This window comes from Paramormyrops kingsleyae, chromosome 16 (genome assembly GCF_048594095.1).
Source record: "Paramormyrops kingsleyae isolate MSU_618 chromosome 16, PKINGS_0.4, whole genome shotgun sequence".
NCBI classification, from domain to species: domain Eukaryota; kingdom Metazoa; phylum Chordata; class Actinopteri; order Osteoglossiformes; family Mormyridae; genus Paramormyrops; species Paramormyrops kingsleyae.
This window is the reverse complement of record NC_132812.1, coordinates 5,600,149-5,662,790: the sequence shown is the minus strand read 5'-3', so window position 1 is coordinate 5,662,790 and position 62,642 is coordinate 5,600,149. Positions and strand designations below refer to the sequence as shown.

Here is a 62,642-nt window from a genome sequence, read left to right as displayed (position 1 = left end):
TGCAGTTTTGCAAACTGTTAATGTGTATGAAGGAAAATGGTGGTCAGCAGAAGGCAGGAGAGGCACAGGAGCAGGCAGCAGGGAGATGGCAGGATGAGGACAGTGTGCAGGACAGTGAGCAGGCAGCAGGAAGATGGCAGGATGAGGACAGTGTGCAGGACAGTGAGCAGGCAGCAGGAAGATGGCAGGATGAGGACAGTGTGCAGGACAGTGAGCAGGCAGCAGGAAGATGGCAGGATGAGGACAGTGTGCAGGACAGTGAGCAGGCAGCAGGAAGATGGCAGGATGAGGACAGTGAGCAGGCAGCAGGAAGATGGCAGGATGAGGACAGTGTGCAGGACAGTGAGCAGGCAGCAGGAAGATGGCAGGATGAGGACAGTGTACAGGACAGTCAGCAGGCAGCAGGAAGATGGCAGGATGAGGGCAGCGCGCAGGACCAAGAGGTGAGTTAGAAATGAGGCTGTACTTTAAGATCTACTGTATCATCAAGACAGATATTAGCCTAATAGGCAAATATTTATTTCTGAAGGCTGTTGGAGCTGGGGGGACTGTTTTATGGAGGGGTAATTCGCACTCTGATTACAATAACTAACAATAAATAAACCACTATCTTACGTGTACTATTACAGCATTTATATAATTTACTTAAACTTTATTTTACCAGGTAAATTAACTGAAAATCAGTTCTCACTGCTTTACATGATATTCAGGAGAAATAGCAGATACCGCCTCGGAACTGCCTGGGATACGAACGTCAGGACCGGAGTGCATTGCTTTAAGCCAGCGCTGTAAGCGGCTGCATGAAGTCGGACGCAGCCATATTATACGTGTAAGAAAGTGTCTGACATGGTGGGGGGTGGATCAGGTACATTTGCCATATATAATAGATAGTAGAAGTCATATTATAGAAGTTTATAGTCATATAATATACTAATTGCAATGGGTTGGCGCCCCATGCTGTGGTGTTCGCTGCTTTGCCCCCGTAGCGTCCGGTATAGGATCCGGACCCCCCCGCGACTCTGAATAGAACAAGTGGTTTCAGAAAATGGATGGATAGTGTAATAGAAACTGTGTAACAAACATAATGGCAAGAATATTTCTGACGGTTTGACGGCTAAGGAATGCACTGAACTACATTACCGTAATATGATCACGTGTAGGATGACCAGATAATCCATGTCAGGGAGGACACTTTGAGCTACTTCGGGTTTTGCAAACTACTGTACTTTCAAACGGAAAGGCTCCTGTGCTTGGCTAAATAGTTCAGCTCTTCTTGTGCTTTGACTGGTTTGTTTCCTTGACTGAAAGACGCATCCAGCTGTTTCACATTAGCCTTAGTGACACATGCATGATTATACTGTAGGAGACTGACCAATCAGCACACAGCAAGAACTCAGTGCTCAAGTCAAATCCAGGTCCTTTTCATTGAAATGGTAAGTTACAATTCCTGTCCTAGCCCAGAGTGTCCTCCCTGACATGGATTATCTGGTCACCCAAATCACGTGATCTTTTATGTTGAGATTACCCAGCTCCATGCCAAAAACATGGCTGAACATGAAGCTTACCCGCAATCCAAAAAAACACTGTTGCTCTGAATAAAATGCTTTTAAATTAATATTTAATTTGCTATTATGAAAAATAATAAAACGAATATAATTATCGATTATATATTCAATATTCGTTATTTTAGTATTCATTTTGGCTATCATAGTCTTGTACTGTAGCCCACGATGCAGTAGATATAGCACATAGATTATGAGTTTACTCAGAAATGTCGATGTAATTGAACGTCTTAGAAGTGGAATGTCTTATTAATTGTCCCTTGAAACCTTATCGTTTAGCCCAAGGAAGATGTAGAGTCTAGATCTACAGCTGCATCATTATCCATTATCCATGCCAGGATTTTGAAGAGGGTAAATAATCAGGATTTACCATAGCCAGTAACTTCTGTACCTAGTTGTTCCAACTCTCTGAGAAAGATGATCTAGTCTGTAAAGTGAAAAGTACTAAGCCATTTTAATTTGCTGTGCAGGTATGTTGGTGTTGCACCAGCTGGGATTCATGTTGAAACTCATTCCAAGCCATTTTGGAGCTGTTGCTACATAAAAATCTACTTTTCCTAATACTTTTCAGTCGACCTTTTTCCCATGAAGTCCCACCTTGAGCCAAAAATCAACTATTACCATCACAGTGTGTCAGAGAGGCTTTCCCTTCTTCGCTTTCTCCTAGATTTAGCATTGTTTAAAAAGTTCAGCTCTGTCTGACTATAGTAATACTATACTAATTTCAATTGTAGTGTGTTTTGCAGTTGGAGAAGTGTCAGACATTTCTGACTCTGACACTGAGATCGTGATCAAAAAACCCACAGAGTTTGATGTAGCTGATACACTGGTGAGTGCAATTTACAACACTTTGGTTATGTGTAAAGTGTATCAACCAAACAATGTCCACGGAGAATCAAAAACACTTTAATGAATGAAAAATAAAGTTTTAGAGCAGCCAACAGCATTTATCTAGAGATAGCAGAATCTTCTTGTTTCTGAGAGAACACTAAAATGTGTAAACTTACATAAATAAAAACCGAATAAACAATGATAGTGCACACGACAGCATGTCTTTGTTTTGGGCCCCAGTAATATTTAACACTAATATATTAACAAATTTCATTCCATTTCAACCCATTCATCAAGCTACACATACAAGCTAATAACATTTGTATTACATATATAAATTTTAACAGGTTTTCGCTTTATTTCACTACAGCCATTTGAACCTGAGCATCAAAGCAGTCCTGTACCGAAAGTGCCAGAAACAGTGTAAGCTGACTTTTATATCATTGTGGGTATGTATGTATATTATGTCTGTGTATAAACTTTGTGTAAATGATTTCTGTCCTAACAGGAATTCTCTTGGTGGACCATCACTGGTTAGTGATGAACAACAGGTAATAAGCCATTACATATGGTGTCACGGAGACTTACTAGGGTGAGACGTTCTGGGATATGGCAGAAACACTCCTGAGTGTCAGTTAGAACACTGAATTGAAGAGACAGACTTCAGGAAGGCAATTTTGATGGCTTTTATATCCTCATAAAGGCACTTAGGGACTGATGTACAGATAGTTCTGAAATACCAGAAAATGTGCTCCTAATTATTCAATAATCTACATAAGTATGTAGTGTGACAAATAAATCCAAAAATGGTAAATGAATACAGCAATATCAATGTCTCATACAACATAGGTAAACTCACCATAAATTAAAGATTTGCGAGATTAGCTGTTTCCCATAGCTCTTATGCTACTTCGGTGCCATCTAATGCCCAAATGAGGAAACTGAATTAGCGAAGCAAAGCACAATGGGCTAACAGCCAGTAATTACTGAACAGAACAGCAATAAATTTATAGCCTTTAGACAGTCAACACTGGCTCTAAGACTAAACTAAACGTAATAGTATTTAAACTAATTTATGGCGCTGCAACCCCAGTACAGGTCAGTATTACCAGCTTTGCCGCATTTCAGTTTCCGTTTACATCGAACAGCATCATTAATACTCACTTTTCATTTACTATCCCTGCAAGGATTAACGGTGAAGATCTGACTCATCACACTGAAACGGTGGGAAAAAATGGCTGCTCCTATAACTCGCCAATTGCTGAAACTAAACACATAACCATCCGGGGAGCAGTTCTTTAAAAAAACCCGGTATAATTAAAGTCCTCCTGCAGGCAGCCTTTTACACATATGGGTTTGTTAGATTTTATACTGTCATAGATTACTGCCAGATACAGTTACATGTACTGAGACAGCAACACACTTTGTGTTCTTTTTATTCTCTTGTGGCTTTAGATGTGACAGTAAACAATATCTACTGTAACTTTACATACACAACGATAATGCGACCAAGGCACTAATGCCAGTATATCCATGTTAGTGCCATGGTTTGAATTTGTTATGCTCAAAGTCAAAATAAGCATAATTGCAGTAAAGCATCCAAACTATCTAACTATAATCTTGCATTATTTTGGCCAGTGACAGCATGTCAACACCTTGTTTTGTAGCGATTCCTGTGTGTAGTATCCTTTAAGTGACCAGATCTCAACCCAGTTGAACACATAACTGAGATCACCTGTCTGTAGCTGAGTATATCATATTCTTATTCCTTCATGTCCACAAATTTAATCCTGACATATACTCACTACCTGCATATTGTTGAAACAGGTAAACATAAAACAATTGTATTTAATTTGCAGTTTCATTCACCTCAGTTAACGCAGAAATGTGACAGATGAAGCCTATCAGTAAACTTAATTTCCTTCTATCTAGCATCCACAGCTAATCATCATGCTTTCCCTTCATGAAATCTGACTGAATAATAGTGCGTTGATTGTTGAAAAGCTAACTCTTAATTAGATTTTAGTTTTTTTAATATTAAGGTTGTACCTTTGGACACAGAGGTTATTGGTCCAAGTACCTCAGGATGTCAACCAGGCAAGACCAGTTGTTACAGGTTCATGGTCACACACAAATATATAGATATCTGTGTGCACCTATTGTGGTTGATGACAATGATGATGACAACCTGATTCATAAAGTAACAAATGATGTGTCTCTGGAAGAACCTACATGAGTCATATAAGTGTTACGTCCGCAGTGCAGACGAGCGGGCAGACAGAGCAGTCGAGCCGTAATTACGGGCAGACGGGGTTTATTCAAGGCAGACGAGGAAACACGGCACAAAACATCAATGACTGATCTGGGGAAACAGACTTGAACGCGGACTAAATACAGAAAACAAGCAGAAAATAACAGGCAACTGTCATGATCGGCGAGTGACGAGCAGGTGAGAGAGGCGAGAGCAGTCAGGTTGAACTGAAGAATGGGGTTTATTAAAGACAATCGACAGGACAGGTACACTCACACAGTATCGACAATGACAGATCTGACTAGACGGAACTTAGACGCGGACTAAATACATCTGACAAGCTGGCATTAACAATAAACAGGTGAGAACAATCAGGTATTAACACGAGGTAAGACGGGGGCGTGGCACACACGAGGATTGGACGGAGCAGGACGTGACAGAACCCCCCCCCCCAAGGCGCGCACACCGGGCGCGCCCGAGGGGAGGCGACGGACGAGACGAGGAACAGGACCCGGAAGACAAAAGGCAAGACGTCAACAGGGAACTGGAAACAGAACTGAAACACTGAACAAGAATAGGGTCCAGAAAATGGACAAAACCTGACAGAGGACGGGAAAAGCCGACAGACAAACCAGAACAGGAGACCCAGAAGAAGGGGAGAAAAGTGGAACAAAAAGGGCAGGAGAGAACGGAGGACCGACAGGAGGAGGAGGAGCAGGAACAGGCGGGACGACAGGACGAGGAACAGACACAGGCGGGACAAAGGGAAAGGGAGGAGGAAGAAGGGGAGCCCGAGGGAGCCCAGGCAGGCGACGGGCGGCGGCCGGAGGGGCCGCAGGGGAGAGGGAGAAGGGAGCAGGAGGGGACCACACAGGGACCAAGGGAACGGGACAAGGGAGAAACGGAGGGGACACGATGGGAGCAGGAGGGAGCCCTGGCGCAGACGGGCAGGAGGGGGAAGCCATAGCTGGCGACGCCGCAGCCGGAGCCCGGGAAGGCGCCGTCCGACGCCCAGGCGGAGCAGGGGGGCCCGGAGGCGGCCGACACTTAGCCGAGGACCCGACCGAGAACCAGCACCGAGGCGGCCCCAGAGCCCCAGCCAAGGCGCACGAGGGCGAGCCAGGGGGCAGGGCGGGCAGGACCCCGGCCCGACGTCTATGTCCCCTCCCCTTCTTGGACACAGATAGGTGGGGTTTCCCATGCCATGGCGAGGGACCCAGAGTCATTAGAGAGGTCCCTGAGGGGTCCCACTCGAGTTCATCCTCCTCTCCGGAGGAAGGAGTGTCAGTCGCATAGTCCGGGACCTCCTCGGGGACCATAACCGGTGCTGGGGAGACTGGAGTAGGGACAGGGTCAGGTAGAGACGGAGCCAGGGTAGCAGACGTGGCTGGAGCTGCGGGCGGAGCAGCCGAAGCCGCGGGCAGGACAGAAGAGCCGGGCTGGACGTGCAGAGAGGCGGCCTCAAGCAGGGCCGCGGGCAGAGCGGCCTCAGGCAGGGCCGCGGGCGTGCGGCCAGCAGGGGGCGCCTCTGCGGGTGCCTTGGGCATGTGGCCAGCAGGGGGCGCCTCGGCGGGCGCCGCCATCACGCGGCCAGCAGGGTGCTCCTCGGCTGAACCAGGAGGGGCTCCTCTTGAACCTCCGCTGGAAGAGGCGCTGCGGCGAGGTAGCACGCCCCCAGGAAGAGCGTCGGGGCGGCTTCCTCCCCTTTTCCCCGGCGTCTCTTCTTTTTACGCCGCCCGGAACCTGTAGGAGGAGGCGGGGTTGCCTCTGTTGGACCTTGGATAGGACAGAAAAGACAGATATCATTAATTTCTAGCATTGAAAATGAGTGGATCATCAGGACAAAGGGAAAGTGTGAAAAGTAGGAAAAGGACTTAGCTTTTGTCTTTTTTTCTTTTGCTGCCTTGCATTGGTCCTCTACATGCATCTGTTGCAGCCTGGATTGGAATGAAACAAAAAAGTCAGTATTACAGCAAGTAAACCATCACTAACAATATCAAAAATTATTTATCAGGACAACGAGAAAATGGTTGAAGGACTTAGCTTTGTGCTTTTCTTTCTCTTCTGCTGCTTTGATGTGGTCCTCTGTTGGACCTTGGATAGGACAGAAAAGACAGATATCATTAATTTCTAGCATTGAAAATTAGTGGATCATCAGGACAAAGGGAAAGTGTGAAAAGTAGGAAAAGGACTTAGCTTTTTTTCTTTTGCTGCCTTGCATTGGTCCTCTACATGCATCTGTAGTATTACAGCAAGTAAACCATCACTAACATATTAATATCAAAAATTATTTATCAGGACAACGAGAAAATGGTTGAAGGACTTAGCTGTTTGCTTTTCCTTTTCTTCTGCTGCTTTGATGTGGTCCTCTGTTGGAACTTGACACTAAACTATCCCCCTGTTGTAGCCTTATCCTTAAGTCCACAGAGGACGCTCAACCCAAAATAGAGCTGGACAAGTGAAAACTGGAGCTTCCCTGCTTTTTTTACTGCCTAACTCTCTACATTCTAACCTAGTCTTCAGTGCACCCACATGCAGCTCAACCGCAAAATGCGGTCTACCCGCGTCCGATACACCAAACACAAAAAACTAAAAAAACAAACTAAAATAAAAACAGAACTATATGCTACAACTACCTACAGCAGGGACTGACAAAGCTCCAGTAGTCACTAAACTAAAACTTATGGTGTCACTTCCGCTGCAGCCAAGGATGGCGCTGAATCTGCTCCAAAGTCCGCCGATTCGCAACCTTGCGCCTCAGGCACCGGCGGATCAGACTGCAGCAGCCTGTCGGAGAATAATTTGGCACATAGTTAGTCAGAAAAGAACACTTCCTATCAGGAGAGTCAAGTCACGGGATGAAAAATAAGCTGCTCACCAGGAGAGACCCATGGGGGGAATTCCAGGCAGCCTGAGATGATTGCCCTCTTGTTGGGGAAGGGCAAGTAACCACACACTAATATAAATAGTGTGACCCCCACAGACCAGACTGTGGCGGGGCCAGCTAGGTATTGCCCCTTCAGGAACCACTCTGGGGGAGCGAAGACCTTTGTCCCTGAAACAAAGCAAAATCATTCATAAACTCACAAAATCTTTCATAAACCTAGATATTTTTACTGAAACGAGTTAGGTTAGGACTCAAGAACACAAATCCAACTCCCCTGCAGGGAGTTTTATCACAAGTCCAGATTACTTAATCACTGCAGTGTTTCCCCTAGGTTTACAGCTTGGGGGGTGGGTGGGGCAGACGGACACCGACAGGATTCATGGTGTTCATGGTGTTTAATGACAGCAGTCGATATAACAACTGAACTAAACATCAGAACATTTCTTTTTATGACAATTATCCACAAAGTGTGCAGCTTTTGTCAATGCAGTATATCCTTCTGGGCTTCTAGAAGAACATTTCTAGAGCCTCTTGATATGGGAAGTCAGAAACGTCTGGCCCATTTATTGATTTATTGTCTGCTTTTCAGGTGGCTGATGCAACATATTTTCCAAGGCGCGCTCTCTGTCCGCTGGTCGGAGTGTGCTCACCTGTGTGTGTGCGCACGTTACTGTGCCGTGCATTGGGGCGGAACTCCGCCATGCGTGATACAGAGAGCAGAGGAGAATTATAAACGTGCGACCGTGTAGAGACAAAAATGACAAGCTGTTGTGTATATACGATAAATAACATAAGGCTATTTAGTTTAATAAAAGGACAATGTATAGACCTGTTCTATAGGAAAGGTAACCTTAAATGACTTCTGTTGTGATCTGGCGCTACATAGAAAATTAAATTAGATTAAATTAAATGCCCCCTAATATAATGGTAGGGGAAACACTGCACTGGATTACCCGCTACTTGCTGTTGAACCAGGGGTTAGTTTGACAGGATTTTAATTAGCCTCTCTCACTGACCTGAATATTTTGTGTAGTGGGAATCTGTCCAGATATCACCACAGCCGAAGTCAATGAGTTTCACCTCCAGAGTGTCTGTGTTGATCAAGAGGTTCTCAGATTTCAGGTCTCGATGGAAGACACCTGATTCCTGGCAGTGACGCAAGGCCTGGAGCACCTGCACCAGCACCTGCCTGGCAACACCCTCTGACAGGATCCCTCCTTCACTTTGGCAGAAGTCAAAGAGATCCTGGCATGGGTCCGGCCTTTCCAGGACCATAATATAGTCCTGTGGTCCATCAAACCAGTCGATGAGCTGGAGCACGTTAGCACAGGATGACTTCTGGCTAACAAGCTTCATCAGTGCCACCTCCAATGGGATGGGCCCATCAATTCCAGGCTATGAATGGGAGAGCAGGATATACATATTATATTTAGGCAGAAATTCCTCCAAATAAACCCAGCTCCATGACTGAAAACACTTACCAGTTCTAGCTCCTTATCATTCTTCCTGGCATATTTGATGGCCACCTAGAGGGGAAAAAAATCACAAATTTAGTGTAGTGCATATTGAGAAGGCATCGCCTTTTATAGGTGCCTGTAACCGGTGTAATAAAAGGGATCTCTGGAGAGATATTACTTTGCATGTCACGGCTACACCGTTTGGTGACTTACTGGGAAGCCATCGGCCTTGCGAATGCCGGCGAAAACTGCTCCAAAACCACCCTTTCCGAGCAGTTCCCCCTCGAGGTACAGGTCCTCCAAATGTTCTACAACATTAAGCAGGTACACTTCAGAAAAAGAGTCCATACAGCATTTTCTACAGGATAACACAGTTGCAGACACTTCACTATTAACTTTAAATAGCATGAATTAATATTTCTTTACCACATGCCTATCACGAACATGGCCTTTTAATTCAGTATTATCATTAGTTTGCCTATTAGATGCTGCAGTCAGAGTAAGCTCGGGTTCAGAATCAAAAGAGCTACAGTATTGAACCAATTTGGGTATAAGTTTGCTTTTCAAACGTTCAGCGACATTTTTTTTATCAATCAAAGAATCAATTGTTGCATTAATTTGTTTAATCTATAAGTCCAGGACAGTGTTCACATCTGTTCTTGCAGTAAGCCTTATTAAAGAGAATCACATGGCTTTCTTATGTGTAATTTTCATTCCCTATGAAAAGGCAATCATCTTTTGCTACAAACCTTTGCGGGGATCGCCGGTGCTCTGGACTTCCGAACTCTCCCTCCTTTTTTTCGCTGGAGATTGATCATCAGAATCGGAGCGGGAGCGTTTCCTGTCCATTATTGCTCTAGACCAAAAAGTAATCGATCGTAAGAGCAAAGAGATCCTTCTCAATACCGAGCAAGATGCAAAAGATGCTGTCCAGTTACGGATGGATGGATGAGCATCATTCAAATATTGTTGATTTTAGAACAACGGACGGCATCATGCACGGGGTTACATGGGCTGCAGCCCAGAGGCCCCCTCACTCCCCCCGTCGTAAAATTGAAAAATAAATAAGATATTTGAATATATTATTTAGCAGTAATATAATTAGTTGTCAATTTGAATATTCTCCCCGTCTGTTTCTTCCGGGTTCTCCGGTTTCCCTGTAGTCTAAACACATGCACGACTATTGAATATGGATGAATTGATAATTGTTAGTTATCTGTCCTCTAATAAGCGGTGGTTCATTCCTTCTAAAGCTCAAAGTATCTCCAACTAGTACATCGATCAGAAATCACGGAGTGACATGGAATCCGCCATTGCGGTTCTGATCGGCTATGATTAAAACCCAGAAACAACTTAACCGATCACATACGAAATGCAGTCAAAGGTTTCTGGCCCAGTCATAAACAGCGTACGTGGCTAATTTGTGGGAATATTTAACAAAAATGATTGAAAAAAGATCACCGAAAGGCAATCTTGTTCCGCTGAACGGAAATACGCTGGACATCGCTTGTAATGATCACGTTTCTCTGGGTGAAATTGATCATTATATGCGAATGATGGTTATTACGGTTTTTTTCTGTTTATTTGTGTCTTAGACAGATTACCATCTGATTCACATTTGTATATTTATTACATTCAAATAAGGACAGCGTTGATCGCTATATATTTACTTCATTTTATTGATGATTTAAAACCACAGTAGTTGTTTCAAACGCTTTTCAAATTACAGTACCGCACCAATAAAATTACTGAAGTGTGTATAATTCAAATACGATATAACACAATACAGTACTGTACATAATATTCAATTCAATTTTATGTATACAGCGCATCTTCACAACGTTACAGCAAAGCATGAAGTTCCCACGGCAGCCTGTCTTTCTCATTTAACCAGCACATTTCATTAAAACATCCTCAGCTTAGCGTAGCATTTGCTCTACGGTGTTGAGCAGTAGGATATCACACTTCTGCTCCAGCTGGTTCTTCACTGGTTGACATGCCTCATCCTCCTGTCGGTGCCGGGCAGTTTGCCTTTACATTAAAGCACATCGCTGCAGGGTGGAGAGGCAGTCAGTCATAAGACACTCAGCAGCCTGGAGCTCGTCCTGCTGCTCCGCCATCAGCTGCAGGTGTTACGCCGAATAAAGCGTCCCTGCCCTAGAAAGCATAGCTGTTTCGGGAAAACAGCGAACGGAAGGCTCTTTTCTGTAGGCCGTGAAAACGATCGTTTCTATTTATGCAAACTCATAAAACGTATGTATATATGATCTATTTTGTTAAAATACAGATATACAACGTACAAACAAATAAAACAGGTCTTAAAACGGTTTGTTACTTAATACTTATGCGCATGTTAATATTGATTCAACAGTTGAAAACAACAGACATGAAGTTGGAAATATAACGCTTTGTTAATTACATTATGAGTGTGTATCACATGTATAGTAACACTACGGAGCCCCCGTGTCTCCATATCTCTGCATCGGAAAATTAGATCAATAACCAATACACTGTTGTCCAATATTGCAGGTGTTCTGTCATAAAATACTACCTATCGAGACGTGCTATCGAGCCTTTCTGCGCATGTGCAGTTCCACCGTTTTGGGATTAGGGTTAGGTTTTAGTGGTTAGGGTTAAGGTAAGGGTTTTAGGGGTTTTGGGGGGTTAGGGTTAGGGCTATCGATTATCACTACGGTAGCATTTTTCGACAAGGCAGCATACTGTATATCGACAGAACACCGGTGCCAGCCATGAAATGTTCCAGAGCTTATTAGCGGGATAACGTTACATCATGTATTATTCTGTGAGAAACGAAAGATCGATCTGCTGGCCAGATGTAATAAGAATCATAAACATGTCGCAGGTCGTAAGTAAAGTAAAATATAAATAAAGTGGCTGTGTCCCGTATTGACCGATTGGTCCTCCAAATAACTAATAAATTATTAACTAACAAAGCGACTTAATTATTTATCCTCCGTTGTTTTGGCGTGGCGGTGTAATTATGTGTGGAGTTTAAGCTACGAGTTGAAAGGTCCCAGTTCCTGTTGTGCGGTGTGACACATGAAAGGTATGGAAGTAACTCTGTCTCATCACAATTTGAATTTTATATGCCACTGAAATTCTAACATTGAATATCTATGCATTGGAAATATGCATGTTTTTTTTTTTACCTCTGAATTACAGTCTTCAAATTTTCTATAATGCAGTTTCACTGCTATTTTTCCATGCCCTCAAATTCACGATAAAACAAATTCAGGGTTTAAAGATACAAATTACATAAAAGTCAAGTTTCAAAAATTCTAGGAGAACATTTCAAAGTTGCTCCAATCGGTCTTTGTCAGCCGATGTCACACTCGCTATAGCCGCAGTGTGTTGTGGGTGGAATCGCCATTTTGGGTGTATACAACTGAAGAGCGAGGGTTTGCGTGCGGCATTTTCTTTGGTAAGATGGGACACTCGTGCTGTGTGAAAGGCTGTCATACTAAATCACATGCTAGAAATGGCAGAAAGGTGGACCACAACATGAGCTTTTTTCGGTTTCCCACTTGGAAAAGAGGATATGGACAGCAGATGCTGATAGAGGAGCTAACGAAGAGGCGTCGGGTGGCCTGGTGAGATGGAAGGAGATCACTTTCAACACGATATCTCCCTTCCTGCGTGTTTGCTCTCGGCATTTTCATAAAGGTAACTAAGATGTTTTTTGTTTAAGTAGTATTATCGAATATGCAGTTTCTTGTCTTCTAATGTTGGTATTTTCACATTGTTTTATATACGCTAGCAAGCTAGCCTCACTACGGAGGGTAGCAGAAATGGGTTAATCTGTTCCTGTTAAACTAGCGTTAAAGAGTGAATGCTTTTAAAAGACAAAAGTAAACAGCAAAACTGTAATGACACGTTTATCAGTGCATGTATGTGTATATTCGCGTGCATGGATTATAAGCCGCAATGCTGGATAAGTCTGTCACTGTGTGCTGTGCCCTGACAAACCAATGACCAACTATAGTTTAAGTTTAGGAACATTTGCAAGTATGGTTTCTAACGTTTCACATGATGTCTGGAAGGATCTGTATAAACTCATTGTATACCGAGCCTGTATTCTGCTTGCTACTTAACTTTATTGGTCATATTTAAAATAAAATATATGTCTATGCAATGACATTTTTGTGATGTTCTTGACTCTTTTCCTTTCTTAAACAGCTAAATTACTAGTGTGTTTTGGTAACGAAAATTGCTTATTACTGATTACATAAAACATAATTTTTTTTGCGGAGGAAAAAAAACACTGAATATGAAATATTAAGTTTGTTAACCAAATGTGTTTACGTGCGCGATACACTCCAAATTGCCAATGGGGGCGTGTCAGACAGTGCAGACATGGTCCGAATTCACATGCAAAACTACGAGGTTAATGAGTTATACATCGGGATACCAAGGCTCAGCAATCGAAACTGTGGTTGTGTCCGACTTGGGCTTAGGTCTGTCTGCCGCTGACGTGGCGTGGAGCACAGCTGCAGGGGTGGAGTATAAACTGCTGCCACCAAGCCAGACAACTTAATTCTACTCCTCGTAGTCTGCGAGACCTGACTGCAATGGCAGCACTGCCAGAAGGGTGTAGATAAATCTTTACAAATATCACCTGCAGGCACAGTACTTCTTTTACAATGACCAACTCCTGATCCAAACTGTTAGCAGTGGAAAAACATAAACTTTTGTGTATAGTCATAATAGTGGCCCTGTGTAAAAAGATAGCTGTCAGGAAAAAGATCAAATACATGTATTTCAAGGAATCAAAGTTTTTATTGTCATGTACTGAGTACAATGCCATTCTTACTTGAATGCCTTCTTCACAGACTGGACGATTAAACATATAAAGCAGCGCAACATTACCAATCATGGTTCGAATTACGGGGGGTATTGGGGGGTACAGTACCCCAGATCAAGACCCAGACCCCCCCCCCCCCCAAGAGACAAAAATAGCAGTTTGGGGGGAGGTCTTTACATTTTTCTTTTGTTGTAAAAGAAAAAAAGAGAACCTCACCTTGTAGGGAATTTTTATGTAAAACGATTTCAGACACCCCTAATGTGGACCGTACTATTTTAACCACCTCGGTGCTAGAAGCAGCTTAGCCTGTCGGTTGCGTCATTCATTCTCAGTGAGTGACCTGTTCCTTGTGTTCGTCTGTCATGGTACTGTTTGTCGTGCATTGGTAAATGTAAGTAGCCAGCACAAGTCTAGCCTGTTGAAACTGTACGTGTTATTTTACAACCTTCATTTATTCGTTTAAGTGCTGCATCTAACTAATGCAAGCTGACGTCTTTATAAGTTGAATTACTTGCCATTATCCTTCTGAGACCGGTACAGTCAACGTTAGTTACGTTAACTAGTAAGATCAGCTAAGTTCTCTATTTAAACCAGGCTTATTTGGTGAGGTAAAATCGGTCATTTTCCAAGGAGATGAACTGCCTATGTTTTCATTCTCATTTTATCATGAATAAATTGTGCCTTTCTGAAATTAATTCGCCATTTAGCCTGTGTAGTTTGTTATTAGGCTAATGCTAATGCATAAGAAGGTCTAACGTTATGCTCTGAAAAAACATTACTATAAGTGAAACCTATAAGGTCAACGTAAAAAAAAAACTAGCAAATAATAAGCCCTATTATTAGAATTTTCCTGGTATTGATTCTGCATTCCACAATTTCATATTTATGGACATTTTTAGAAGCTTCATCTGGTAAGCCAGATACTGTTTTGTTAAACATAGATTAGATTTTATTCACAGACACATTTTGAGGAAAAGGAAAGATGGAGACATCAGACACTTTTTTGGTGGTAAAAGAAGAGTAAGTAGGAAATATTAGTGTTGAGCTACAGAACATCACACCAAAAGTATAGGTGCAGTTTTGCAAACTGTTAATGTGTATGAAGGAAAATGGTGGTCAGCAGAAGGCAGGAGAGGCACAGGAGCAGGCAGCAGGGAGATGGCAGGATGAGGACAGTGTGCAGGACAGTGAGCAGGCAGCAGGAAGATGGCAGGATGAGGACAGTGTGCAGGACAGTGAGCAGGCAGCAGGAAGATGGCAGGATGAGGACAGTGTGCAGGACAGTGAGCAGGCAGCAGGAAGATGGCAGGATGAGGACAGTGTGCAGGACAGTGAGCAGGCAGCAGGAAGATGGCAGGATGAGGACAGTGTGCAGGACAGTGAGCAGGCAGCAGGAAGATGGCAGGATGAGGACAGTGTGCAGGACAGTGAGCAGGCAGCAGGAAGATGGCAGGATGAGGACAGTGTGCAGGACAGTGAGCAGGCAGCAGGAAGATGGCAGGATGAGGACAGTGTGCAGGACAGTGAGCAGGCAGCAGGAAGATGGCAGGATGAGGACAGTGTGCAGGACAGTGAGCAGGCAGCAGGAAGATGGCAGGATGAGGACAGTGTACAGGACAGTCAGCAGGCAGCAGGAAGATGGCAGGATGAGGGCAGCGCGCAGGACCAAGAGGTGAGTTAGAAATTAGGCTGTACTTTAAGATCTACTGTATCATCAAGACAGATATTAGCCTAATAGGCAAATATTTATTTCTGAAGGCTGTTGGAGCTGGGGGGACTGTTTTATGGAGGGGTAATTCGCACTCTGATTACAATAACTAACAATAAATAAACCACTATCTTACGTGTACTATTACAGCATTTATATAATTTACTTAAACTTTATTTTACCAGGTAAATTAACTGAAAATCAGTTCTCACTGCTTTACATGATATTCAGGAGAAATAGCAGATACCGCCTCGGAACTGCCTGGGATACGAACGTCAGGACCGGAGTGCATTGCTTTAAGCCAGTGCTGTAAGCGGCTGCATGAAGTCGGACGCAGCCATATTATACGTGTAAGAAAGTGTCTGACATGGTGGGGGGTGGATCAGGTACATTTGCCATATATAATAGATAGTAGAAGTCATATTATAGAAGTTTATAGTCATATAATATACTAATTGCAATGGGTTGGCGCCCCATGCTGTGGTGTTCGCTGCTTTGCCCCCGTAGCGTCCGGTATAGGATCCGGACCCCCCCGCGACTCTGAATAGAACAAGTGGTGTCAGAAAATGGATGGATAGTGTAATAGAAACTGTGTAACAAACATAATGGCAAGAATATTTCTGACGGTTTGACGGCTAAGGAATGCACTGAACTACATTACCGTAATATGATCACGTGTAGGATGACCAGATAATCCATGTCAGGGAGGACACTTTGAGCTACTTCGGGTTTTACAAACTACTGTACTTTCAAACGGAAAGGCTCCTGTGCTTGGCTAAATAGTTCAGCTCTTCTTGTGCTTTGACTGGTTTGTTTCCTTGACTGAAAGACGCATCCAGCTGTTTCACATTAGCCTTAGTGACACATGCATGATTATACTGTAGGAGACTGACCAATCAGCACACAGCAAGAACTCAGTGCTCAAGTCAAATCCATGTCCTTTTCATTGAAATGGTAAGTTACAATTCCTGTCCTAGCCCAGAGTGTCCTCCCTGACATGGATTATCTGGTCACCCAAATCACGTGATCTTTTATGTTGAGATTACCCAGCTCCATGCCAAAAACATGGCTGAACATGAAGCTTACCCGCAATCCAAAAAAACACTGTTGCTCTGAATAAAATGCTTTTAAATTAATATTTAATTTGCTATTATGAAAAATAATAAAACGAATATAATTATCGATTATATATTCAATATTCGTTATTTTAGTATTCATTTTGGCTATCATAGTCTTGTACTGTAGCCCACGATGCAGTAGATATAGCACATAGATTATGAGTTTACTCAGAAATGTCGATGTAATTGAACGTCTTAGAAGTGGAATGTCTTATTAATTGTCCCTTGAAACCTTATCGTTTAGCCCAAGGAAGATGTAGAGTCTAGATCTACAGCTGCATCATTATCCATTATCCATGCCAGGATTTTGAAGAGGGTAAATAATCAGGATTTACCATAGCCAGTAACTTCTGTACCTAGTTGTTCCAACTCTCTGAGAAAGATGATCTAGTCTGTAAAGTGAAAAGTACTAAGCCATTTTAATTTGCTGTGCAGGTATGTTGGTGTTGCACCAGCTGGGATTCATGTTGAAACTCATTCCAAGCCATTTTGGAGCTGTTGCTACATAAAAATCTACTTTTCCTAATACTTTTCAGTCAACCTTTTTCCCATGAAGTCCCACCTTGAGCCAAAAATCAACTATTACCATCACAGTGTGTCAGAGAGGCTTTCCCTTCTTCGCTTTCTCCTAGATTTAGCATTGTTTAAAAAGTTCAGCTCTGTCTGACTATAGTAATACTATACTAATTTCAATTGTAGTGTGTTTTGCAGTTGGAGAAGTGTCAGACATTTCTGACTCTGACACTGAGATCGTGATCAAAAAACCCACAGAGTTTGATGTAGCTGATACACTGGTGAGTGCAATTTACAACACTTTGGTTATGTGTAAAGTGTATCAACCAAACAATGTCCACAGAGAATCAAAAACACTTTAATGAATGAAAAATAAAGTTTTAGAGCAGCCAACAGCATTTATCTAGAGATAGCAGAATCTTCTTGTTTCTGAGAGAAAACTAAAATGTGTAAACTTACATAAATAAAAACCGAATAAACAATGATAGTGCACACGACAGCATGTCTTTGTTTTGGGCCCCAGTAATATTTAACACTAATATATTAATAAATTTCATTCCATTTCAACCCATTCATCAAGCTACACATACAAGCTAATAACATTTGTATTACATATATAAATTTTAACAGGTTTTCGCTTTATTTCACTACAGCCATTTGAACCTGAGCATCAAAGCAGTCCTGTACCGAAAGTGCCAGAAACAGTGTAAGCTGACTTTTATATCATTGTGGGTATGTATGTATATTATGTCTGTGTATAAACTTTGTGTAAATGATTTCTGTCCTAACAGGAATTCTCTTGGTGGACCATCACTGGTTAGTGATGAACAACAGGTAATAAGCCATTACATATGGTGTCACGGAGACTTACTAGGGTGAGACGTTCTGGGATATGGCAGAAACACTCCTGAGTGTCAGTTAGAACACTGAATTGAAGAGACAGACTTCAGGAAGGCAATTTTGATGGCTTTTATATCCTCATAAAGGCACTTAGGGACTGATGTACAGATAGTTCTGAAATACCAGAAAATGTGCTCCTAATTATTCAATAATCTACATAAGTATGTAGTGTGACAAATAAATCCAAAAATGGTAAATGAATACAGCAATATCAATGTCTCATACAACATAGGTAAACTCACCATAAATTAAAGATTTGCGAGATTAGCTGTTTCCCATAGCTCTTATGCTACTTCGGTGCCATCTAATGCCCAAATGAGGAAACTGAATTAGCGAAGCAAAGCACAATGGGCTAACAGCCAGTAATTACTGAACAGAACAGCAATAAATTTATAGCCTTTAGACAGTCAACACTGGCTCTAAGACTAAACTAAACGTAATAGTATTTAAACTAATTTATGGCGCTGCAACCCCAGTACAGGTCAGTATTACCAGCTTTGCCGCATTTCAGTTTCCGTTTACATCGAACAGCATCATTAATACTCACTTTTCATTTACTATCCCTGCAAGGATTAACGGTGAAGATCTGACTCATCACACTGAAACGGTGGGAAAAAATGGCTGCTCCTATAACTCGCCAATTGCTGAAACTAAACACATAACCATCCGGGGAGCAGTTCTTTAAAAAAACCCGGTATAATTAAAGTCCTCCTGCAGGCAGCCTTTTACACATATGGGTTTGTTAGATTTTATACTGTCATAGATTACTGCCAGATACAGTTACATGTACTGAGACAGCAACACACTTTGTGTTCTTTTTATTCTCTTGTGGCTTTAGATGTGACAGTAAACAATATCTACTGTAACTTTACATACACAACGATAATGCGACCAAGGCACTAATGCCAGTATATCCATGTTAGTGCCATGGTTTGAATTTGTTATGCTCAAAGTCAAAATAAGCATAATTGCAGTAAAGCATCCAAACTATCTAACTATAATCTTGCATTATTTTGGCCAGTGACAGCATGTCAACACCTTGTTTTGTAGCGATTCCTGTGTGTAGTATCCTTTAAGTGACCAGATCTCAACCCAGTTGAACACATAACTGAGATCACCTGTCTGTAGCTGAGTATATCATATTCTTATTCCTTCATGTCCACAAATTTAATCCTGACATATACTCACTACCTGCATATTGTTGAAACAGGTAAACATAAAACAATTGTATTTAATTTGCAGTTTCATTCACCTCAGTTAACGCAGAAATGTGACAGATGAAGCCTATCAGTAAACTTAATTTCCTTCTATCTAGCATCCACAGCTAATCATCATGCTTTCCCTTCATGAAATCTGACTGAATAATAGTGCGTTGATTGTTGAAAAGCTAACTCTTAATTAGATTTTAGTTTTTTTAATATTAAGGTTGTACCTTTGGACACAGAGGTTATTGGTCCAAGTACCTCAGGATGTCAACCAGGCAAGACCAGTTGTTACAGGTTCATGGTCACACACAAATATATAGATATCTGTGTGCACCTATTGTGGTTGATGACAATGATGATGACAACCTGATTCATAAAGTAACAAATGATGTGTCTCTGGAAGAACCTACATGAGTCATATAAGTGTTACGTCCGCAGTGCAGACGAGCGGGCAGACAGAGCAGTCGAGCCGTAATTACGGGCAGACGGGGTTTATTCAAGGCAGACGAGGAAACACGGCACAAAACATCAATGACTGATCTGGGGAAACAGACTTGAACGCGGACTAAATACAGAAAACAAGCAGAAAATAACAGGCAACTGTCATGATCGGCGAGTGACGAGCAGGTGAGAGAGGCGAGAGCAGTCAGGTTGAACTGAAGAATGGGGTTTATTAAAGACAATCGACAGGACAGGTACACTCACACAGTATCGACAATGACAGATCTGACTAGACGGAACTTAGACGCGGACTAAATACATCTGACAAGCTGGCATTAACAATAAACAGGTGAGAACAATCAGGTATTAACACGAGGTAAGACGGGGGCGTGGCACACACGAGGATTGGACGGAGCAGGACGTGACAGAACCCCCCCCCCCAAGGCGCGCACACCGGGCGCGCCCGAGGGGAGGCGACGGACGAGACGAGGAACAGGACCCGGAAGACAAAAGGCAAGACGTCAACAGGGAACTGGAAACAGAACTGAAACACTGAACAAGAATAGGGTCCAGAAAATGGACAAAACCTGACAGAGGACGGGAAAAGCCGACAGACAAACCAGAACAGGAGACCCAGAAGAAGGGGAGAAAAGTGGAACAAAAAGGGCAGGAGAGAACGGAGGACCGACAGGAGGAGGAGGAGCAGGAACAGGCGGGACGACAGGACGAGGAACAGACACAGGCGGGACAAAGGGAAAGGGAGGAGGAAGAAGGGGAGCCCGAGGGAGCCCAGGCAGGCGACGGGCGGCGGCCGGAGGGGCCGCAGGGGAGAGGGAGAAGGGAGCAGGAGGGGACCACACAGGGACCAAGGGAACGGGACAAGGGAGAAACGGAGGGGACACGATGGGAGCAGGAGGGAGCCCTGGCGCAGACGGGCAGGAGGGGGAAGCCATAGCTGGCGACGCCGCAGCCGGAGCCCGGGAAGGCGCCGTCCGACGCCCAGGCGGAGCAGGGGGGCCCGGAGGCGGCCGACACTTAGCCGAGGACCCGACCGAGAACCGGCACCGAGGCGGCCCCAGAGCCCCAGCCAAGGCGCACGAGGGCGAGCCAGGGGGCAGGGCGGGCAGGACCCCGGCCCGACGTCTATGTCCCCTCCCCTTCTTGGACACAGATAGGTGGGGTTTCCCATGCCATGGCGAGGGACCCAGAGTCATTAGAGAGGTCCCTGAGGGGTCCCACTCGAGTTCATCCTCCTCTCCGGAGGAAGGAGTGTCAGTCGCATAGTCCGGGACCTCCTCGGGGACCATAACCGGTGCTGGGGAGACTGGAGTAGGGACAGGGTCAGGTAGAGACGGAGCCAGGGTAGCAGACGTGGCTGGAGCTGCGGGCGGAGCAGCCGAAGCCGCGGGCAGGACAGAAGAGCCGGGCTGGACGTGCAGAGAGGCGGCCTCAAGCAGGGCCGCGGGCAGAGCGGCCTCAGGCAGGGCCGCGGGCGTGCGGCCAGCAGGGGGCGCCTCTGCGGGTGCCTTGGGCATGTGGCCAGCAGGGGGCGCCTCGGCGGGCGCCGCCATCACGCGGCCAGCAGGGTGCTCCTCGGCTGAACCAGGAGGGGCTCCTCTTGAACCTCCGCTGGAAGAGGCGCTGCGGCGAGGTAGCACGCCCCCAGGAAGAGCGTCGGGGCGGCTTCCTCCCCTTTTCCCCGGCGTCTCTTCTTTTTACGCCGCCCGGAACCTGTAGGAGGAGGCGGGGTTGCCTCTGTTGGACCTTGGATAGGACAGAAAAGACAGATATCATTAATTTCTAGCATTGAAAATGAGTGGATCATCAGGACAAAGGGAAAGTGTGAAAAGTAGGAAAAGGACTTAGCTTTTGTCTTTTTTTCTTTTGCTGCCTTGCATTGGTCCTCTACATGCATCTGTTGCAGCCTGGATTGGAATGAAACAAAAAAGTCAGTATTACAGCAAGTAAACCATCACTAACAATATCAAAAATTATTTATCAGGACAACGAGAAAATGGTTGAAGGACTTAGCTTTGTGCTTTTCTTTCTCTTCTGCTGCTTTGATGTGGTCCTCTGTTGGATCTTGGATAGGACAGAAAAGACAGATATCATTAATTTCTAGCATTGAAAATTAGTGGATCATCAGGACAAAGGGAAAGTGTGAAAAGTAGGAAAAGGACTTAGCTTTTTTTCTTTTGCTGCCTTGCATTGGTCCTCTACATGCATCTGTAGTATTACAGCAAGTAAACCATCACTAACATATTAATATCAAAAATTATTTATCAGGACAACGAGAAAATGGTTGAAGGACTTAGCTGTTTGCTTTTCCTTTTCTTCTGCTGCTTTGATGTGGTCCTCTGTTGGAACTTGACACTAAACTATCCCCCTGTTGTAGCCTTATCCTTAAGTCCACAGAGGACGCTCAACCCAAAATAGAGCTGGACAAGTGAAAACTGGAGCTTCCCTGCTTTTTTTACTGCCTAACTCTCTACATTCTAACCTAGTCTTCAGTGCACCCACATGCAGCTCAACCGCAAAATGCGGTCTACCCGCGTCCGATACACCAAACACAAAAAACTAAAAAAACAAACTAAAATAAAAACAGAACTATATGCTACAACTACCTACAGCAGGGACTGACAAAGCTCCAGTAGTCACTAAACTAAAACTTATGGTGTCACTTCCGCTGCAGCCAAGGATGGCGCTGAATCTGCTCCAAAGTCCGCCGATTCGCAACCTTGCGCCTCAGGCACCGGCGGATCAGACTGCAGCAGCCTGTCGGAGAATAATTTGGCACATAGTTAGTCAGAAAAGAACACTTCCTATCAGGAGAGTCAAGTCACGGGATGAAAAATAAGCTGCTCACCAGGAGAGACCCATGGGGGGAATTCCAGGCAGCCTGAGATGATTGCCCTCTTGTTGGGGAAGGGCAAGTAACCACACACTAATATAAATAGTGTGACCCCCACAGACCAGACTGTGGCGGGGCCAGCTAGGTATTGCCCCTTCAGGAACCACTCTGGGGGAGCGAAGACCTTTGTCCCTGAAACAAAGCAAAATCATTCATAAACTCACAAAATCTTTCATAAACCTAGATATTTTTACTGAAACGAGTTAGGTTAGGACTCAAGAACACAAATCCAACTCCCCTGCAGGGAGTTTTATCACAAGTCCAGATTACTTAATCACTGCAGTGTTTCCCCTAGGTTTACAGCTTGGGGGGTGGGTGGGGCAGACGGACACCGACAGGATTCATGGTGTTCATGGTGTTTAATGACAGCAGTCGATATAACAACTGAACTAAACATCAGAACATTTCTTTTTATGACAATTATCCACAAAGTGTGCAGCTTTTGTCAATGCAGTATATCCTTCTGGGCTTCTAGAAGAACATTTCTAGAGCCTCTTGATATGGGAAGTCAGAAACGTCTGGCCCATTTATTGATTTATTGTCTGCTTTTCAGGTGGCTGATGCAACATATTTTCCAAGGCGCGCTCTCTGTCCGCTGGTCGGAGTGTGCTCACCTGTGTGTGTGCGCACGTTACTGTGCCGTGCATTGGGGCGGAACTCCGCCATGCGTGATACAGAGAGCAGAGGAGAATTATAAACGTGCGACCGTGTAGAGACAAAAATGACAAGCTGTTGTGTATATACGATAAATAACATAAGGCTATTTAGTTTAATAAAAGGACAATGTATAGACCTGTTCTATAGGAAAGGTAACCTTAAATGACTTCTGTTGTGATCTGGCGCTACATAGAAAATTAAATTAGATTAAATTAAATGCCCCCTAATATAATGGTAGGGGAAACACTGCACTGGATTACCCGCTACTTGCTGTTGAACCAGGGGTTAGTTTGACAGGATTTTAATTAGCCTCTCTCACTGACCTGAATATTTTGTGTAGTGGGAATCTGTCCAGATATCACCACAGCCGAAGTCAATGAGTTTCACCTCCAGAGTGTCTGTGTTGATCAAGAGGTTCTCAGATTTCAGGTCTCGATGGAAGACACCTGATTCCTGGCAGTGACGCAAGGCCTGGAGCACCTGCACCAGCACCTGCCTGGCAACACCCTCTGACAGGATCCCTCCTTCACTTTGGCAGAAGTCAAAGAGATCCTGGCATGGGTCCGGCCTTTCCAGGACCATAATATAGTCCTGTGGTCCATCAAACCAGTCGATGAGCTGGAGCACGTTAGCACAGGATGACTTCTGGCTAACAAGCTTCATCAGTGCCACCTCCAATGGGATGGGCCCATCAATTCCAGGCTATGAATGGGAGAGCAGGATATACATATTATATTTAGGCAGAAATTCCTCCAAATAAACCCAGCTCCATGACTGAAAACACTTACCAGTTCTAGCTCCTTATCATTCTTCCTGGCATATTTGATGGCCACCTAGAGGGGAAAAAAATCACAAATTTAGTGTAGTGCATATTGAGAAGGCATCGCCTTTTATAGGTGCCTGTAACCGGTGTAATAAAAGGGATCTCTGGAGAGATATTACTTTGCATGTCACGGCTACACCGTTTGGTGACTTACTGGGAAGCCATCGGCCTTGCGAATGCCGGCGAAAACTGCTCCAAAACCACCCTTTCCGAGCAGTTCCCCCTCGAGGTACAGGTCCTCCAAATGTTCTACAACATTAAGCAGGTACACTTCAGAAAAAGAGTCCATACAGCATTTTCTACAGGATAACACAGTTGCAGACACTTCACTATTAACTTTAAATAGCATGAATTAATATTTCTTTACCACATGCCTATCACGAACATGGCCTTTTAATTCAGTATTATCATTAGTTTGCCTATTAGATGCTGCAGTCAGAGTAAGCTCGGGTTCAGAATCAAAAGAGCTACAGTATTGAACCAATTTGGGTATAAGTTTGCTTTTCAAACGTTCAGCGACATTTTTTTTATCAATCAAAGAATCAATTGTTGCATTAATTTGTTTAATCTATAAGTCCAGGACAGTGTTCACATCTGTTCTTGCAGTAAGCCTTATTAAAGAGAATCACATGGCTTTCTTATGTGTAATTTTCATTCCCTATGAAAAGGCAATCATCTTTTGCTACAAACCTTTGCGGGGATCGCCGGTGCTCTGGACTTCCGAACTCTCCCTCCTTTTTTTCGCTGGAGATTGATCATCAGAATCGGAGCGGGAGCGTTTCCTGTCCATTATTGCTCTAGACCAAAAAGTAATCGATCGTAAGAGCAAAGAGATCCTTCTCAATACCGAGCAAGATGCAAAAGATGCTGTCCAGTTACGGATGGATGGATGAGCATCATTCAAATATTGTTGATTTTAGAACAACGGACGGCATCATGCACGGGGTTACATGGGCTGCAGCCCAGAGGCCCCCTCACTCCCCCCGTCGTAAAATTGAAAAATAAATAAGATATTTGAATATATTATTTAGCAGTAATATAATTAGTTGTCAATTTGAATATTCTCCCCGTCTGTTTCTTCCGGGTTCTCCGGTTTCCCTGTAGTCTAAACACATGCACGACTATTGAATATGGATGAATTGATAATTGTTAGTTATCTGTCCTCTAATAAGCGGTGGTTCATTCCTTCTAAAGCTCAAAGTATCTCCAACTAGTACATCGATCAGAAATCACGGAGTGACATGGAATCCGCCATTGCGGTTCTGATCGGCTATGATTAAAACCCAGAAACAACTTAACCGATCACATACGAAATGCAGTCAAAGGTTTCTGGCCCAGTCATAAACAGCGTACGTGGCTAATTTGTGGGAATATTTAACAAAAATGATTGAAAAAAGATCACCGAAAGGCAATCTTGTTCCGCTGAACGGAAATACGCTGGACATCGCTTGTAATGATCACGTTTCTCTGGGTGAAATTGATCATTATATGCGAATGATGGTTATTACGGTTTTTTTCTGTTTATTTGTGTCTTAGACAGATTACCATCTGATTCACATTTGTATATTTATTACATTCAAATAAGGACAGCGTTGATCGCTATATATTTACTTCATTTTATTGATGATTTAAAACCACAGTAGTTGTTTCAAACGCTTTTCAAATTACAGTACCGCACCAATAAAATTACTGAAGTGTGTATAATTCAAATACGATGTAACACAATACAGTACTGTACATAATATTCAATTCAATTTTATGTATACAGCGCATCTTCACAACGTTACAGCAAAGCATGAAGTTCCCACGGCAGCCTGTCTTTCTCATTTAACCAGCACATTTCATTAAAACATCCTCAGCTTAGCGTAGCATTTGCTCTACGGTGTTGAGCAGTAGGATATCACACTTCTGCTCCAGCTGGTTCTTCACTGGTTGACATGCCTCATCCTCCTGTCGGTGCCGGGCAGTTTGCCTTTACATTAAAGCACATCGCTGCAGGGTGGAGAGGCAGTCAGTCATAAGACACTCAGCAGCCTGGAGCTCGTCCTGCTGCTCCGCCATCAGCTGCAGGTGTTACGCCGAATAAAGCGTCCCTGCCCTAGAAAGCATAGCTGTTTCGGGAAAACAGCGAACGGAAGGCTCTTTTCTGTAGGCCGTGAAAACGATCGTTTCTATTTATGCAAACTCATAAAACGTATGTATATATGATCTATTTTGTTAAAATACAGATATACAACGTACAAACAAATAAAACAGGTCTTAAAACGGTTTGTTACTTAATACTTATGCGCATGTTAATATTGATTCAACAGTTGAAAACAACAGACATGAAGTTGGAAATATAACGCTTTGTTAATTACATTATGAGTGTGTATCACATGTATAGTAACACTACGGAGCCCCCGTGTCTCCATATCTCTGCATCGGAAAATTAGATCAATAACCAATACACTGTTGTCCAATATTGCAGGTGTTCTGTCATAAAATACTACCTATCGAGACGTGCTATCGAGCCTTTCTGCGCATGTGCAGTTCCACCGTTTTGGGATTAGGGTTAGGTTTTAGTGGTTAGGGTTAAGGTAAGGGTTTTAGGGGTTTTGGGGGGTTAGGGTTAGGGCTATCGATTATCACTACGGTAGCATTTTTCGACAAGGCAGCATACTGTATATCGACAGAACACCGGTGCCAGCCATGAAATGTTCCAGAGCTTATTAGCGGGATAACGTTACATCATGTATTATTCTGTGAGAAACGAAAGATCGATCTGCTGGCCAGATGTAATAAGAATCATAAACATGTCGCAGGTCGTAAGTAAAGTAAAATATAAATAAAGTGGCTGTGTCCCGTATTGACCGATTGGTCCTCCAAATAACTAATAAATTATTAACTAACAAAGCGACTTAATTATTTATCCTCCGTTGTTTTGGCGTGGCGGTGTAATTATGTGTGGAGTTTAAGCTACGAGTTGAAAGGTCCCAGTTCCTGTTGTGCGGTGTGACACATGAAAGGTATGGAAGTAACTCTGTCTCATCACAATTTGAATTTTATATGCCACTGAAATTCTAACATTGAATATCTATGCATTGGAAATATGCATGTTTTTTTTTTTACCTCTGAATTACAGTCTTCAAATTTTCTATAATGCAGTTTCACTGCTATTTTTCCATGCCCTCAAATTCACGATAAAACAAATTCAGGGTTTAAAGATACAAATTACATAAAAGTCAAGTTTCAAAAATTCTAGGAGAACATTTCAAAGTTGCTCCAATCGGTCTTTGTCAGCCGATGTCACACTCGCTATAGCCGCAGTGTGTTGTGGGTGGAATCGCCATTTTGGGTGTATACAACTGAAGAGCGAGGGTTTGCGTGCGGCATTTTCTTTGGTAAGATGGGACACTCGTGCTGTGTGAAAGGCTGTCATACTAAATCACATGCTAGAAATGGCAGAAAGGTGGACCACAACATGAGCTTTTTTCGGTTTCCCACTTGGAAAAGAGGATATGGACAGCAGATGCTGATAGAGGAGCTAACGAAGAGGCGTCGGGTGGCCTGGTGAGATGGAAGGAGATCACTTTCAACACGATATCTCCCTTCCTGCGTGTTTGCTCTCGGCATTTTCATAAAGGTAACTAAGATGTTTTTTGTTTAAGTAGTATTATCGAATATGCAGTTTCTTGTCTTCTAATGTTGGTATTTTCACATTGTTTTATATACGCTAGCAAGCTAGCCTCACTACGGAGGGTAGCAGAAATGGGTTAATCTGTTCCTGTTAAACTAGCGTTAAAGAGTGAATGCTTTTAAAAGACAAAAGTAAACAGCAAAACTGTAATGACACGTTTATCAGTGCATGTATGTGTATATTCGCGTGCATGGATTATAAGCCGCAATGCTGGATAAGTCTGTCACTGTGTGCTGTGCCCTGACAAACCAATGACCAACTATAGTTTAAGTTTAGGAACATTTGCAAGTATGGTTTCTAACGTTTCACATGATGTCTGGAAGGATCTGTATAAACTCATTGTATACCGAGCCTGTATTCTGCTTGCTACTTAACTTTATTGGTCATATTTAAAATAAAATATATGTCTATGCAATGACATTTTTGTGATGTTCTTGACTCTTTTCCTTTCTTAAACAGCTAAATTACTAGTGTGTTTTGGTAACGAAAATTGCTTATTACTGATTACATAAAACATAATTTTTTTTGCGGAGGAAAAAAAACACTGAATATGAAATATTAAGTTTGTTAACCAAATGTGTTTACGTGCGCGATACACTCCAAATTGCCAATGGGGGCGTGTCAGACAGTGCAGACATGGTCCGAATTCACATGCAAAACTACGAGGTTAATGAGTTATACATCGGGATACCAAGGCTCAGCAATCGAAACTGTGGTTGTGTCCGACTTGGGCTTAGGTCTGTCTGCCGCTGACGTGGCGTGGAGCACAGCTGCAGGGGTGGAGTATAAACTGCTGCCACCAAGCCAGACAACTTAATTCTACTCCTCGTAGTCTGCGAGACCTGACTGCAATGGCAGCACTGCCAGAAGGGTGTAGATAAATCTTTACAAATATCACCTGCAGGCACAGTACTTCTTTTACAATGACCAACTCCTGATCCAAACTGTTAGCAGTGGAAAAACATAAACTTTTGTGTATAGTCATAATAGTGGCCCTGTGTAAAAAGATAGCTGTCAGGAAAAAGATCAAATACATGTATTTCAAGGAATCAAAGTTTTTATTGTCATGTACTGAGTACAATGCCATTCTTACTTGAATGCCTTCTTCACAGACTGGACGATTAAACATATAAAGCAGCGCAACATTACCAATCATGGTTCGAATTACGGGGGGTATTGGGGGGTACAGTACCCCAGATCAAGACCCAGACCCCCCCCCCCCCCAAGAGACAAAAATAGCAGTTTGGGGGGAGGTCTTTACATTTTTCTTTTGTTGTAAAAGAAAAAAAGAGAACCTCACCTTGTAGGGAATTTTTATGTAAAACGATTTCAGACACCCCTAATGTGGACCGTACTATTTTAACCACCTCGGTGCTAGAAGCAGCTTAGCCTGTCGGTTGCGTCATTCATTCTCAGTGAGTGACCTGTTCCTTGTGTTCGTCTGTCATGGTACTGTTTGTCGTGCATTGGTAAATGTAAGTAGCCAGCACAAGTCTAGCCTGTTGAAACTGTACGTGTTATTTTACAACCTTCATTTATTCGTTTAAGTGCTGCATCTAACTAATGCAAGCTGACGTCTTTATAAGTTGAATTACTTGCCATTATCCTTCTGAGACCGGTACAGTCAACGTTAGTTACGTTAACTAGTAAGATCAGCTAAGTTCTCTATTTAAACCAGGCTTATTTGGTGAGGTAAAATCGGTCATTTTCCAAGGAGATGAACTGCCTATGTTTTCATTCTCATTTTATCATGAATAAATTGTGCCTTTCTGAAATTAATTCGCCATTTAGCCTGTGTAGTTTGTTATTAGGCTAATGCTAATGCATAAGAAGGTCTAACGTTATGCTCTGAAAAAACATTACTATAAGTGAAACCTATAAGGTCAACGTAAAAAAAAAACTAGCAAATAATAAGCCCTATTATTAGAATTTTCCTGGTATTGATTCTGCATTCCACAATTTCATATTTATGGACATTTTTAGAAGCTTCATCTGGTAAGCCAGATACTGTTTTGTTAAACATAGATTAGATTTTATTCACAGACACATTTTGAGGAAAAGGAAAGATGGAGACATCAGACACTTTTTTGGTGGTAAAAGAAGAGTAAGTAGGAAATATTAGTGTTGAGCTACAGAACATCACACCAAAAGTATAGGTGCAGTTTTGCAAACTGTTAATGTGTATGAAGGAAAATGGTGGTCAGCAGAAGGCAGGAGAGGCACAGGAGCAGGCAGCAGGGAGATGGCAGGATGAGGACAGTGTGCAGGACAGTGAGCAGGCAGCAGGAAGATGGCAGGATGAGGACAGTGTGCAGGACAGTGAGCAGGCAGCAGGAAGATGGCAGGATGAGGACAGTGTGCAGGACAGTGAGCAGGCAGCAGGGAGATGGCAGGATGAGGACAGTGTGCAGGACAGTCAGCAGGCAGCAGGAAGATGGCAGGATGAGGGCAGCGCGCAGGACCAAGAGGTGAGTTAGAAATTAGGCTGTACTTTAAGATCTACTGTATCATCAAGACAGATATTAGCCTAATAGGCAAATATTTATTTCTGAAGGCTGTTGGAGCTGGGGGGACTGTTTTATGGAGGGGTAATTCGCACTCTGATTACAATAACTAACAATAAATAAACCACTATCTTACGTGTACTATTACAGCATTTATATAATTTACTTAAACTTTATTTTACCAGGTAAATTAACTGAAAATCAGTTCTCACTGCTTTACATGATATTCAGGAGAAATAGCAGATACCGCCTCGGAACTGCCTGGGATACGAACGTCAGGACCGGAGTGCATTGCTTTAAGCCAGCGCTGTAAGCGGCTGCATGAAGTCGGACGCAGCCATATTATACGTGTAAGAAAGTGTCTGACATGGTGGGGGGTGGATCAGGTACATTTGCCATATATAATAGATAGTAGAAGTCATATTATAGAAGTTTATAGTCATATAATATACTAATTGCAATGGGTTGGCGCCCCATGCTGTGGTGTTCGCTGCTTTGCCCCCGTAGCGTCCGGTATAGGATCCGGACCCCCCCGCGACTCTGAATAGAACAAGTGGTTTCAGAAAATGGATGGATAGTGTAATAGAAACTGTGTAACAAACATAATGGCAAGAATATTTCTGACGGTTTGACGGCTAAGGAATGCACTGAACTACATTACCGTAATATGATCACGTGTAGGATGACCAGATAATCCATGTCAGGGAGGACACTTTGAGCTACTTCGGGTTTTACAAACTACTGTACTTTCAAACGGAAAGGCTCCTGTGCTTGGCTAAATAGTTCAGCTCTTCTTGTGCTTTGACTGGTTTGTTTCCTTGACTGAAAGACGCATCCAGCTGTTTCACATTAGCCTTAGTGACACATGCATGATTATACTGTAGGAGACTGACCAATCAGCACACAGCAAGAACTCAGTGCTCAAGTCAAATCCATGTCCTTTTCATTGAAATGGTAAGTTACAATTCCTGTCCTAGCCCAGAGTGTCCTCCCTGACATGGATTATCTGGTCACCCAAATCACGTGATCTTTTATGTTGAGATTACCCAGCTCCATGCCAAAAACATGGCTGAACATGAAGCTTACCCGCAATCCAAAAAAACACTGTTGCTCTGAATAAAATGCTTTTAAATTAATATTTAATTTGCTATTATGAAAAATAATAAAACGAATATAATTATCGATTATATATTCAATATTCGTTATTTTAGTATTCATTTTGGCTATCATAGTCTTGTACTGTAGCCCACGATGCAGTAGATATAGCACATAGATTATGAGTTTACTCAGAAATGTCGATGTAATTGAACGTCTTAGAAGTGGAATGTCTTATTAATTGTCCCTTGAAACCTTATCGTTTAGCCCAAGGAAGATGTAGAGTCTAGATCTACAGCTGCATCATTATCCATTATCCATGCCAGGATTTTGAAGAGGGTAAATAATCAGGATTTACCATAGCCAGTAACTTCTGTACCTAGTTGTTCCAACTCTCTGAGAAAGATGATCTAATCTGTAAAGTGAAAAGTACTAAGCCATTTTAATTTGCTGTGCAGGTATGTTGGTGTTGCACCAGCTGGGATTCATGTTGAAACTCATTCCAAGCCATTTTGGAGCTGTTGCTACATAAAAATCTACTTTTCCTAATACTTTTCAGTCAACCTTTTTCCCATGAAGTCCCACCTTGAGCCAAAAATCAACTATTACCATCACAGTGTGTCAGAGAGGCTTTCCCTTCTTCGCTTTCTCCTAGATTTAGCATTGTTTAAAAAGTTCAGCTCTGTCTGACTATAGTAATACTATACTAATTTCAATTGTAGTGTGTTTTGCAGTTGGAGAAGTGTCAGACATTTCTGACTCTGACACTGAGATCGTGATCAAAAAACCCACAGAGTTTGATGTAGCTGATACACTGGTGAGTGCAATTTACAACACTTTGGTTATGTGTAAAGTGTATCAACCAAACAATGTCCACAGAGAATCAAAAACACTTTAATGAATGAAAAATAAAGTTTTAGAGCAGCCAACAGCATTTATCTAGAGATAGCAGAATCTTCTTGTTTCTGAGAGAAAACTAAAATGTGTAAACTTACATAAATAAAAACCGAATAAACAATGATAGTGCACACGACAGCATGTCTTTGTTTTGGGCCCCAGTAATATTTAACACTAATATATTAATAAATTTCATTCCATTTCAACCCATTCATCAAGCTACACATACAAGCTAATAACATTTGTATTACATATATAAATTTTAACAGGTTTTCGCTTTATTTCACTACAGCCATTTGAACCTGAGCATCAAAGCAGTCCTGTACCGAAAGTGCCAGAAACAGTGTAAGCTGACTTTTATATCATTGTGGGTATGTATGTATATTATGTCTGTGTATAAACTTTGTGTAAATGATTTCTGTCCTAACAGGAATTCTCTTGGTGGACCATCACTGGTTAGTGATGAACAACAGGTAATAAGCCATTACATATGGTGTCACGGAGACTTACTAGGGTGAGACGTTCTGGGATATGGCAGAAACACTCCTGAGTGTCAGTTAGAACACTGAATTGAAGAGACAGACTTCAGGAAGGCAATTTTGATGGCTTTTATATCCTCATAAAGGCACTTAGGGACTGATGTACAGATAGTTCTGAAATACCAGAAAATGTGCTCCTAATTATTCAATAATCTACATAAGTATGTAGTGTGACAAATAAATCCAAAAATGGTAAATGAATACAGCAATATCAATGTCTCATACAACATAGGTAAACTCACCATAAATTAAAGATTTGCGAGATTAGCTGTTTCCCATAGCTCTTATGCTACTTCGGTGCCATCTAATGCCCAAATGAGGAAACTGAATTAGCGAAGCAAAGCACAATGGGCTAACAGCCAGTAATTACTGAACAGAACAGCAATAAATTTATAGCCTTTAGACAGTCAACACTGGCTCTAAGACTAAACTAAACGTAATAGTATTTAAACTAATTTATGGCGCTGCAACCCCAGTACAGGTCAGTATTACCAGCTTTGCCGCATTTCAGTTTCCGTTTACATCGAACAGCATCATTAATACTCACTTTTCATTTACTATCCCTGCAAGGATTAACGGTGAAGATCTGACTCATCACACTGAAACGGTGGGAAAAAATGGCTGCTCCTATAACTCGCCAATTGCTGAAACTAAACACATAACCATCCGGGGAGCAGTTCTTTAAAAAAACCCGGTATAATTAAAGTCCTCCTGCAGGCAGCCTTTTACACATATGGGTTTGTTAGATTTTATACTGTCATAGATTACTGCCAGATACAGTTACATGTACTGAGACAGCAACACACTTTGTGTTCTTTTTATTCTCTTGTGGCTTTAGATGTGACAGTAAACAATATCTACTGTAACTTTACATACACAACGATAATGCGACCAAGGCACTAATGCCAGTATATCCATGTTAGTGCCATGGTTTGAATTTGTTATGCTCAAAGTCAAAATAAGCATAATTGCAGTAAAGCATCCAAACTATCTAACTATAATCTTGCATTATTTTGGCCAGTGACAGCATGTCAACACCTTGTTTTGTAGCGATTCCTGTGTGTAGTATCCTTTAAGTGACCAGATCTCAACCCAGTTGAACACATAACTGAGATCACCTGTCTGTAGCTGAGTATATCATATTCTTATTCCTTCATGTCCACAAATTTAATCCTGACATATACTCACTACCTGCATATTGTTGAAACAGGTAAACATAAAACAATTGTATTTAATTTGCAGTTTCATTCACCTCAGTTAACGCAGAAATGTGACAGATGAAGCCTATCAGTAAACTTAATTTCCTTCTATCTAGCATCCACAGCTAATCATCATGCTTTCCCTTCATGAAATCTGACTGAATAATAGTGCGTTGATTGTTGAAAAGCTAACTCTTAATTAGATTTTAGTTTTTTTAATATTAAGGTTGTACCTTTGGACACAGAGGTTATTGGTCCAAGTACCTCAGGATGTCAACCAGGCAAGACCAGTTGTTACAGGTTCATGGTCACACACAAATATATAGATATCTGTGTGCACCTATTGTGGTTGATGACAATGATGATGACAACCTGATTCATAAAGTAACAAATGATGTGTCTCTGGAAGAACCTACATGAGTCATATAAGTGTTACGTCCGCAGTGCAGACGAGCGGGCAGACAGAGCAGTCGAGCCGTAATTACGGGCAGACGGGGTTTATTCAAGGCAGACGAGGAAACACGGCACAAAACATCAATGACTGATCTGGGGAAACAGACTTGAACGCGGACTAAATACAGAAAACAAGCAGAAAATAACAGGCAACTGTCATGATCGGCGAGTGACGAGCAGGTGAGAGAGGCGAGAGCAGTCAGGTTGAACTGAAGAATGGGGTTTATTAAAGACAATCGACAGGACAGGTACACTCACACAGTATCGACAATGACAGATCTGACTAGACGGAACTTAGACGCGGACTAAATACATCTGACAAGCTGGCATTAACAATAAACAGGTGAGAACAATCAGGTATTAACACGAGGTAAGACGGGGGCGTGGCACACACGAGGATTGGACGGAGCAGGACGTGACAGAACCCCCCCCCCCAAGGCGCGCACACCGGGCGCGCCCGAGGGGAGGCGACGGACGAGACGAGGAACAGGACCCGGAAGACAAAAGGCAAGACGTCAACAGGGAACTGGAAACAGAACTGAAACACTGAACAAGAATAGGGTCCAGAAAATGGACAAAACCTGACAGAGGACGGGAAAAGCCGACAGACAAACCAGAACAGGAGACCCAGAAGAAGGGGAGAAAAGTGGAACAAAAAGGGCAGGAGAGAACGGAGGACCGACAGGAGGAGGAGGAGCAGGAACAGGCGGGACGACAGGACGAGGAACAGACACAGGCGGGACAAAGGGAAAGGGAGGAGGAAGAAGGGGAGCCCGAGGGAGCCCAGGCAGGCGACGGGCGGCGGCCGGAGGGGCCGCAGGGGAGAGGGAGAAGGGAGCAGGAGGGGACCACACAGGGACCAAGGGAACGGGACAAGGGAGAAACGGAGGGGACACGATGGGAGCAGGAGGGAGCCCTGGCGCAGACGGGCAGGAGGGGGAAGCCATAGCTGGCGACGCCGCAGCCGGAGCCCGGGAAGGCGCCGTCCGACGCCCAGGCGGAGCAGGGGGGCCCGGAGGCGGCCGACACTTAGCCGAGGACCCGACCGAGAACCGGCACCGAGGCGGCCCCAGAGCCCCAGCCAAGGCGCACGAGGGCGAGCCAGGGGGCAGGGCGGGCAGGACCCCGGCCCGACGTCTATGTCCCCTCCCCTTCTTGGACACAGATAGGTGGGGTTTCCCATGCCATGGCGAGGGACCCAGAGTCATTAGAGAGGTCCCTGAGGGGTCCCACTCGAGTTCATCCTCCTCTCCGGAGGAAGGAGTGTCAGTCGCATAGTCCGGGACCTCCTCGGGGACCATAACCGGTGCTGGGGAGACTGGAGTAGGGACAGGGTCAGGTAGAGACGGAGCCAGGGTAGCAGACGTGGCTGGAGCTGCGGGCGGAGCAGCCGAAGCCGCGGGCAGGACAGAAGAGCCGGGCTGGACGTGCAGAGAGGCGGCCTCAAGCAGGGCCGCGGGCAGAGCGGCCTCAGGCAGGGCCGCGGGCGTGCGGCCAGCAGGGGGCGCCTCTGCGGGTGCCTTGGGCATGTGGCCAGCAGGGGGCGCCTCGGCGGGCGCCGCCATCACGCGGCCAGCAGGGTGCTCCTCGGCTGAACCAGGAGGGGCTCCTCTTGAACCTCCGCTGGAAGAGGCGCTGCGGCGAGGTAGCACGCCCCCAGGAAGAGCGTCGGGGCGGCTTCCTCCCCTTTTCCCCGGCGTCTCTTCTTTTTACGCCGCCCGGAACCTGTAGGAGGAGGCGGGGTTGCCTCTGTTGGACCTTGGATAGGACAGAAAAGACAGATATCATTAATTTCTAGCATTGAAAATGAGTGGATCATCAGGACAAAGGGAAAGTGTGAAAAGTAGGAAAAGGACTTAGCTTTTGTCTTTTTTTCTTTTGCTGCCTTGCATTGGTCCTCTACATGCATCTGTTGCAGCCTGGATTGGAATGAAACAAAAAAGTCAGTATTACAGCAAGTAAACCATCACTAACAATATCAAAAATTATTTATCAGGACAACGAGAAAATGGTTGAAGGACTTAGCTTTGTGCTTTTCTTTCTCTTCTGCTGCTTTGATGTGGTCCTCTGTTGGATCTTGGATAGGACAGAAAAGACAGATATCATTAATTTCTAGCATTGAAAATTAGTGGATCATCAGGACAAAGGGAAAGTGTGAAAAGTAGGAAAAGGACTTAGCTTTTTTTCTTTTGCTGCCTTGCATTGGTCCTCTACATGCATCTGTAGTATTACAGCAAGTAAACCATCACTAACATATTAATATCAAAAATTATTTATCAGGACAACGAGAAAATGGTTGAAGGACTTAGCTGTTTGCTTTTCCTTTTCTTCTGCTGCTTTGATGTGGTCCTCTGTTGGAACTTGACACTAAACTATCCCCCTGTTGTAGCCTTATCCTTAAGTCCACAGAGGACGCTCAACCCAAAATAGAGCTGGACAAGTGAAAACTGGAGCTTCCCTGCTTTTTTTACTGCCTAACTCTCTACATTCTAACCTAGTCTTCAGTGCACCCACATGCAGCTCAACCGCAAAATGCGGTCTACCCGCGTCCGATACACCAAACACAAAAAACTAAAAAAACAAACTAAAATAAAAACAGAACTATATGCTACAACTACCTACAGCAGGGACTGACAAAGCTCCAGTAGTCACTAAACTAAAACTTATGGTGTCACTTCCGCTGCAGCCAAGGATGGCGCTGAATCTGCTCCAAAGTCCGCCGATTCGCAACCTTGCGCCTCAGGCACCGGCGGATCAGACTGCAGCAGCCTGTCGGAGAATAATTTGGCACATAGTTAGTCAGAAAAGAACACTTCCTATCAGGAGAGTCAAGTCACGGGATGAAAAATAAGCTGCTCACCAGGAGAGACCCATGGGGGGAATTCCAGGCAGCCTGAGATGATTGCCCTCTTGTTGGGGAAGGGCAAGTAACCACACACTAATATAAATAGTGTGACCCCCACAGACCAGACTGTGGCGGGGCCAGCTAGGTATTGCCCCTTCAGGAACCACTCTGGGGGAGCGAAGACCTTTGTCCCTGAAACAAAGCAAAATCATTCATAAACTCACAAAATCTTTCATAAACCTAGATATTTTTACTGAAACGAGTTAGGTTAGGACTCAAGAACACAAATCCAACTCCCCTGCAGGGAGTTTTATCACAAGTCCAGATTACTTAATCACTGCAGTGTTTCCCCTAGGTTTACAGCTTGGGGGGTGGGTGGGGCAGACGGACACCGACAGGATTCATGGTGTTCATGGTGTTTAATGACAGCAGTCGATATAACAACTGAACTAAACATCAGAACATTTCTTTTTATGACAATTATCCACAAAGTGTGCAGCTTTTGTCAATGCAGTATATCCTTCTGGGCTTCTAGAAGAACATTTCTAGAGCCTCTTGATATGGGAAGTCAGAAACGTCTGGCCCATTTATTGATTTATTGTCTGCTTTTCAGGTGGCTGATGCAACATATTTTCCAAGGCGCGCTCTCTGTCCGCTGGTCGGAGTGTGCTCACCTGTGTGTGTGCGCACGTTACTGTGCCGTGCATTGGGGCGGAACTCCGCCATGCGTGATACAGAGAGCAGAGGAGAATTATAAACGTGCGACCGTGTAGAGACAAAAATGACAAGCTGTTGTGTATATACGATAAATAACATAAGGCTATTTAGTTTAATAAAAGGACAATGTATAGACCTGTTCTATAGGAAAGGTAACCTTAAATGACTTCTGTTGTGATCTGGCGCTACATAGAAAATTAAATTAGATTAAATTAAATGCCCCCTAATATAATGGTAGGGGAAACACTGCACTGGATTACCCGCTACTTGCTGTTGAACCAGGGGTTAGTTTGACAGGATTTTAATTAGCCTCTCTCACTGACCTGAATATTTTGTGTAGTGGGAATCTGTCCAGATATCACCACAGCCGAAGTCAATGAGTTTCACCTCCAGAGTGTCTGTGTTGATCAAGAGGTTCTCAGATTTCAGGTCTCGATGGAAGACACCTGATTCCTGGCAGTGACGCAAGGCCTGGAGCACCTGCACCAGCACCTGCCTGGCAACACCCTCTGACAGGATCCCTCCTTCACTTTGGCAGAAGTCAAAGAGATCCTGGCATGGGTCCGGCCTTTCCAGGACCATAATATAGTCCTGTGGTCCATCAAACCAGTCGATGAGCTGGAGCACGTTAGCACAGGATGACTTCTGGCTAACAAGCTTCATCAGTGCCACCTCCAATGGGATGGGCCCATCAATTCCAGGCTATGAATGGGAGAGCAGGATATACATATTATATTTAGGCAGAAATTCCTCCAAATAAACCCAGCTCCATGACTGAAAACACTTACCAGTTCTAGCTCCTTATCATTCTTCCTGGCATATTTGATGGCCACCTAGAGGGGAAAAAAATCACAAATTTAGTGTAGTGCATATTGAGAAGGCATCGCCTTTTATAGGTGCCTGTAACCGGTGTAATAAAAGGGATCTCTGGAGAGATATTACTTTGCATGTCACGGCTACACCGTTTGGTGACTTACTGGGAAGCCATCGGCCTTGCGAATGCCGGCGAAAACTGCTCCAAAACCACCCTTTCCGAGCAGTTCCCCCTCGAGGTACAGGTCCTCCAAATGTTCTACAACATTAAGCAGGTACACTTCAGAAAAAGAGTCCATACAGCATTTTCTACAGGATAACACAGTTGCAGACACTTCACTATTAACTTTAAATAGCATGAATTAATATTTCTTTACCACATGCCTATCACGAACATGGCCTTTTAATTCAGTATTATCATTAGTTTGCCTATTAGATGCTGCAGTCAGAGTAAGCTCGGGTTCAGAATCAAAAGAGCTACAGTATTGAACCAATTTGGGTATAAGTTTGCTTTTCAAACGTTCAGCGACATTTTTTTTATCAATCAAAGAATCAATTGTTGCATTAATTTGTTTAATCTATAAGTCCAGGACAGTGTTCACATCTGTTCTTGCAGTAAGCCTTATTAAAGAGAATCACATGGCTTTCTTATGTGTAATTTTCATTCCCTATGAAAAGGCAATCATCTTTTGCTACAAACCTTTGCGGGGATCGCCGGTGCTCTGGACTTCCGAACTCTCCCTCCTTTTTTTCGCTGGAGATTGATCATCAGAATCGGAGCGGGAGCGTTTCCTGTCCATTATTGCTCTAGACCAAAAAGTAATCGATCGTAAGAGCAAAGAGATCCTTCTCAATACCGAGCAAGATGCAAAAGATGCTGTCCAGTTACGGATGGATGGATGAGCATCATTCAAATATTGTTGATTTTAGAACAACGGACGGCATCATGCACGGGGTTACATGGGCTGCAGCCCAGAGGCCCCCTCACTCCCCCCGTCGTAAAATTGAAAAATAAATAAGATATTTGAATATATTATTTAGCAGTAATATAATTAGTTGTCAATTTGAATATTCTCCCCGTCTGTTTCTTCCGGGTTCTCCGGTTTCCCTGTAGTCTAAACACATGCACGACTATTGAATATGGATGAATTGATAATTGTTAGTTATCTGTCCTCTAATAAGCGGTGGTTCATTCCTTCTAAAGCTCAAAGTATCTCCAACTAGTACATCGATCAGAAATCACGGAGTGACATGGAATCCGCCATTGCGGTTCTGATCGGCTATGATTAAAACCCAGAAACAACTTAACCGATCACATACGAAATGCAGTCAAAGGTTTCTGGCCCAGTCATAAACAGCGTACGTGGCTAATTTGTGGGAATATTTAACAAAAATGATTGAAAAAAGATCACCGAAAGGCAATCTTGTTCCGCTGAACGGAAATACGCTGGACATCGCTTGTAATGATCACGTTTCTCTGGGTGAAATTGATCATTATATGCGAATGATGGTTATTACGGTTTTTTTCTGTTTATTTGTGTCTTAGACAGATTACCATCTGATTCACATTTGTATATTTATTACATTCAAATAAGGACAGCGTTGATCGCTATATATTTACTTCATTTTATTGATGATTTAAAACCACAGTAGTTGTTTCAAACGCTTTTCAAATTACAGTACCGCACCAATAAAATTACTGAAGTGTGTATAATTCAAATACGATATAACACAATACAGTACTGTACATAATATTCAATTCAATTTTATGTATACAGCGCATCTTCACAACGTTACAGCAAAGCATGAAGTTCCCACGGCAGCCTGTCTTTCTCATTTAACCAGCACATTTCATTAAAACATCCTCAGCTTAGCGTAGCATTTGCTCTACGGTGTTGAGCAGTAGGATATCACACTTCTGCTCCAGCTGGTTCTTCACTGGTTGACATGCCTCATCCTCCTGTCGGTGCCGGGCAGTTTGCCTTTACATTAAAGCACATCGCTGCAGGGTGGAGAGGCAGTCAGTCATAAGACACTCAGCAGCCTGGAGCTCGTCCTGCTGCTCCGCCATCAGCTGCAGGTGTTACGCCGAATAAAGCGTCCCTGCCCTAGAAAGCATAGCTGTTTCGGGAAAACAGCGAACGGAAGGCTCTTTTCTGTAGGCCGTGAAAACGATCGTTTCTATTTATGCAAACTCATAAAACGTATGTATATATGATCTATTTTGTTAAAATACAGATATACAACGTACAAACAAATAAAACAGGTCTTAAAACGGTTTGTTACTTAATACTTATGCGCATGTTAATATTGATTCAACAGTTGAAAACAACAGACATGAAGTTGGAAATATAACGCTTTGTTAATTACATTATGAGTGTGTATCACATGTATAGTAACACTACGGAGCCCCCGTGTCTCCATATCTCTGCATCGGAAAATTAGATCAATAACCAATACACTGTTGTCCAATATTGCAGGTGTTCTGTCATAAAATACTACCTATCGAGACGTGCTATCGAGCCTTTCTGCGCATGTGCAGTTCCACCGTTTTGGGATTAGGGTTAGGTTTTAGTGGTTAGGGTTAAGGTAAGGGTTTTAGGGGTTTTGGGGGGTTAGGGTTAGGGCTATCGATTATCACTACGGTAGCATTTTTCGACAAGGCAGCATACTGTATATCGACAGAACACCGGTGCCAGCCATGAAATGTTCCAGAGCTTATTAGCGGGATAACGTTACATCATGTATTATTCTGTGAGAAACGAAAGATCGATCTGCTGGCCAGATGTAATAAGAATCATAAACATGTCGCAGGTCGTAAGTAAAGTAAAATATAAATAAAGTGGCTGTGTCCCGTATTGACCGATTGGTCCTCCAAATAACTAATAAATTATTAACTAACAAAGCGACTTAATTATTTATCCTCCGTTGTTTTGGCGTGGCGGTGTAATTATGTGTGGAGTTTAAGCTACGAGTTGAAAGGTCCCAGTTCCTGTTGTGCGGTGTGACACATGAAAGGTATGGAAGTAACTCTGTCTCATCACAATTTGAATTTTATATGCCACTGAAATTCTAACATTGAATATCTATGCATTGGAAATATGCATGTTTTTTTTTTTACCTCTGAATTACAGTCTTCAAATTTTCTATAATGCAGTTTCACTGCTATTTTTCCATGCCCTCAAATTCACGATAAAACAAATTCAGGGTTTAAAGATACAAATTACATAAAAGTCAAGTTTCAAAAATTCTAGGAGAACATTTCAAAGTTGCTCCAATCGGTCTTTGTCAGCCGATGTCACACTCGCTATAGCCGCAGTGTGTTGTGGGTGGAATCGCCATTTTGGGTGTATACAACTGAAGAGCGAGGGTTTGCGTGCGGCATTTTCTTTGGTAAGATGGGACACTCGTGCTGTGTGAAAGGCTGTCATACTAAATCACATGCTAGAAATGGCAGAAAGGTGGACCACAACATGAGCTTTTTTCGGTTTCCCACTTGGAAAAGAGGATATGGACAGCAGATGCTGATAGAGGAGCTAACGAAGAGGCGTCGGGTGGCCTGGTGAGATGGAAGGAGATCACTTTCAACACGATATCTCCCTTCCTGCGTGTTTGCTCTCGGCATTTTCATAAAGGTAACTAAGATGTTTTTTGTTTAAGTAGTATTATCGAATATGCAGTTTCTTGTCTTCTAATGTTGGTATTTTCACATTGTTTTATATACGCTAGCAAGCTAGCCTCACTACGGAGGGTAGCAGAAATGGGTTAATCTGTTCCTGTTAAACTAGCGTTAAAGAGTGAATGCTTTTAAAAGACAAAAGTAAACAGCAAAACTGTAATGACACGTTTATCAGTGCATGTATGTGTATATTCGCGTGCATGGATTATAAGCCGCAATGCTGGATAAGTCTGTCACTGTGTGCTGTGCCCTGACAAACCAATGACCAACTATAGTTTAAGTTTAGGAACATTTGCAAGTATGGTTTCTAACGTTTCACATGATGTCTGGAAGGATCTGTATAAACTCATTGTATACCGAGCCTGTATTCTGCTTGCTACTTAACTTTATTGGTCATATTTAAAATAAAATATATGTCTATGCAATGACATTTTTGTGATGTTCTTGACTCTTTTCCTTTCTTAAACAGCTAAATTACTAGTGTGTTTTGGTAACGAAAATTGCTTATTACTGATTACATAAAACATAATTTTTTTTGCGGAGGAAAAAAAACACTGAATATGAAATATTAAGTTTGTTAACCAAATGTGTTTACGTGCGCGATACACTCCAAATTGCCAATGGGGGCGTGTCAGACAGTGCAGACATGGTCCGAATTCACATGCAAAACTACGAGGTTAATGAGTTATACATCGGGATACCAAGGCTCAGCAATCGAAACTGTGGTTGTGTCCGACTTGGGCTTAGGTCTGTCTGCCGCTGACGTGGCGTGGAGCACAGCTGCAGGGGTGGAGTATAAACTGCTGCCACCAAGCCAGACAACTTAATTCTACTCCTCGTAGTCTGCGAGACCTGACTGCAATGGCAGCACTGCCAGAAGGGTGTAGATAAATCTTTACAAATATCACCTGCAGGCACAGTACTTCTTTTACAATGACCAACTCCTGATCCAAACTGTTAGCAGTGGAAAAACATAAACTTTTGTGTATAGTCATAATAGTGGCCCTGTGTAAAAAGATAGCTGTCAGGAAAAAGATCAAATACATGTATTTCAAGGAATCAAAGTTTTTATTGTCATGTACTGAGTACAATGCCATTCTTACTTGAATGCCTTCTTCACAGACTGGACGATTAAACATATAAAGCAGCGCAACATTACCAATCATGGTTCGAATTACGGGGGGTATTGGGGGGTACAGTACCCCAGATCAAGACCCAGACCCCCCCCCCCCCCAAGAGACAAAAATAGCAGTTTGGGGGGAGGTCTTTACATTTTTCTTTTGTTGTAAAAGAAAAAAAGAGAACCTCACCTTGTAGGGAATTTTTATGTAAAACGATTTCAGACACCCCTAATGTGGACCGTACTATTTTAACCACCTCGGTGCTAGAAGCAGCTTAGCCTGTCGGTTGCGTCATTCATTCTCAGTGAGTGACCTGTTCCTTGTGTTCGTCTGTCATGGTACTGTTTGTCGTGCATTGGTAAATGTAAGTAGCCAGCACAAGTCTAGCCTGTTGAAACTGTACGTGTTATTTTACAACCTTCATTTATTCGTTTAAGTGCTGCATCTAACTAATGCAAGCTGACGTCTTTATAAGTTGAATTACTTGCCATTATCCTTCTGAGACCGGTACAGTCAACGTTAGTTACGTTAACTAGTAAGATCAGCTAAGTTCTCTATTTAAACCAGGCTTATTTGGTGAGGTAAAATCGGTCATTTTCCAAGGAGATGAACTGCCTATGTTTTCATTCTCATTTTATCATGAATAAATTGTGCCTTTCTGAAATTAATTCGCCATTTAGCCTGTGTAGTTTGTTATTAGGCTAATGCTAATGCATAAGAAGGTCTAACGTTATGCTCTGAAAAAACATTACTATAAGTGAAACCTATAAGGTCAACGTAAAAAAAAAACTAGCAAATAATAAGCCCTATTATTAGAATTTTCCTGGTATTGATTCTGCATTCCACAATTTCATATTTATGGACATTTTTAGAAGCTTCATCTGGTAAGCCAGATACTGTTTTGTTAAACATAGATTAGATTTTATTCACAGACACATTTTGAGGAAAAGGAAAGATGGAGACATCAGACACTTTTTTGGTGGTAAAAGAAGAGTAAGTAGGAAATATTAGTGTTGAGCTACAGAACATCACACCAAAAGTATAGGTGCAGTTTTGCAAACTGTTAATGTGTATGAAGGAAAATGGTGGTCAGCAGAAGGCAGGAGAGGCACAGGAGCAGGCAGCAGGGAGATGGCAGGATGAGGACAGTGTGCAGGACAGTGAGCAGGCAGCAGGAAGATGGCAGGATGAGGACAGTGTGCAGGACAGTGAGCAGGCAGCAGGAAGATGGCAGGATGAGGACAGTGTGCAGGACAGTGAGCAGGCAGCAGGAAGATGGCAGGATGAGGACAGTGAGCAGGACAGTGAGCAGGCAGCAGGAAGATGGCAGGATGAGGACAGTGTGCAGGACAGTGAGCAGGCAGCAGGGAGATGGCAGGATGAGGACAGTGTGCAGGACAGTGAGCAGGCAGCAGGAAGATGGCAGGATGAGGACAGTGTGCAGGACAGTGAGCAGGCAGCAGGAAGATGGCAGGATGAGGACAGTGTGCAGGACAGTGAGCAGGCAGCAGGAAGATGGCAGGATGAGGACAGTGTGCAGGACAGTGAGCAGGCAGCAGGAAGATGGCAGGATGAGGACAGTGTGCAGGACAGTGAGCAGGCAGCAGGAAGATGGCAGGATGAGGACAGTGTGCAGGACAGTGAGCAGGCAGCAGGAAGATGGCAGGATGAGGACAGTGTACAGGACAGTCAGCAGGCAGCAGGAAGATGGCAGGATGAGGGCAGCGCGCAGGACCAAGAGGTGAGTTAGAAATTAGGCTGTACTTTAAGATCTACTGTATCATCAAGACAGATATTAGCCTAATAGGCAAATATTTATTTCTGAAGGCTGTTGGAGCTGGGGGGACTGTTTTATGGAGGGGTAATTCGCACTCTGATTACAATAACTAACAATAAATAAACCACTATCTTACGTGTACTATTACAGCATTTATATAATTTACTTAAACTTTATTTTACCAGGTAAATTAACTGAAAATCAGTTCTCACTGCTTTACATGATATTCAGGAGAAATAGCAGATACAGCCTCGGAACTGCCTGGGATACGAACGTCAGGACCGGAGTGCATTGCTTTAAGCCAGCGCTGTAAGCGGCTGCATGAAGTCGGACGCAGCCATATTATACGTGTAAGAAAGTGTCTGACATGGTGGGGGGTGGATCAGGTACATTTGCCATATATAATAGATAGTAGAAGTCATATTATAGAAGTTTATAGTCATATAATATACTAATTGCAATGGGTTGGCGCCCCATGCTGTGGTGTTCGCTGCTTTGCCCCCGTAGCGTCCGGTATAGGATCCGGACCCCCCCGCGACTCTGAATAGAACAAGTGGTTTCAGAAAATGGATGGATAGTGTAATAGAAACTGTGTAACAAACATAATGGCAAGAATATTTCTGACGGTTTGACGGCTAAGGAATGCACTGAACTACATTACCGTAATATGATCACGTGTAGGATGACCAGATAATCCATGTCAGGGAGGACACTTTGAGCTACTTCGGGTTTTACAAACTACTGTACTTTCAAACGGAAAGGCTCCTGTGCTTGGCTAAATAGTTCAGCTCTTCTTGTGCTTTGACTGGTTTGTTTCCTTGACTGAAAGACGCATCCAGCTGTTTCACATTAGCCTTAGTGACACATGCATGATTGTACTGTAGGAGACTGACCAATCAGCACACAGCAAGAACTCAGTGCTCAAGTCAAATCCAGGTCCTTTTCATTGAAATGGTAAGTTACAATTCCTGTCCTAGCCCAGAGTGTCCTCCCTGACATGGATTATCTGGTCACCCAAATCACGTGATCTTTTATGTTGAGATTACCCAGCTCCATGCCAAAAACATGGCTGAACATGAAGCTTACCCGCAATCCAAAAAAACACTGTTGCTCTGAATAAAATGCTTTTAAATTAATATTTAATTTGCTATTATGAAAAATAATAAAACGAATATAATTATCGATTATATATTCAATATTCGTTATTTTAGTATTCATTTTGGCTATCATAGTCTTGTACTGTAGCCCACGATGCAGTAGATATAGCACATAGATTATGAGTTTACTCAGAAATGTCGATGTAATTGAACGTCTTAGAAGTGGAATGTCTTATTAATTGTCCCTTGAAACCTTATCGTTTAGCCCAAGGAAGATGTAGAGTCTAGATCTACAGCTGCATCATTATCCATTATCCATGCCAGGATTTTGAAGAGGGTAAATAATCAGGATTTACCATAGCCAGTAACTTCTGTACCTAGTTGTTCCAACTCTCTGAGAAAGATGATCTAGTCTGTAAAGTGAAAAGTACTAAGCCATTTTAATTTGCTGTGCAGGTATGTTGGTGTTGCACCAGCTGGGATTCATGTTGAAACTCATTCCAAGCCATTTTGGAGCTGTTGCTACATAAAAATCTACTTTTCCTAATACTTTTCAGTCAACCTTTTTCCCATGAAGTCCCACCTTGAGCCAAAAATCAACTATTACCATCACAGTGTGTCAGAGAGGCTTTCCCTTCTTCGCTTTCTCCTAGATTTAGCATTGTTTAAAAAGTTCAGCTCTGTCTGACTATAGTAATACTATACTAATTTCAATTGTAGTGTGTTTTGCAGTTGGAGAAGTGTCAGACATTTCTGACTCTGACACTGAGATCGTGATCAAAAAACCCACAGAGTTTGATGTAGCTGATACACTGGTGAGTGCAATTTACAACACTTTGGTTATGTGTAAAGTGTATCAACCAAACAATGTCCACGGAGAATCAAAAACACTTTAATGAATGAAAAATAAAGTTTTAGAGCAGCCAACAGCATTTATCTAGAGATAGCAGAATCTTCTTGTTTCTGAGAGAACACTAAAATGTGTAAACTTACATAAATAAAAACCGAATAAACAATGATAGTGCACACGACAGCATGTCTTTGTTTTGGGCCCCAGTAATATTTAACACTAATATATTAACAAATTTCATTCCATTTCAACCCATTCATCAAGCTACACATACAAGCTAATAACATTTGTATTACATATATAAATTTTAACAGGTTTTCGCTTTATTTCACTACAGCCATTTGAACCTGAGCATCAAAGCAGTCCTGTACCGAAAGTGCCAGAAACAGTGTAAGCTGACTTTTATATCATTGTGGGTATGTATGTATATTATGTCTGTGTATAAACTTTGTGTAAATGATTTCTGTCCTAACAGGAATTCTCTTGGTGGACCATCACTGGTTAGTGATGAACAACAGGTAATAAGCCATTACTGTACATATGGTGTCACGGAGACTTACTAGGGTGAGACGTTCTGGGATATGGCAGAAACACTCCTGAGTGTCAGTTAGAACACTGAATTGAAGAGACAGACTTCAGGAAGGCAATTTTGATGGCTTTTATATCCTCATAAAGGCACTTAGGGACTGATGTACAGATAGTTCTGAAATACCAGAAAATGTGCTCCTAATTATTCAATAATCTACATAAGTATGTAGTGTGACAAATAAATCCAAAAATGGTAAATGAATACAGCAATATCAATGTCTCATACAACATAGGTAAACTCACCATAAATTAAAGATTTGCGAGATTAGCTGTTTCCCATAGCTCTTATGCTACTTCGGTGCCATCTAATGCCCAAATGAGGAAACTGAATTAGCGAAGCAAAGCACAATGGGCTAACAGCCAGTAATTACTGAACAGAACAGCAATAAATTTATAGCCTTTAGACAGTCAACACTGGCTCTAAGACTAAACTAAACGTAATAGTATTTAAACTAATTTATGGCGCTGCAACCCCAGTACAGGTCAGTATTACCAGCTTTGCCGCATTTCAGTTTCCGTTTACATCGAACAGCATCATTAATACTCACTTTTCATTTACTATCCCTGCAAGGATTAACGGTGAAGATCTGACTCATCACACTGAAACGGTGGGAAAAAATGGCTGCTCCTATAACTCGCCAATTGCTGAAACTAAACACATAACCATCCGGGGAGCAGTTCTTTAAAAAAACCCGGTATAATTAAAGTCCTCCTGCAGGCAGCCTTTTACACATATGGGTTTGTTAGATTTTATACTGTCATAGATTACTGCCAGATACAGTTACATGTACTGAGACAGCAACACACTTTGTGTTCTTTTTATTCTCTTGTGGCTTTAGATGTGACAGTAAACAATATCTACTGTAACTTTACATACACAACGATAATGCGACCAAGGCACTAATGCCAGTATATCCATGTTAGTGCCATGGTTTGAATTTGTTATGCTCAAAGTCAAAATAAGCATAATTGCAGTAAAGCATCCAAACTATCTAACTATAATCTTGCATTATTTTGGCCAGTGACAGCATGTCAACACCTTGTTTTGTAGCGATTCCTGTGTGTAGTATCCTTTAAGTGACCAGATCTCAACCCAGTTGAACACATAACTGAGATCACCTGTCTGTAGCTGAGTATATCATATTCTTATTCCTTCATGTCCACAAATTTAATCCTGACATATACTCACTACCTGCATATTGTTGAAACAGGTAAACATAAAACAATTGTATTTAATTTGCAGTTTCATTCACCTCAGTTAACGCAGAAATGTGACAGATGAAGCCTATCAGTAAACTTAATTTCCTTCTATCTAGCATCCACAGCTAATCATCATGCTTTCCCTTCATGAAATCTGACTGAATAATAGTGCGTTGATTGTTGAAAAGCTAACTCTTAATTAGATTTTAGTTTTTTTAATATTAAGGTTGTACCTTTGGACACAGAGGTTATTGGTCCAAGTACCTCAGGATGTCAACCAGGCAAGACCAGTTGTTACAGGTTCATGGTCACACACAAATATATAGATATCTGTGTGCACCTATTGTGGTTGATGACAATGATGATGACAACCTGATTCATAAAGTAACAAATGATGTGTCTCTGGAAGAACCTACATGAGTCATATAAGTGTTACGTCCGCAGTGCAGACGAGCGGGCAGACAGAGCAGTCGAGCCGTAATTACGGGCAGACGGGGTTTATTCAAGGCAGACGAGGAAACACGGCACAAAACATCAATGACTGATCTGGGGAAACAGACTTGAACGCGGACTAAATACAGAAAACAAGCAGAAAATAACAGGCAACTGTCATGATCGGCGAGTGACGAGCAGGTGAGAGAGGCGAGAGCAGTCAGGTTGAACTGAAGAATGGGGTTTATTAAAGACAATCGACAGGACAGGTACACTCACACAGTATCGACAATGACAGATCTGACTAGACGGAACTTAGACGCGGACTAAATACATCTGACAAGCTGGCATTAACAATAAACAGGTGAGAACAATCAGGTATTAACACGAGGTAAGACGGGGGCGTGGCACACACGAGGATTGGACGGAGCAGGACGTGACAGAACCCCCCCCCCCAAGGCGCGCACACCGGGCGCGCCCGAGGGGAGGCGACGGACGAGACGAGGAACAGGACCCGGAAGACAAAAGGCAAGACGTCAACAGGGAACTGGAAACAGAACTGAAACACTGAACAAGAATAGGGTCCAGAAAATGGACAAAACCTGACAGAGGACGGGAAAAGCCGACAGACAAACCAGAACAGGAGACCCAGAAGAAGGGGAGAAAAGTGGAACAAAAAGGGCAGGAGAGAACGGAGGACCGACAGGAGGAGGAGGAGCAGGAACAGGCGGGACGACAGGACGAGGAACAGACACAGGCGGGACAAAGGGAAAGGGAGGAGGAAGAAGGGGAGCCCGAGGGAGCCCAGGCAGGCGACGGGCGGCGGCCGGAGGGGCCGCAGGGGAGAGGGAGAAGGGAGCAGGAGGGGACCACACAGGGACCAAGGGAACGGGACAAGGGAGAAACGGAGGGGACACGATGGGAGCAGGAGGGAGCCCTGGCGCAGACGGGCAGGAGGGGGAAGCCATAGCTGGCGACGCCGCAGCCGGAGCCCGGGAAGGCGCCGTCCGACGCCCAGGCGGAGCAGGGGGGCCCGGAGGCGGCCGACACTTAGCCGAGGACCCGACCGAGAACCGGCACCGAGGCGGCCCCAGAGCCCCAGCCAAGGCGCACGAGGGCGAGCCAGGGGGCAGGGCGGGCAGGACCCCGGCCCGACGTCTATGTCCCCTCCCCTTCTTGGACACAGATAGGTGGGGTTTCCCATGCCATGGCGAGGGACCCAGAGTCATTAGAGAGGTCCCTGAGGGGTCCCACTCGAGTTCATCCTCCTCTCCGGAGGAAGGAGTGTCAGTCGCATAGTCCGGGACCTCCTCGGGGACCATAACCGGTGCTGGGGAGACTGGAGTAGGGACAGGGTCAGGTAGAGACGGAGCCAGGGTAGCAGACGTGGCTGGAGCTGCGGGCGGAGCAGCCGAAGCCGCGGGCAGGACAGAAGAGCCGGGCTGGACGTGCAGAGAGGCGGCCTCAAGCAGGGCCGCGGGCAGAGCGGCCTCAGGCAGGGCCGCGGGCGTGCGGCCAGCAGGGGGCGCCTCTGCGGGTGCCTTGGGCATGTGGCCAGCAGGGGGCGCCTCGGCGGGCGCCGCCATCACGCGGCCAGCAGGGTGCTCCTCGGCTGAACCAGGAGGGGCTCCTCTTGAACCTCCGCTGGAAGAGGCGCTGCGGCGAGGTAGCACGCCCCCAGGAAGAGCGTCGGGGCGGCTTCCTCCCCTTTTCCCCGGCGTCTCTTCTTTTTACGCCGCCCGGAACCTGTAGGAGGAGGCGGGGTTGCCTCTGTTGGACCTTGGATAGGACAGAAAAGACAGATATCATTAATTTCTAGCATTGAAAATGAGTGGATCATCAGGACAAAGGGAAAGTGTGAAAAGTAGGAAAAGGACTTAGCTTTTGTCTTTTTTTCTTTTGCTGCCTTGCATTGGTCCTCTACATGCATCTGTTGCAGCCTGGATTGGAATGAAACAAAAAAGTCAGTATTACAGCAAGTAAACCATCACTAACAATATCAAAAATTATTTATCAGGACAACGAGAAAATGGTTGAAGGACTTAGCTTTGTGCTTTTCTTTCTCTTCTGCTGCTTTGATGTGGTCCTCTGTTGGATCTTGGATAGGACAGAAAAGACAGATATCATTAATTTCTAGCATTGAAAATTAGTGGATCATCAGGACAAAGGGAAAGTGTGAAAAGTAGGAAAAGGACTTAGCTTTTTTTCTTTTGCTGCCTTGCATTGGTCCTCTACATGCATCTGTAGTATTACAGCAAGTAAACCATCACTAACATATTAATATCAAAAATTATTTATCAGGACAACGAGAAAATGGTTGAAGGACTTAGCTGTTTGCTTTTCCTTTTCTTCTGCTGCTTTGATGTGGTCCTCTGTTGGAACTTGACACTAAACTATCCCCCTGTTGTAGCCTTATCCTTAAGTCCACAGAGGACGCTCAACCCAAAATAGAGCTGGACAAGTGAAAACTGGAGCTTCCCTGCTTTTTTTACTGCCTAACTCTCTACATTCTAACCTAGTCTTCAGTGCACCCACATGCAGCTCAACCGCAAAATGCGGTCTACCCGCGTCCGATACACCAAACACAAAAAACTAAAAAAACAAACTAAAATAAAAACAGAACTATATGCTACAACTACCTACAGCAGGGACTGACAAAGCTCCAGTAGTCACTAAACTAAAACTTATGGTGTCACTTCCGCTGCAGCCAAGGATGGCGCTGAATCTGCTCCAAAGTCCGCCGATTCGCAACCTTGCGCCTCAGGCACCGGCGGATCAGACTGCAGCAGCCTGTCGGAGAATAATTTGGCACATAGTTAGTCAGAAAAGAACACTTCCTATCAGGAGAGTCAAGTCACGGGATGAAAAATAAGCTGCTCACCAGGAGAGACCCATGGGGGGAATTCCAGGCAGCCTGAGATGATTGCCCTCTTGTTGGGGAAGGGCAAGTAACCACACACTAATATAAATAGTGTGACCCCCACAGACCAGACTGTGGCGGGGCCAGCTAGGTATTGCCCCTTCAGGAACCACTCTGGGGGAGCGAAGACCTTTGTCCCTGAAACAAAGCAAAATCATTCATAAACTCACAAAATCTTTCATAAACCTAGATATTTTTACTGAAACGAGTTAGGTTAGGACTCAAGAACACAAATCCAACTCCCCTGCAGGGAGTTTTATCACAAGTCCAGATTACTTAATCACTGCAGTGTTTCCCCTAGGTTTACAGCTTGGGGGGTGGGTGGGGCAGACGGACACCGACAGGATTCATGGTGTTCATGGTGTTTAATGACAGCAGTCGATATAACAACTGAACTAAACATCAGAACATTTCTTTTTATGACAATTATCCACAAAGTGTGCAGCTTTTGTCAATGCAGTATATCCTTCTGGGCTTCTAGAAGAACATTTCTAGAGCCTCTTGATATGGGAAGTCAGAAACGTCTGGCCCATTTATTGATTTATTGTCTGCTTTTCAGGTGGCTGATGCAACATATTTTCCAAGGCGCGCTCTCTGTCCGCTGGTCGGAGTGTGCTCACCTGTGTGTGTGCGCACGTTACTGTGCCGTGCATTGGGGCGGAACTCCGCCATGCGTGATACAGAGAGCAGAGGAGAATTATAAACGTGCGACCGTGTAGAGACAAAAATGACAAGCTGTTGTGTATATACGATAAATAACATAAGGCTATTTAGTTTAATAAAAGGACAATGTATAGACCTGTTCTATAGGAAAGGTAACCTTAAATGACTTCTGTTGTGATCTGGCGCTACATAGAAAATTAAATTAGATTAAATTAAATGCCCCCTAATATAATGGTAGGGGAAACACTGCACTGGATTACCCGCTACTTGCTGTTGAACCAGGGGTTAGTTTGACAGGATTTTAATTAGCCTCTCTCACTGACCTGAATATTTTGTGTAGTGGGAATCTGTCCAGATATCACCACAGCCGAAGTCAATGAGTTTCACCTCCAGAGTGTCTGTGTTGATCAAGAGGTTCTCAGATTTCAGGTCTCGATGGAAGACACCTGATTCCTGGCAGTGACGCAAGGCCTGGAGCACCTGCACCAGCACCTGCCTGGCAACACCCTCTGACAGGATCCCTCCTTCACTTTGGCAGAAGTCAAAGAGATCCTGGCATGGGTCCGGCCTTTCCAGGACCATAATATAGTCCTGTGGTCCATCAAACCAGTCGATGAGCTGGAGCACGTTAGCACAGGATGACTTCTGGCTAACAAGCTTCATCAGTGCCACCTCCAATGGGATGGGCCCATCAATTCCAGGCTATGAATGGGAGAGCAGGATATACATATTATATTTAGGCAGAAATTCCTCCAAATAAACCCAGCTCCATGACTGAAAACACTTACCAGTTCTAGCTCCTTATCATTCTTCCTGGCATATTTGATGGCCACCTAGAGGGGAAAAAAATCACAAATTTAGTGTAGTGCATATTGAGAAGGCATCGCCTTTTATAGGTGCCTGTAACCGGTGTAATAAAAGGGATCTCTGGAGAGATATTACTTTGCATGTCACGGCTACACCGTTTGGTGACTTACTGGGAAGCCATCGGCCTTGCGAATGCCGGCGAAAACTGCTCCAAAACCACCCTTTCCGAGCAGTTCCCCCTCGAGGTACAGGTCCTCCAAATGTTCTACAACATTAAGCAGGTACACTTCAGAAAAAGAGTCCATACAGCATTTTCTACAGGATAACACAGTTGCAGACACTTCACTATTAACTTTAAATAGCATGAATTAATATTTCTTTACCACATGCCTATCACGAACATGGCCTTTTAATTCAGTATTATCATTAGTTTGCCTATTAGATGCTGCAGTCAGAGTAAGCTCGGGTTCAGAATCAAAAGAGCTACAGTATTGAACCAATTTGGGTATAAGTTTGCTTTTCAAACGTTCAGCGACATTTTTTTTATCAATCAAAGAATCAATTGTTGCATTAATTTGTTTAATCTATAAGTCCAGGACAGTGTTCACATCTGTTCTTGCAGTAAGCCTTATTAAAGAGAATCACATGGCTTTCTTATGTGTAATTTTCATTCCCTATGAAAAGGCAATCATCTTTTGCTACAAACCTTTGCGGGGATCGCCGGTGCTCTGGACTTCCGAACTCTCCCTCCTTTTTTTCGCTGGAGATTGATCATCAGAATCGGAGCGGGAGCGTTTCCTGTCCATTATTGCTCTAGACCAAAAAGTAATCGATCGTAAGAGCAAAGAGATCCTTCTCAATACCGAGCAAGATGCAAAAGATGCTGTCCAGTTACGGATGGATGGATGAGCATCATTCAAATATTGTTGATTTTAGAACAACGGACGGCATCATGCACGGGGTTACATGGGCTGCAGCCCAGAGGCCCCCTCACTCCCCCCGTCGTAAAATTGAAAAATAAATAAGATATTTGAATATATTATTTAGCAGTAATATAATTAGTTGTCAATTTGAATATTCTCCCCGTCTGTTTCTTCCGGGTTCTCCGGTTTCCCTGTAGTCTAAACACATGCACGACTATTGAATATGGATGAATTGATAATTGTTAGTTATCTGTCCTCTAATAAGCGGTGGTTCATTCCTTCTAAAGCTCAAAGTATCTCCAACTAGTACATCGATCAGAAATCACGGAGTGACATGGAATCCGCCATTGCGGTTCTGATCGGCTATGATTAAAACCCAGAAACAACTTAACCGATCACATACGAAATGCAGTCAAAGGTTTCTGGCCCAGTCATAAACAGCGTACGTGGCTAATTTGTGGGAATATTTAACAAAAATGATTGAAAAAAGATCACCGAAAGGCAATCTTGTTCCGCTGAACGGAAATACGCTGGACATCGCTTGTAATGATCACGTTTCTCTGGGTGAAATTGATCATTATATGCGAATGATGGTTATTACGGTTTTTTTCTGTTTATTTGTGTCTTAGACAGATTACCATCTGATTCACATTTGTATATTTATTACATTCAAATAAGGACAGCGTTGATCGCTATATATTTACTTCATTTTATTGATGATTTAAAACCACAGTAGTTGTTTCAAACGCTTTTCAAATTACAGTACCGCACCAATAAAATTACTGAAGTGTGTATAATTCAAATACGATATAACACAATACAGTACTGTACATAATATTCAATTCAATTTTATGTATACAGCGCATCTTCACAACGTTACAGCAAAGCATGAAGTTCCCACGGCAGCCTGTCTTTCTCATTTAACCAGCACATTTCATTAAAACATCCTCAGCTTAGCGTAGCATTTGCTCTACGGTGTTGAGCAGTAGGATATCACACTTCTGCTCCAGCTGGTTCTTCACTGGTTGACATGCCTCATCCTCCTGTCGGTGCCGGGCAGTTTGCCTTTACATTAAAGCACATCGCTGCAGGGTGGAGAGGCAGTCAGTCATAAGACACTCAGCAGCCTGGAGCTCGTCCTGCTGCTCCGCCATCAGCTGCAGGTGTTACGCCGAATAAAGCGTCCCTGCCCTAGAAAGCATAGCTGTTTCGGGAAAACAGCGAACGGAAGGCTCTTTTCTGTAGGCCGTGAAAACGATCGTTTCTATTTATGCAAACTCATAAAACGTATGTATATATGATCTATTTTGTTAAAATACAGATATACAACGTACAAACAAATAAAACAGGTCTTAAAACGGTTTGTTACTTAATACTTATGCGCATGTTAATATTGATTCAACAGTTGAAAACAACAGACATGAAGTTGGAAATATAACGCTTTGTTAATTACATTATGAGTGTGTATCACATGTATAGTAACACTACGGAGCCCCCGTGTCTCCATATCTCTGCATCGGAAAATTAGATCAATAACCAATACACTGTTGTCCAATATTGCAGGTGTTCTGTCATAAAATACTACCTATCGAGACGTGCTATCGAGCCTTTCTGCGCATGTGCAGTTCCACCGTTTTGGGATTAGGGTTAGGTTTTAGTGGTTAGGGTTAAGGTAAGGGTTTTAGGGGTTTTGGGGGGTTAGGGTTAGGGCTATCGATTATCACTACGGTAGCATTTTTCGACAAGGCAGCATACTGTATATCGACAGAACACCGGTGCCAGCCATGAAATGTTCCAGAGCTTATTAGCGGGATAACGTTACATCATGTATTATTCTGTGAGAAACGAAAGATCGATCTGCTGGCCAGATGTAATAAGAATCATAAACATGTCGCAGGTCGTAAGTAAAGTAAAATATAAATAAAGTGGCTGTGTCCCGTATTGACCGATTGGTCCTCCAAATAACTAATAAATTATTAACTAACAAAGCGACTTAATTATTTATCCTCCGTTGTTTTGGCGTGGCGGTGTAATTATGTGTGGAGTTTAAGCTACGAGTTGAAAGGTCCCAGTTCCTGTTGTGCGGTGTGACACATGAAAGGTATGGAAGTAACTCTGTCTCATCACAATTTGAATTTTATATGCCACTGAAATTCTAACATTGAATATCTATGCATTGGAAATATGCATGTTTTTTTTTTACCTCTGAATTACAGTCTTCAAATTTTCTATAATGCAGTTTCACTGCTATTTTTCCATGCCCTCAAATTCACGATAAAACAAATTCAGGGTTTAAAGATACAAATTACATAAAAGTCAAGTTTCAAAAATTCTAGGAGAACATTTCAAAGTTGCTCCAATCGGTCTTTGTCAGCTGATGTCACACTCGCTATAGCCGCAGTGTGTTGTGGGTGGAATCGCCATTTTGAGTGTATACAACTGAAGAGCGAGGGTTTGCGTGCGGCATTTTCTTTGGTAAGATGGGACACTCGTGCTGTGTGAAAGGCTGTCATACTAAATCACATGCTAGAAATGGCAGAAAGGTGGACCACAACATGAGCTTTTTTCGGTTTCCCACTTGGAAAAGAGGATATGGACAGCAGATGCTGATAGAGGAGCTAACGAAGAGGCGTCGGGTGGCCTGGTGAGATGGAAGGAGATCACTTTCAACACGATATCTCCCTTCCTGCGTGTTTGCTCTCGGCATTTTCATAAAGGTAACTAAGATGTTTTTTGTTTAAGTAGTATTATCGAATATGCAGTTTCTTGTCTTCTAATGTTGGTATTTTCACATTGTTTTATATACGCTAGCAAGCTAGCCTCACTACGGAGGGTAGCAGAAATGGGTTAATCTGTTCCTGTTAAACTAGCGTTAAAGAGTGAATGCTTTTAAAAGACAAAAGTAAACAGCAAAACTGTAATGACACGTTTATCAGTGCATGTATGTGTATATTCGCGTGCATGGATTATAAGCCGCAATGCTGGATAAGTCTGTCACTGTGTGCTGTGCCCTGACAAACCAATGACCAACTATAGTTTAAGTTTAGGAACATTTGCAAGTATGGTTTCTAACGTTTCACATGATGTCTGGAAGGATCTGTATAAACTAATTGTATACCGAGCCTGTATTCTGCTTGCTACTTAACTTTATGCTAACTTCTATGCAATGACATTTTTGTGATGTTCTTGACTCTTTTCCTTTCTTAAACAGCTAAATTACTAGTGTGTTTTGGTAACGAAAATTGCTTATTACTGATTACATAAAACATTAAAAAAATTTGCGGAGGAAAAAAAACACTGAATATGAAATATTAAGTTTGTTAACCAAATGTGTTTACATGCGCGATACACTCCAAATTGCCAATGGGGGCGTGTCAGACAGTGCGGTCATGGACCTAGGTGAAATCAGTTTTAGGTTGGATATTCGACGGATATTCAGATCCACACTCTCCAGACATAGCGGTGGGGCATCACTCACGCTAGCCGGCATAAGGCGGTCGAAAGACGGCCAGATCAATTCCACAGCATCGGAGGCGCTCGCGCACCGCTGATTTAGGGACCGTCAACAAATGACTGTCAGAATAATAAAATACTGATTGCTTGCAATAACCTCAATGCAGTGGGACCCAGTCATGGGCGTAAATCCCGGGGGGGACGGAGGGGACCCATATCCAAGGGTTGTCCCCCCCCCAAAAAAAAATAAAATAAAAAATAAATAAATAATAATTAAAAAAAAAAAATATATATATATATATATATATATATATATATATATATATATATATATATATAAATCGCACTATCTATTGTGAAAAATATATGTATATATATCTAAAATAATTCTGTAAGTAGATAAAAAAACAAACGCAAAAAATGCATTTAGAAACAGTTAAGTTCCCCCTCCCCTTCCTCACAGTGGTTTGGCCAACTGCCTGCTTTCCCAGTTCATATCGCCTACTCCACGCACACGAGTCAGGGGTGTGGCTCAATTAATGCTGAACTCCAATAAGTAGGGTATTTTATTCACTTTAAATAAAGCGATTCTCTTTAAAGTAGTTGATGCAGACTCATTCATAAATTAGTTGCGGCAAAAATGCTGATTACCGATGTAATTTTCCATGAATCTGCTATATTAGCGATTAAAATATTACTTATCTAGTTAACGTTAGCTTGTTTACAATAGCTTGTTGCATAGTGCACTGCAACTAACACGCCAAAGCCGTTTCCCATGCATTGTTTTATTTGTGACGACTTGGCATAATGTTAACCTAACATTAACGGCCACAATTAGCATATTGTTTAGCTGTGCATTTACTAAATGAGCACTGTGCTACGTCCGAACTGACCCCACTGTATTTTTTTGTATAATCAATTTCTATTATGCATTTAAAGTCATGTTTAAATTTTATTGTATGTTGATGGTTTGACTGTAAACAACATAACAAACAATGCAATAAATAGTTTTGAAGAAAAATCTGCTTTGTCATTGAACCTGAGAAAACCTTTGAAAATAACCATAATGACGCAGTCTCCATGCTACAATGATAATGATAGAAGCAAAGTTTTTCATGGTGGGGACATATCTTCATAAGTACAATTTGACTGTATTATTTGTGTCCCCTTCAAAAATTGTTCATGAGAAATTTTATATTTATTGTCCCCCCCTACTGTTAAATGAAATTTACGCCCATGGACCCAGTAACTCCAAAATGAGTGCATATTCTGCAACTACCTGACATACACAGGACACAGTGAACTTTACTCATTTTTAACACTTTATTGCATTTTAAAGTATCATTCTAAAAGGGAAAAGTGGGTAAATAGATTTCTTTCAATAGCTTCTAGGCCGTAGGAGCCTGCGACCCAAAACCTAGTACCAATTGTAGTACTACCTAAGGCCTATAGGACACAGCAACTCTCATTCAAGTTTAACCCTTTGTGTACTTGATATGATTTTTTTTCTCTAAAATTAGGCCTTTTCTGTCAATAGCTTCTAGGCCGTTGGAGCCTGTGACCCAAAACCTAGTACCAATTGTAGTACTACCTAAGGCCTATAGGACACAGCAACTCTCATTCAAGTTTAACCCTTTGTGTACTTGATATGATTTTTTATTCTCAAAAATTAGGCCTTTTCTTTCAATAGCTTCTAGCCCGTAGGAGCCTGTGACCCAAAACCTAGTACCAATTGTAGTACTACCTAAGGCCTATAGGACACAGCAACTCTCATTCAAGTTTAACCCTTTGTGTACTTGATATGATTTTTTTTCTCTAAAATTAGGCCTTTTCTGTCAATAGCTTCTAGGCCGTTGGAGCCTGTGACCCAAAAACTAGTACCAATTGTAGTACTACCTTTGGCCTATAGGACACAGCAACTTTCATTTGATTTTAACCCTTTGTGTACTTTATATGATTTTTTTTTCTCTAAAATTAGCCTTTTTTTTTTCCAATAGCTCCTAGGCCGTAGGAGCCTGCGACCCAAAACCTAGTACCAATTGTACTACTACCTAAGGCCTATAGGACACAGCAACTTTAATTCAAGTTTAACCCTTTGTGTACTTGACATGATTTTTTTTCTCAAAAATTAGGCCTTTTCTGTCAATAGCTTCTAGCCCGTAGGAGCCTGTGACTCGGCGGCCTTGTGCGCGCACCGCGGTCAAAGTTGAAATTTGTTGAACTTTGACCGCTGCGCGCCGTGACGCATTTTCGCGCGACCAATAGAATCAAAGCATCGAAGCGGGCTAGTGTTCGGTCTGCCCCTTCGAAACACACCCACACACAAAGCGAGTATGGAGGAGAAACTCATCTTGTCAGTCTCTGAATATCCAGAAATCTATAACACGGCATTATCGTCTTACCGGGACATCGGGAGGAAGACGATATGTTGGAGAAAGATTTCTCTTGATATAGGCATGCCAGGTGTGTTTTGTTGCTTATTGTTGGCAGTATATATGACTGAAATATCATGTGATAGCTACAGGCTATTTTAGATTTATTAATTGAAATAATGAGATATGGTTTTCATAGGTATAGGGCTACCTATGTATAGGTAAATGACCATTTGCAGGTTGGGATGTTTTAAAACAGGGGTGGCCAATCTTATCTGCAAAGGGCCGGTGTTCTGTCGAAAAATACTACCTATCGAGATGTGCTATTGAGCCTTTCTGCGCTTGTGCAGTTCCACCGTCTTGGGATTAGGGTTAGGTTTAAGGTAAGGGTTTTAGGGGTTTTGGGGGATTAGGGTAAGAGTTAGTGTTAGGGCTATCGATTAGCACTATGGTAGCATTTTTCGACAAGGCAGCATATATCGACAGAACACCGGTGTGTATGCGGGTTTTCGTTGCAACTCCCTAATTAGATTACTAATTAGAGGACTGATTGGCTGAAGAGTCCTCACACCTGGGTTTGAACAGCTGACCTACAGGTTATCCCAAAAACCTGCATACACACCGGCCCTTTGCGGATAAGATTGGCCACCCCTGTCTTAAAACATATTTTATCTTTAACTCTTTACCTGTCGCCGCCTAGTGGTTCGGACGCATACGTCCAAATTTTCAATAACAGAAAAAAATGACGTTCAATAAAAGAAACAAATGTATCAAATCAACCAAAAATGGCTTGTTACACTACAAAAAACCTTTCAGATATCTGTAGAAAGTTGCGCAATTTTTGTGCCATGGTTCTTTTGTAACAAGTAAAAATAAAATGACCATGGTAGCCATCTTTAAACTTGACATGTTTTCTCCACTTTAATAGAGGATGAATGTAAAAAGACCTGGAAAAATCTCAGGGACAGGTATATAAAGGAGAGGAAGAAAGTCAGAGAAAAAAAGAGTGGTGCAGGGGCAGAGCCGAAAATAATATGGAAGTACTTTCCAATCATGAGCTTTCTGGAGCCTTATGTCAGGGAGAGGGCCACCTCCTACAATATGTCCCCATCCTCACAAAATAGACCCTCCAGTCCCCAGGCTACCTCAGCTCCTTTGCCAGCATCATCATCTGGCACCCCTTCCGATGACACTTTCAGTCTTTACTTGACTGAAGTAATTCTCACCACCCAGACTACCTCTTCACCTCTGGCCGAGTTTGCACCTGAGCCTTTATTTCTGGCCCCTGCTGCGTCTCAGGAGCCTGGCCCATCCACCTGCACCCCAGGGCTTCCCCAGTACCCTCCACTAGACAAGGCAGAGAGAAGAGTTTGAAAACAAAATTTTGAAAGTGCTCGAACAGCCAACAGATGAGGAAGAGCTATTTCTTCTAAGCTTAGCCCCACGTTTAAGAAACCTGCCACCAGAAAAGAGAAGTGAGGTTAAACTAGAGTTTATGACAAGTTTACACAGAGCAGAGTTTTCAAAGTGAGTTTTCAAGTTCATTTGTTTGAGTCTTTAGGTTTATCATTGTTTATTCAAGAAAACTGATTGATATTCATTGTTGAAATAAATGAGTTCATTATTTTTGAATATATTTTGATTAAGATGTAATGTGCATCAGCAACAACATTATTATTATTGTTATTAATAATATTATTAAAAAGTAATGTAGCAGACAATTCATGTTGCATTCTTCGTGTGAAGTGACTTTTGCCAACTTAGTTTAGATCAAAATGGGATTACATGCAGTAGGGATGAACTTCCTTTAACTATGAATGCAAAAGATAGTCTTCTTGACCAGCCCTTTATATGACTAAGTAAGTGGCTCTTAAAAGAGCCTTTGTTTTATTGTGAAGAGGATGAGCAGTAGCAGCAAGTGGGGGTTGCATGT

General features: G+C 42.9%; 4 protein-coding genes across 4 annotated transcripts; all 4 read right to left on the bottom strand.

The window, feature by feature from the left end:
* Positions 1-4,690: 4,690 nt before the first annotated feature.
* Positions 4,691-10,541, bottom strand: LOC140578743 (serine/threonine-protein kinase pim-1-like). The gene is made up of 6 exons (XM_072700595.1): positions 9,738-10,541; positions 9,202-9,296; positions 9,013-9,057; positions 8,548-8,926; positions 7,523-7,699; positions 4,691-7,431 (listed from the first exon to the last, which is right to left on the bottom strand). The coding sequence occupies exons 1-6, from the start codon at positions 9,835-9,837 to the stop codon at positions 7,334-7,336; spliced, it is 894 nt and encodes a 297-aa protein (XP_072556696.1). The 5' UTR covers positions 9,838-10,541; the 3' UTR covers positions 4,691-7,333.
* Positions 10,542-19,729: 9,188 nt separating this feature from the next.
* Positions 19,730-25,580, bottom strand: LOC140578745 (serine/threonine-protein kinase pim-1-like). Its single transcript, XM_072700596.1, has 6 exons — positions 24,777-25,580; positions 24,241-24,335; positions 24,052-24,096; positions 23,587-23,965; positions 22,562-22,738; positions 19,730-22,470 (listed from the first exon to the last, which is right to left on the bottom strand). Exons 1-6 carry the CDS (start codon positions 24,874-24,876, stop codon positions 22,373-22,375), a joined length of 894 nt encoding a protein of 297 aa, XP_072556697.1. The 5' UTR covers positions 24,877-25,580; the 3' UTR covers positions 19,730-22,372.
* Positions 25,581-34,480: 8,900 nt separating this feature from the next.
* Positions 34,481-40,331, bottom strand: LOC140578673 (serine/threonine-protein kinase pim-1-like). Its single transcript, XM_072700404.1, has 6 exons — positions 39,528-40,331; positions 38,992-39,086; positions 38,803-38,847; positions 38,338-38,716; positions 37,313-37,489; positions 34,481-37,221 (listed from the first exon to the last, which is right to left on the bottom strand). Exons 1-6 carry the CDS (start codon positions 39,625-39,627, stop codon positions 37,124-37,126), a joined length of 894 nt encoding a protein of 297 aa, XP_072556505.1. The 5' UTR covers positions 39,628-40,331; the 3' UTR covers positions 34,481-37,123.
* A 9,289-nt stretch (positions 40,332-49,620) lies between these two features.
* LOC140578672 (serine/threonine-protein kinase pim-1-like) lies at positions 49,621-55,712 on the bottom strand. The gene is made up of 6 exons (XM_072700403.1): positions 54,668-55,712; positions 54,132-54,226; positions 53,943-53,987; positions 53,478-53,856; positions 52,453-52,629; positions 49,621-52,361 (listed from the first exon to the last, which is right to left on the bottom strand). The coding sequence occupies exons 1-6, from the start codon at positions 54,765-54,767 to the stop codon at positions 52,264-52,266; spliced, it is 894 nt and encodes a 297-aa protein (XP_072556504.1). The 5' UTR covers positions 54,768-55,712; the 3' UTR covers positions 49,621-52,263.
* Positions 55,713-62,642: the final 6,930 nt, after the last annotated feature.

Coding starts and splice junctions, on each gene's coding strand:
- LOC140578743 (XM_072700595.1), bottom strand. CDS start 9,837: ATGGACAGGAAACGCTCCCGCTCCGATTCTGATGATCAATCTCCAGCG. Junction 7,700..8,547: donor CCACTACACAAAATATTCAG/GTCAGTGAGAGA, acceptor GCTTTGTTTCAG/GGACAAAGGTCTTCGCTCCC. Junction 7,432..7,522: donor CCCCCCATGGGTCTCTCCTG/GTGAGCAGCTTA, acceptor ATTCTCCGACAG/GCTGCTGCAGTCTGATCCGC.
- LOC140578745 (XM_072700596.1), bottom strand. CDS start 24,876: ATGGACAGGAAACGCTCCCGCTCCGATTCTGATGATCAATCTCCAGCG. Junction 24,097..24,240: donor GCAAGGCCGATGGCTTCCCA/GTAAGTCACCAA, acceptor TTTCCCCTCTAG/GTGGCCATCAAATATGCCAG. Junction 22,739..23,586: donor CCACTACACAAAATATTCAG/GTCAGTGAGAGA, acceptor GCTTTGTTTCAG/GGACAAAGGTCTTCGCTCCC.
- LOC140578673 (XM_072700404.1), bottom strand. CDS start 39,627: ATGGACAGGAAACGCTCCCGCTCCGATTCTGATGATCAATCTCCAGCG. Junction 38,848..38,991: donor GCAAGGCCGATGGCTTCCCA/GTAAGTCACCAA, acceptor TTTCCCCTCTAG/GTGGCCATCAAATATGCCAG. Junction 37,222..37,312: donor CCCCCCATGGGTCTCTCCTG/GTGAGCAGCTTA, acceptor ATTCTCCGACAG/GCTGCTGCAGTCTGATCCGC.
- LOC140578672 (XM_072700403.1), bottom strand. CDS start 54,767: ATGGACAGGAAACGCTCCCGCTCCGATTCTGATGATCAATCTCCAGCG. Junction 54,227..54,667: donor CACCGGCGATCCCCGCAAAG/GTTTGTAGCAAA, acceptor TTAATGTTGTAG/AACATTTGGAGGACCTGTAC. Junction 53,857..53,942: donor ATGATAAGGAGCTAGAACTG/GTAAGTGTTTTC, acceptor TCCCATTCATAG/CCTGGAATTGATGGGCCCAT.